General features: G+C 38.2%; 8 protein-coding genes, 1 non-coding gene and 1 pseudogene across 10 annotated transcripts; 2 read left to right on the top strand and 8 right to left on the bottom strand.

Annotated features, from left to right (window-relative positions):
* The first annotated feature begins 3,925 nt into the window (after window positions 1-3,925).
* Window positions 3,926-4,864, top strand: LOC129151253 (olfactory receptor 5AL1-like). The gene has a single exon (XM_054725449.1). It carries the CDS (start codon window positions 3,926-3,928, stop codon window positions 4,862-4,864), a length of 939 nt encoding a protein of 312 aa, XP_054581424.1.
* A 1,002-nt stretch (window positions 4,865-5,866) lies between these two features.
* LOC114229970 (olfactory receptor 5AL1-like) lies at window positions 5,867-6,795 on the top strand (annotated as a pseudogene).
* A 3,214-nt stretch (window positions 6,796-10,009) lies between these two features.
* Window positions 10,010-10,969, bottom strand: LOC103302260 (olfactory receptor 1038). Its single transcript, XM_008159297.2, has one exon. The coding sequence runs from the start codon at window positions 10,967-10,969 to the stop codon at window positions 10,010-10,012; it is 960 nt and encodes a 319-aa protein (XP_008157519.2).
* Window positions 10,970-27,646: 16,677 nt separating this feature from the next.
* LOC103302314 (olfactory receptor 5M9) lies at window positions 27,647-36,962 on the bottom strand. The gene is made up of 2 exons (XM_008159376.2): window positions 36,363-36,962; window positions 27,647-28,582 (listed from the first exon to the last, which is right to left on the bottom strand). Exons 1-2 carry the CDS (start codon window positions 36,960-36,962, stop codon window positions 27,647-27,649), a joined length of 1,536 nt encoding a protein of 511 aa, XP_008157598.2.
* A 2,845-nt stretch (window positions 36,963-39,807) lies between these two features.
* On the bottom strand, window positions 39,808-41,874 carry LOC103302315 (olfactory receptor 1030-like). 2 transcript variants are annotated; one of them, XM_054725283.1, is made up of 2 exons: window positions 40,966-41,874; window positions 39,808-39,828 (listed from the first exon to the last, which is right to left on the bottom strand). In XM_054725283.1, the coding sequence occupies exons 1-2, from the start codon at window positions 41,872-41,874 to the stop codon at window positions 39,808-39,810; spliced, it is 930 nt and encodes a 309-aa protein (XP_054581258.1). The 2 variants fall into 2 exon arrangements, with proteins under 2 accessions (XP_054581258.1, XP_008157599.2); XM_008159377.2 differs by lacking the exon at window positions 39,808-39,828 and having other exon boundaries at window positions 40,936-41,874.
* Window positions 41,875-49,139: 7,265 nt separating this feature from the next.
* Window positions 49,140-50,343, bottom strand: LOC103302316 (olfactory receptor 5M8-like). The gene is given in 2 exon segments (XM_054725699.1): window positions 49,140-49,196; window positions 49,450-50,343. Coding segments are annotated over 2 exon segments (936 nt in total). The 5' UTR covers window positions 50,329-50,343.
* On the bottom strand, window positions 49,223-49,434 carry LOC129151368 (small nucleolar RNA U3). The gene has a single exon (XR_008558055.1). It is a non-coding gene; the product is annotated as a small nucleolar RNA U3 (small nucleolar RNA).
* A 3,089-nt stretch (window positions 50,344-53,432) lies between the features above and the next one.
* LOC103302262 (olfactory receptor 1030) lies at window positions 53,433-54,389 on the bottom strand. Its single transcript, XM_008159299.3, has one exon. It carries the CDS (start codon window positions 54,387-54,389, stop codon window positions 53,433-53,435), a length of 957 nt encoding a protein of 318 aa, XP_008157521.2.
* A 5,321-nt stretch (window positions 54,390-59,710) lies between these two features.
* LOC103302265 (olfactory receptor 5M11) lies at window positions 59,711-62,957 on the bottom strand. Its single transcript, XM_008159301.2, has 2 exons — window positions 62,941-62,957; window positions 59,711-60,659 (listed from the first exon to the last, which is right to left on the bottom strand). Exons 1-2 carry the CDS (start codon window positions 62,955-62,957, stop codon window positions 59,711-59,713), a joined length of 966 nt encoding a protein of 321 aa, XP_008157523.2.
* Window positions 62,958-68,423: 5,466 nt separating this feature from the next.
* Window positions 68,424-69,362, bottom strand: LOC103302264 (olfactory receptor 1030-like). The gene has a single exon (XM_008159300.2). The coding sequence runs from the start codon at window positions 69,360-69,362 to the stop codon at window positions 68,424-68,426; it is 939 nt and encodes a 312-aa protein (XP_008157522.2).
* Between the last annotated feature and the right edge of the window lie 2,536 nt (window positions 69,363-71,898).

Raw genomic sequence — 71,898 nt, 5'->3', positions numbered from 1 at the left:
TACCAAAACCTTATCATTAAATCAAGAGAATTTACAATCTCCTGTCAGGCTGGTGCATTGACTGTGTCACAGCTGTTCTATTGGAGTATGGATTCCTTAGAGTTTAATCTTAATGTAAATGCTGGGTTTAACATTTGCTACAGCAAAAGATCTCAGACAGTTTTTTTGCGTTTATGCATGCCTCAGTTCCCATAGCAATATGAAGGTGAAAACAGTGTTGGCTGATAAATCTATTGTCATAGGATCAAAACAGACAATTGATAAAAAGACATTTAAGAGTAAAAGAATTTTTAAATTGATAATTTTTATATTTATTATGCTTAATCTTAAAATTTTGAACATTTGGAAAAAATAACATACAAAAATTTCAGGTTAAAACTGAAGACTTGCTATGTAACTATTAATATAGCAGAAAAAATTGTCATGAGTTTTACTTAAAAGTTGATGATGATTTTATAAATTGGTTTTGACCCTTTTTGAGGATATTTGTTTTCAATTAGACAAGTATTTCTTTCTCTTATTTTTTGTGATTATAAAACAACTTTGTGGGGTTTTTTGTTTTGTTTTGTTTTTTAATATATTTTATTGATTTTTTACAGAGAGGAAGAGAGAGGGATAGAGAGTTAGAAACATCGATGATAGAGAAACATCAATTAGCTGCCTCTTGCACACCCCCTACTGGGGATGTGCCCGCAACCAAGGTACATGCCCTTGACCGGAATTGAACCTGGGACCTTTCAGTCCGCAGGCCGACACTCTATCCACTGAGCCAAACCGGTTTCGGCATGTTTTTTTTTTTTTATTGCTGACACTATATATATATCCTATTTAATAAAGATGGATATGCAAATTGACTGTCACTTCATGACAAAAGATGGCAGCGCCCACAGCCAATAAGGAGGGAATATGCAAATTGACGTGACAAAGATGGTGTTCTGCCCACCCCGGCTGCTCCAGGCCTCTGGGCACTGCACACGCACAGGCGTGGATCAGCCAGGGCTGGGCGGGACACCTGCTATGAGGCGGGGGGGACAGGGGTGGAGGGAGCTACAGGAGGGAAGCAGGGCTGGAGTGAAGGCAGAAGGCAGCTGCCAGAGTGAAGGCCCAGGTCCCAGGTGCCAGAGGGAAGCCAGTGCCAGCAGCCAGGGGAAGGAAGGCCTATTCTTGCACAAATCTTCGTGCATCAGGCCTCTAGTATATCTATATCTATATCTATATCTATATCTATATCTACAGCTATAGCTATATAATCAGCATATAGATGCCTATAGAGGACTTAGGATTAGATAAGATATTGAACCTAAAGGTGTAAGAAAGAAACAGTGGGGGCTTTGGAAAGAGTTTGAAGAACGTGTCTAATGCATGGATAATAAAAGCAGAGACTTCAATGTAAAGAATTAAGTGGCCAAGTAATAAATTCAGAGACTGCTTTGTTCTGGAAATTAAAGTTATATTCAATAGAGTTCACTGTTGAAGAGCTGCCAAAGGAAAAGGCTTTATTAAATTTTGGAATAAATAAGTGATAGTAAACTTGGTGAGGGCATTTCTTGGTTTAATAGGAAAAAGAAAGTAGGTTATACTTGGTTAAGTTATAAATATTATTTAGGAACTGAGGGTAGATGTCTGTTCTGAGATGTTTGATTCAAAAGTGGTGAAAGGGAAAACATAGATAAAGTAGTAATCAAGATAAAGTTTCCAAGGAGAAAAAAATTTAAAGGTAACACTTCTTATATTTTACTAGAGGCCTGGTGCATGAAATTTGTGTGCGGGTACGGTCCCTAAGCTTGACCTGCAATCAGGTTCATCTTCCCCGGCTGCCAGCAGCCGGCCCCACCCCCCACCGCCACCCACCTCCGGTTCCCAATTCACCATTGGGCGATCGGAGTCTGCCAGCCGGGGGAAGGGACCAAGAGGTGGTCAGTGCACCTCATAGTAGTGACTGGTCATTCCACCATTAGAGTCAATTTACATATTACCCTTTTATTACATAGGATTATGTTTTATCTATCTAAACCATGTACAAGGTGCATGTGAAGTTACCTGAGACAATGTAGAGATAAAGGAAAATCAAGTTAACTTATCTTCTGCTCTGTTTAGGAAAGGAAAGCATAATTTCAATTCCACTAGCTTTTAAGCATTCATAAAACAGCTTGAGTTTATAAAAATGTCCTGTGAAATTTAGTTATTCTAAATATTGCCCAAATGTTATTCACTTTTGACCATTTACTGACTTGGAGATAGATACTAAAACGATGCCTCTTTATAATTAAAAGCTGTTTTACAATCTAAAAAATTGTTCACTTCTGTGTATTCTTCCAAAAGACATAGCCAGAAAATTCACAATCCTATTTTTCCTCTGGCAACCACCATACTGTTGTTTGTGTCTATAAGTTTTTGTTTATTTATCTTTCTTGTTTGTTCATTTGTTTCTTTCAGTTTCATATCACACATATAAGTGAAATCATACAGTTTTTTTACTTTTTCTGTCTGACTTGTTTCTTTTAGCATGACATTTTTTTAGGATCCATCCATGTTGTCACAATGGTAGTATTTCATCCTTTCTTATGGCTAAGTAGTATTCCATTGCATATGTACCGTATCTTCTTTATCCAATCATCTATCAAAGGACACTTCAGTTGTTCCCATGTCTTGGCCACTATGAATAATGCTACTATTAACAAAAGGGTGCATTTATCTTGGCAAATAAATGTTTTCAAAGTTGTTGGAAGAGGGGTTACTAGTTCGTATAGTAACTTGATTTTTAACTTTTTGAGGAACCTCCTCCACAATGTTTTCCATAGTGGCTGTAAGCAGTTTGCATTCCCACCAGCAGTGAATGAGGGTTCCTTTTTCTCCACAACCTCTCCAACACTTGTTATTGCCTCTCTTGTAGGTGTGAGGTGATATCTCATTGTAGTTTTTATTTGCATTTCCTAGTAGCTAGTAAAGTTGAGCATCTTTTCATATATTTGTTGCCCATTTGTGTGTCTTCTTGGGAGAAGTGTCTGTTTAGGTCAGTGATGGCAAACCTATGACACGCGTGTCAGCACTGACACACATAGCCATTTCTGATGACACGCGGCCACATGCCGAGGATGAAACATTTGCTGCTCCTGAGGATGAAACATTTGTGACTAGAGTCTTGGAGTTAGTTTTTTCCTCAAAGTGACACACTACCCGAGTTATGCTCAGTTTTTTGGCGAAGTTTGACACACCAAGCTCAAAAGGTTGCCCATCACTGGTCTAGGTCCTTTGCTCATTTTTTAACTGGATTGTTTACTTGTTTAGTGTTGTGTTGTGTTGTAAGAATTCTTTATATATTTTGGATATTTACCCCTTGTTGGAGCTGTTTGTTATGACTTTTATGTCTTTCACACCTATTTTTGGTAACTTTTAGTGTTGTTATGAAATGATGAAATGATAATTTTATGAGATAAACGTGCAATTTAAGAAATCATTCTTATATAGGCTGTCAAAATCACTTACATTTTTAATGTTTCTTTTTCCCTTTATATTTCAAGAAAAGTACAACACAGACTTTGCAATTGCACTAGTATTGATTTGAACCAAACATCTCAGAACAGACATCTACCCTCAGTTTCTAAATAACATTTATAACTTAACCAAATATAACCTACTTTCTTTTCCTATTAAACCAAGTAAAACTTTAATCAAAGTCCTTTTTCTTTTTTTGTAGTGGATTTTCTATGTTGGACTTTCTGCCTGGACCAAACCCTTTCACAGTGAAAGCATAAGTAAAACCTACTCATAATTCCTGTCAGAGGTCTCCTTACTGGTAGACTGAACTTAACATAACCTCCTGGTGATTCAGGGCATCTTCTCACATTTAATTGATTGTATCTCACGAGTCAAGATTATTCAGAGCGTGTGCTCTGGGGGAGTTCATTGCAGAATTGTTTATTTCATGGCAAAAGGCAATCATTCAGCAGTCACTGAGTTCATCCTCTTGGGCCTAACAGATAATCCACAGCTTCAAGCCATTCTCTTTTGTGTATTCCTACTGATTTACTTAGTTACTGCCTTGGGTAATCTGGGTTTGATTGTGCTAATTCAGGTCAGTCCTCAGCTTCACATACCCATGTATTTCTTCCTCTGTCATCTGGCTTTTGTTGATTTCTATGGTACCTCCACCATCACACCAAACACCCTCGTGAACTCATTTCGTGAAATTAAAAGTATGTCATTTTACGCATGTGCCACTCAAGTGTGTTGCTTTATCACATTTTCCGTTTGGGAATTATTAATGCTCTCTGTCATGGCGTATGATCGGTATGTGGCCATCTGCAACCCTCTACTCTATGTAGTTCTCATGCCTAGGAAACTCTGCATTCAAATGGTCACTAGTTCTTATATTTACGGATTCACCGTGGGACTCATACAAGCAGTGGCAACATTCCACATGTCTTTCTGTGACTCTAATGTGGTCAATCAATTTTACTGTGATGATGTTCCCTTGATTGCTCTGGCCTGTTCTGATACCCAAGTCAAAGAGCTGATGTTGTTAATCATTGCTGGGTTCAATGTTTTTTGCTCTCTTATCATTGTTCTGTTATCCTACGTATTCATTGTCTTTGCCATCTTAAGGATCCGTTCTGCTGCAGGAAGACAGAAAGCCCTTTCTACCTGTGCTTCCCACCTGTTTTCTATTACTATGTATTATGGGACCCTCAGTTTTATGTACCTTCAGCCCAAGTCAAGCCACTCGCTAGACAAAGACAAATTTGCTTCAGTATTCTATGCAGTAGTGATTCCCATGCTAAATCCATTGATCTACAGCTTGAGGAATCAGGAGGTAAAAAATGCTTTCAAAAAAATTATTGAAAAGGTATATTCTAGTAATTAATAATGAATTGTGCTGTTACTAAAGAAGAACTGGATATGGAGTACGGACATTTTAAATCAAGGCTTATACAATGGTGCAGTGCCATGAAGCACAGGAGCCTTTGTCTTCTGGGATTTAGTTTCCTGATCTTTATTTTCATGAAAATTAGTATTTTATTGGTTTTGCTTGCACATAGTACATATTTCATCAATGTTTGTATGTTGAATTGTTGAGTTGTAAAAAAGAGATAAAAATTATCTGCTCTTTTTGACCATGAGATGTTTCAACAATAGAGAGGAAGAACCAAGCACCTTAAAATCATAACTTTTTCTTATTTCACTGTGGTATTGAGAATTTTAGGTTGTCTCGAAAGACATGAACTATGCAGGTAAGATTTTCTTCCATAGTTGAACAGGGGAAAAATAACAAGGTGTTTGGGTGAGAATTTTGATTTTAAAATGCCAGGAAAGTGACCTTACTTTTCACTTTACAATGTCCCTATTGATATGGTTGAACATTTTTTAAAGACTTTACTTTTTAGAGTTGCTTTGGTTTACAGCAAAATTGAGGGGGAGGTACAGAGATGTTTCATATACCCCTGTTGCCACACATGCATAGTCTCCCCATTATCAACATTGTTAGCCAGAATATGGTATATTTGTTGCAATTGATAAACCTGTATTTACACATCATAATCACCCAGTTTACCTAAGGGTTCATTCATGTCATACATTCTATGGGTTTGGAAAAAAAACATATAATTACTTATATCCATCACTGTAATATTATACAGAGTATTTTATTGCCCTAAAAATCCTCTGTGTTATGTTTATTCATCTCTCCCCTACTACCCCCAGCCCTGGTAACCACTGATCTTTGTTTTTCATCCTCACCTGAGGATATTTTTCAATTGATTTTTAGAGAGAGTGGGAGAGAGGGGGAAAAACAGAGAGAAATATCAATGTGAGAGAAACTTTTATTGGTTTACTCCTGCACAAGCCCTGACCTGGGCCCTGGCTGGGGAGGAGCAATTATTCAGCAGTGTCAGAGTTTATCTCCTCAGGACTCACAGATAATCCATACCTTCAAGCCATTTTTTGGGGGGCATATTTCTAACAACCTATTTAGCTATTGTCCTGAGTAACCTTGATTTGATTGTGCTAATTCAAACCAGTCCTCAGCTTCACACACCCTTGCATTTTTTTTCCCTCAGCCACCTTGCTTTTGTTGATTTTTCTTTTACTTCGTCTTTCACCCCAAACACCTTGGTGAATTTCATGTGTGAAGTGAAAGGTATAACATTTTATGCATGTGCCATTCGGGTGTGCTGCTTAATCACATTGGTAATGTGTGAACAGTATCCGCCCTCAATCATGGCATATGATCAGTATATTGCCATCTGCAACCCTTTATGTCATTCTCATGCCTAGAAAACTCTGTAATTGAATCATTGCTAGCATATACATGTATGGATTCACTGTGGGTCTTATACATTCCACTTGTCCTTTTGTGACTTCAACATGGTCAACCACTTCTACTGTGATGATATTCCCTTGATTGCTCTGGCCTGTTTGATACTCAAGTCTAGGAGCTGCTGTTGGGAATCATTTCTGGGTTCAATGCCCTTTGCTCGTTACTGATTGTGATCATTTCTTATTTCTTCATCATCTTTGCCATACCAAAGTTCCATTCTGCTGAAGGAAGACAGAAAGCTTTTCCTACCTATATTTCTCATCTGACCTCCATCACAATATTTTATAGGACAATTATTTTTATGTACCTACTTCCCAAGTCAAGCCATTCTGTGAACACATAAATTTGTTTTGGTGTTTTATGTGGTAGTGATTCCCATGTTAAACCAATTCATCTATAGCATGAGACACCAGGAGGTAAAAAAAAAAAAAAACTCACTGAAAAGAATTAAAGAAAAGTTGTGCTTGGCTATTAAATAACTGAAATATTGGACAAGGAGGGATCAGAGGACTTTGAGTTGTGTTTTACTTACAACTAAATTAAGTACCGAGAAAGTCTGAGAGAGAAAAAAGGGGTCTCTATATATAATCACTAGTGGTTCTTCACAGATTACACTCCAATTTACTTGATGAGGTCAAAATATGTAAGAAAAATATGGGCTTCTCTGGACTAATACATAAATGAGAAATATAACTGAGAGAACATGAGGGAATTATAAAGTAGACATACAAAAAGTATAAATTAAATTTATTAGAATACTTACATTCTAGATATATTTTTTTAAATCTTGTACTTCTAAAACAATTGATTTTTAAATTAAATTAAAGCATGTTTTCAAGGAATTTTAATTGTATGCATTTTTAAATTATCTTTTTCAAAGGCAAATAAGGTAAAGATCATTTAATTTATCCATCTTGTAAATCCTGATTTTCACATATTAAACTTGATGTGTGTGACTTATTTGTTAGTATTGATGAGGACTAAATGAGTTAATAAATGCTAAAAATTAACAATTAGGCTAAACAATAACAAATAATACATCTCACCTACTTTTCTTCTTTCCTCTATTGTTAATAGTAGTGCAGAAATTTTAGTATAGGCTGATGGTCTTTTTTTTTAATCTTTATTGTTAAAAGTATTACATAGGTCTTCCTTTTCCCCAATTAACTTCTTCAGCATGCTTGGGTTCTGGTCTTTTATTCCAATAAAATATTTAAAAACAAGTTATACAGAAAGGGTCCTATTCTTTTAATAGCAATTCAGCCTTCACTCAACAAACAGACAAGAATTAAAGAGAAACTAAATCAAAGAAAATATAATATAAAGTCTGAAGCTATTAGTATGAATATGCAAGAATAAGTGCTTGGATTTCTATTCAAAGTAGACCACAGATTAGTTGTAGCTACAAAAAATCCAACCCTTTTATTTACAAAAAAAAATGTCTTCAAGATGATCCATGTCACTGACAATAATGATAATAAAGCTGATATTCACTAAGTCTATATTAGGTTGATTGTGTCTTGGTCCTTACATATATTTCTACCTAAATGTTTATACACCAGTTTGTGAGGTGAGCATTTTCCTTCTTTTACAAGTAAATGGAGCTTTATATGCCACAAAACCAGGAGGAGCAAACCTCAGCTTTGAGGCAAACTTTCTGAAATCTGTCATGTTCTTCACTAATCTTGGAAACTGCCAATAATGAATCCATTTCCTATTATTTTTTATCAGTCTCTTGATTCCATATCCAGACACAAAAACATTATGGAATCACAGAAAGAGGGATAAAAATACAAACATTTTATTTCAATATATCTAGAGACAAAAGGAAGAATGTTGCTTTTGATATTTTGACAGAGGGACCGGTGTCTCAAGAGATGAGCCCCACCACCTGAAACAGTGGCTGGAGTCCAGTCCTGGAGGCTGCTCCGAACTGTGTGCCCCAGCCCAGGAAGAATGAATAACATGTCTATCAAGTACACTTGAATTTCTTGGTCCCTGAGAAAAGCCAGGTTTACCTTAGAAATGATTGCTGATATTAAGGATTTAAAATTGGGTAAAGATGTGAAAACTTCCATTTAATTAGTGTCTGAGCATTGCTATTATTAATCATTTCATAAAGCAGCAAGGTGCAGAGAAACTCCAGAAGGCCTGTGTTTTTCAGACGAGGCACCAAGATTCTACAGGTGTGAATTTCTTTACCTGTAAAAAGAGAGAGAGTGTCTATGCTGCTTCTATTTGTCTCATATGTGATAGGTGAGAATAGACATGTTTATTAGTCTATATAAATATATAATCAGAAGACAAACTGTGGTGAATAGAAACATCATATTTCTCTGTCAAAATTGCTTTAAAAACTAGAGAATTTATTCAACTCCCATGGTTCTAAAAGTACCTTCTGGCAGCACATTTGAGTTATTCACAAAGTAAGCGCAGAAGAGGAAATAATTAGCTAGTGCCACAAACCTCAAACTGCCCTTTATCCAATGACTGCAACTCTCGCCATCTCCTTCTACAATGGTAAAATAATAAAAAAAATATTAAGTCACTAATATAATTATTTTTATGAAACGTCAAAATAAAAGTACATCAAATCATTGATTTTTAAATTTCATGTCATGATCCTATAAGGGCAATTGAATAAATAGCAGGCTCCTAAAATTATTTCTATTTGAACAAAAATGCAAATACATTGAATTTATTCATTTAAAAGTATAATTTATTATAAACCTTGTTCTTCAAATTATATTTTAAAATCTGATATTGATTATAAGATTTAAATCTAGATCATCTATATTATAATACACCTTATTCTTAACACCCATAGTGTTAGGAAATCAAAATTCAGGTAGTCTTGAATTTGCACTTAGAATTTTCATATAACTAGTTATGTGACCTTAGGTAATTTATAAATAATCAAGGCCCAGAGGTGAAACCTCACACACTTCTAGGTTTGTTTAATTTTATTAAGCAAGACTACTTGATTAAGTGCCTGATGAGTAGTAGAAACCTATGAGGGCTTGTGACAGGGGGTAGGGAAGGCTGGGGGAAGGTCAATGGGGGGGGGGGGGGGAAAGGAGATATATGTACTACTATATGTAATACTTTAAAAAATAAAATAAAATTTAAAAAAACAATGAGTTTTTGAGTGTTCAATGAATTAATCTTTAATTACATATAATACACATTTATATAACAAGCATTTATTTAGCACTTATTAACACAGGATATTTTTCTAAGCATCTTATAAATATTAACTTGTTTAGTCTTCAAAAGAATTCAATGACTAGGGTCCTATTATTTTCTAAAATTGGGAAGAGAGTCACAGAGTTCAGGCCAATTGTCCAAGGTTGCACAGCTAATAAAGAAAGGAGATAGAATACAAACACAGGGAATCTTGGTTCCAGAGCCGTTCTAACAAAAGGAGGCCGCTGCCTTTGCTTGGGACCCACGTGTGTGTCTTTGCTAGTGTGTTTGTGTTTGAAGATAATTTCAGTGGTCTCTAAAGGCTGAGTGGTCCTCTGACTCATACTGACTCTCCAGGACTGGCCCGGGGCCTTACATACAATGTCAAAGTCTGTTGAAGTAATAAATAGTCCCATTTTCAGTTGATTGGGAAAGAATTCCATTAAATATCAGCAAAGAAAGCTTGATTTATTTCCCTTTTTGTACTTTGTAAAGCATTTAGTAGTATTATTTCCTTAATTTTAATATCTTTAAGGTTTCACAACCTTTATCCAAGACTTTTTTGGAGGCATCTTTCACTTCTTTGTTCCTTAGACTATAGATGAGGGGGTTCAACATGGGGATCACCACTGTGTAAAATACAGAAGCCATTTTGTCTGTGTCCAGGGAGTGGTTTGATTTGGGCTGCAGGTACATAAAGATGAGGGTGCCGTAGAAAATAGTAACAGCCACCATGTGGGAGCCGCAGGTAGAAATAGCCTTGCGTCGCCCCTGGGTAGAGCGGATCCTTAGGATGGCGATGACGATAAAGATGTAGGAGGTGAGGACAATGGAAGAAGAACAGATCATGTCAAAGCCAGCAAAGGCGAAGATCAGAATCTCCTTCACGTGTGTGTCTGAGCAGGACAGAGCCAAGAGGGGGATGTCATCACAGTAGAAATGGTTAATGACATTGGGGCCACAGTAAGTTAGCCGGAAGGTGATAATGGTATGGAACAGAGCAACCAGAAAGCTGTATATGTATGGAACTGCCACCAGTTGAACACAGACTCTTTTTGACATCATGGTTGAATAATGCAGGGGACTACAGATGGCTACGTAGCGATCGTAGGCCATGGAAGCTAAAAGGAAACACTCGGTGATCATGAAGGTGAGAAAACAACCCAGTTGTATTGCACAGGCGTGGAAAGGGATAGTATTATATTCCACAATGAAGTTCACCATCATCTTCGGCGTGATAGCAGAGGAGTAACAAAGGTCAACAAAGGCCAAGTGACTGAGGAAATAATACATAGGTGTGTGGAGTCGAGCATCAATCCTGATTAAGGTTATCAATCCAAGGTTACCCAGCACTGTGACCAGATAGATAACTAAAAACACCACAAAGCATGGGGCCTGAAGCTCTGGCCGATCTGTAATTCCCTTGAGAATAAATTCAGTAACATGAGTTATGTTAACTTCAGCCATCTATTCTGGCAGATTTTGTTGCAAGTTGAAGAATAAAAATGACACTTTTCATGGCCCCTGCCAGTGTTGGGGAAAAGTGATCACTGATGTTTTCTCACCTTGAATCATGTCATCTTGTGGGCAAAAGGTACACCTTAGCTCTCTAATGACACACAATACTTGCCCCAGGTAGAAGAATCTTTTACTCTCAAAATAGTCTTCTTAACAGCTCTTTCTTTTGCTTTGTAAGTTTAGAAAGTAAGGTAGGGTGTTGATTAAAAGTTAAATATTATCTGAAAAAAATATCTTGAGGCAACTAACACTAATACTTCCGCGTTTTTGTTGCCAGTATCTTTTTATGCATATGTAAATATGGCAGCACAAAAATGTATAACTCATAAATGAAAAGAGATTATTTCCTTGTGTTTCAATTTTGTGCATGTTTTACAGCTTTAAAATATATCAAAATAATCTAGTATGACTTATTCATTTTCCATTATCCCATTCCCACTTATATAGATTAAGTACTTTAAGGTCTATAAGCTAAAACAGTTAATCAGAAATTGAGAGAACTGAAGGTTGATGAAGTAGTAAAAGTACAAATAGATATCCTTTATAAAGTACTAAAAAGCAGAGAGTATGAGAGTGAAAAATGCAGTTAAGATATTAGTGGTATTATCTCTAAAGCAGACTGATTCCATTGAATACCACACCTCAGCTAGGATAGGGTGGAAGGTTGGTAATTCATTCAGTGTACAAACTTTGCAGGCAAACTGCTTAGACTCACCTGCTTCGCCATGATTCTGGCTCCCTGTGAGCTCATTCTGTAGTTGTTTGGGTGATATATTAGTTCCTGGCTTCCTTTGGGTCTAAAATTGAACCTCTAGAGATATCAGAAAGCTGTAATGTTTTCTCTCCTTTGTTTCTCAAAGTTTGATGAGCTAGACAAATTATATTGAGTATTTAAAAAAAATCTTTTAATTATTATGTATTTGTGAAGGAACCATACTTCAAGGATATCAATAAGACTATTTTCATGAAGACCCAGTGAGGGTCATGCAGGAGGCAGCCAATTAATGATTTTATCTCATCATTGATGCTTCTACCTCTCTCTTCCTCTCCCTTCCTTTCTAATATCAATACAAATATATTTTTAAGAAATTTTAGATTTCCTCTGAAATTTGGAAATGCACCTTGTCTCCCCTGTTGTGCTATTACATTTTCTTTGTTGTTGTTTTTTAATGGTGGTAAGAACCTTTAACATGAGATATATCCTCTTAACAAAATGTTAAGTACACAATAAGGTATTGTTAACTATTGACAACATGTTGTATAGCAGATCTCTAGAACTAATTCATCTTGTATAACTGACTCTTTTTGTCCATTGAACAACTCTCACTTTCCCCTCCCCCAGTCCCTGGCAACCACCATTCTACTCTGTGTCACCTATCCATAGACATTTAAGTTGTTTCCACATCATGGCTGTTGTGAATAATGATGCAATGAACATGGGAGTGCAGATATCTCTTTTAGGTCCTGATTTCAATTCTTTGGATATATATTCAGAAGTGGATAGTAGAAAGATGAATAATATGATAGTTCTATTTTTAAAGTTTTGAGAAACATCCATACTGTTTTCCATAGTGGCTGTGCCAACTTATAGTCCCACTGACACTGTGTAAGAATTTAAATTTCTCCACATCCTCACCATCATTTAACATTTCTAAATAACAGCCACACTAACTGGTGTAAGGAGATATCTCACTGTGGTTTTGACTTGCATTTACCTCATAATTAGTGATATTGACCATATTTTCATATAACTAATTGCCCTTTCCTGTCTTTGGAGAAATGTCTTTAATTGTTTACAGGGGTTCTTTTATTGCTCAGTTATAGTAGTCTCATATACTAGTATTTTGGATGTTAACCATGTATCAGATGTATAGTTTAAAAATATATTTTTCCATTCTGTAGGTTATCTTTCACTCTGTTGATAGTTGCAGAAGCTTTGTAGTTTAATGTAGTTCCTTTGTAGTTTAATGTACTTGCTTTTGTTTCTTGTACTATATCCAAGAAATAACTGCCAAACCCAAAAAACCATGATTTCCCTCTGTATACTTTTCCAGGGTACAGTTCCAAGATTTACATTTAATTCACTTTGAGTTGATTTCTGTGTATGGAGTTAGATAAGGATTCAATTTCATTCTTTTGCATGTGGATATCCAGTTTTCCCAGCACCATTTGTTAAAGATACTATCCCTTTCTCATTATTTATCTAGACATCCTTGTCTAAAATCACTTGACTATATATTTATGGGTTGACTTCTGGGTGCTCTATTCTGTTTTATTGATCTTTATGTCAGTTTTGATGCCAATACTATACTGTTTTAATTACTAAATCTTTGTAATAAATTTTGAAATGAAGAATTTTGATGCCTTGAGCTTTATTCTTTCTCAATATTTCTTTAGCCATTTGTGGTCTTTCATGATTCCATGTGAATTTCAAGATTGTAAAAAATGCCATTGGGATTTTGGTAGAGATCACATTTTCTTTGTTTTTCTCTTACCACACTGATTTCACTTTTTTGCCTCTACTTTTTTGCTGTTATTTCTTCTAGTTCCTCCTCTATTAAACTCTTTTTCATGCTCACAACATCAGTTATCAAGGAAACTCAAATTTATTTTTATATCTTGGACATCTCCTTAAATCTTGAGTTTTATATCCAAATGTCTATAATTGATTTAAGTTGGATGTCCTAAAGTGCCTCAGTTTCTGCATGCCAAAGAATACATTCTCAAATTTGATTTTCATCCTGTGTGCTTTATCTTGGTGAATATTACTACTATCCTTTCTGCTATGTAGGTCAAATAATAATATTCATCCTTAAGCTTTTTATATTCATTTCCAAGTTTTGTATCTATTTTACATTTTAGATATTGTCATTTTCCTTGAATCTCTGCTGCCACACTCCAATCTCAATATCATTTCTTGTATTCAAATACATATACATAATTTCTTACATATATATTCTCCTTGAATCTCCATTTTAGCTAGCACATTTATCAGGTGTGATTTGAGGCAAATTATTTAAGTTCTCTGAGCCTCTCTTATATAAAAGGTGAAAACAATTATTTTACACCATAGTGTTTTATAAAGAATAATGATCTTAGGTACATAGACCTTTTTAGTACCTTGCCTGGCACATAATAATCACCCAATAAATTTGAGTTACTGTTATTATTATTGTTTTCATTATCATTCTACTCATAATTATTACAGTATCATCAATTTTCAGTTTGCAAAATGATGTAACATCCATTATAGATTTACTCAAAGTTGCCCTGGGCTGTAAGTAGTATTTTTATTTATTAATTGGGGCTCAGAGTTTATGACTTTCCAAGGAAGACATGGGTGGATGGTAGAAGAGCCAGAGTACAAACCTAGATCTGGCTTCAAAACTTTTTCTCTTCACACTACACTATCTTGTCTCCCAGAGGAAGATGCTTCGAAGCAGTGGAAACAGCCATCCCTGAGGAATCAGATAATTATCTCAATATACTCAAACTAAACTGCAAGTTCATTAATCTTAAGTTGAAACTTTATGTCTGTTGAAATTGGTTTCAGTTAATATGTCCCCATGATGAAACTGAGAAACGTCATTTTAATAAGGCCCCTTGAAACTGATTAGCAAGTAAACCCACTTTTAGCAATTACAGTAGGTAATTTTGTTTGCAACACAAAGTTTTGTAATAAGACCCAGAGAGACAGTTTCATCATCAATACTTAGCAAACTATGACTTCAGTTTCTCTTTACTTAATGATCAGCATTTGATTTAATTAAAATCATTAGATGAAGAATGGTGGCTACTGGAAATGACAGTTTTCTTAACTTTCCCAGATACTCAACTTTTGCAGCCTGACTAGAAAGGGAAACAGTGATGTAATGGATTTCATATTATATAGTATAGGAAAGCAGTTGGCAGGAACTTCTAAATTCTGTGACAAGATACTGCATATTACCTAGTACTAAATACTTTGGGAATACAAACACTCACTAAATTTTTTTCAAATACAGTGTCAAACTGCTAGTTTTTACATATGCTATGACCCTAAGGCCTTGCTAGAATTCTAATGCATGTTTAATTCTTCCCTGAACATAGAAATTCTAAGGAGTCAACTAGGTATAAGTCCTACTCAAATGCAAATAGAATAGAAGTATCAAATGCCAGTTATGCATCCTAACAATAAAAGGTGGCATGTGTGCAGTTTTCATGGAAGTGATGGTTTGTGATTTGAAATAATTAGGCAAAGTATTGGTTTCTGCAAATCTTCAGAATACAGATTATGAATTGAACTATGATAAAATGCTTCTGACTGTGGTTTGCTCATTTTCTAGAAATAGGATAGAACACAAAAATCTCATCACAATACAAAATTATATTAAAAGATATCATCTTAATTCACTCCACAAAAAACAAATAAAATAAATGCTTGAAGGAATAAATCAAATTTGCAATTTAAAAGTATCAAGAAAATAATTGTGTATGTGTGTGTGTATTTAAAGGAATACAAATGAAGGCATATATGCGGAGCATTTTTCATTCATAGACATAGGAATTAAACACCAAAAATTAAATAAAGAAAAAAAAAAGCCTTATGTAAATTGAGTCAGAGCTGCAAAATAAAAGGAAAAATAACTAAATAGAAGTTTCTTTTTAGCCACTTTATCTGTGGTTCCTGACACAAACTGGGGACTCAGCAAATCATTATTGAACAATAAATGAATCTCACTTTTGGCAATTTGACTCCCAACAGTGCCAAGTTCTTTATTTTAGAATGGTTTTCTCTTTTATGCATGTAAATTATATGTATATTTTAATCATTAGTAAATATACATTTTACTAATAATATACATTTTACTAATGACTATATAAACCTTGTATAATAAAAGAGTAATAAGCGAATTGACCCTAACAGCAGAACAACCAGAATGACTGGAAATGACTGGTTGCAATGACGCGCACTGTCCACCAGCAGGCAGACGCTCAATGCAGGAGCTGCTCCCTGGTGGTCAGTGCACTTCCACAGGGGGAGCACCGCTCAGCCAGAAGCCAGCTCATGGCTGGCCAGTGCAGCCGCAATGGCGGGAGCCTCTCCCGCCTCTGTGGCAGCGCTAAGGATGCCCGACTAACAGCTTAGGACCGCTCCCCAAGCCGGCAGGTGGAAATCCCCTGAGAGCTCCTGGGCTGCCAGAGGGATGTCTGACTGTCAGCTTAGGCCCAATCTCCCAGGAGCAGGCCTAAGCCAGCAGGTGGACATCCCCTGCGGGGTCCCAGACTACAAGAGGGTGCAGGCCAGGCTGAGAGACCCCTCCCCCTGAGTGCACAAATTTTCATGCATTAGGCCTCTAGTATGCATATAAAAGAAAACACCAATTTTAAAGAATGAGCTAGGCCAAGTAAAATATATATATAATTATTAAAGTTAGTGCAGAAAAATGCAAGCTCATGCAGCACTGTTTGAAGTTAAATTGCCAAAAGCTGCTTGAAAGATTCATTGATTACTCAACAATGATTTACTGAGGTCCCGATTTGTGTCCGGATTGTCAACAGATAAAGCTGCTATAAAGAGACCAAAACCCCTGCCCACATAATAACAAACGGAGACAACAAACAAACTAAGCTAGTAAAATATAAATGTAAATGATACTGAGTGGAAAAAGGGGAAATCAAAAAAAGGAGGCAGTGATGACAGTAATTAATGCTTGATAGCACTTATGATAGTCCAGTCATGATTCCAGGTCTTTGCACACTTCAATTCATTTAATTTTCAAAGAAGCTCTTGAGGCAGTTACTGTGCCTATTTTTGTTGTAAGGATCGTGGAAACAAGACACTGGATGTTATGTGACCAAGTACTGTGATGGCACATAATGGCAAAGTCAGAACTTGGGCCCAGATAATTTAGTTCCTGTGTTCTCACAGGTCACCTCTGTGAAAGTGTCCAGGGCTGAGGGAGTGAGATATCTAAAAAAAAACAACAAAAAACTATTCCCCTTTTTATTCTGTCACTCCTGCCTTCGTCTCTCCAAAGGCTCATGATTCAAAACCAGGCATGAACAGGAATCAGAATCTTTCTGCATTTGAGCTATGGCATCTCGGTAAAATAGGAAGTTTGCTCTTGGAATCTCGTGGTCTTGGGTTCAAACCTAAGTTTTACCACTTCTAGCTCAGTGACACTGGCTGACATCTCTGGCTTCTATCAAGCAGGTGCCTCAAAAACAAATCTTAGTGGTAGGAAAAGATGAAAAGTTGCTTTAACATTATTGAGTTCTGAGTAAGTGGTGCTTATAAAGCTCAGGAATGCAAAGCTGGCTCTGTCCTAGAGTTACATTTCATTAAACTATGTGGGAAGCACTTGGATACCCAAGTTTCCTCCAATTCTGTTTTCAGTATTATATGACTGAAAGCAACCAATGCTATAGCAGAGACTTTCACAACAGACTTACTGGATTTTGTCTTGCTAGACCCACTTCATAGTCTTAAACATTGCAGAAATTATTGAACTTAAAAATTAAAGTAGTGAGGTATGTGTAAAACCCATTGGAAGTAGTTCCTGATATTCAGAGTCACTGTACCTATATAACACTGTGTAATATATACAGTAACCACATAAACTATTTATGCATATACTAGTGGCCTAGTGCACGAAATTTGTGCACGAGGGGGGGGGGCGGGGAGGGGGCGCAGGGGCGTCCCTCAACCCGGCCTGCACCCTCTCCAATCTGGGACACCTTGGGGGATGGGATCAGGCCTAAACCAGCAGTCGGACACCGCTCTCAAAATCTGGGACCCCCCAACAGCCGCCCCCTGCCAGCCTGCTTGCCCCCAAATGCCCCCCTGCTGGCCTGCTTGCCCCCAACTGCCACCCTGCCTATCTGATCGCCCCTAAACACTATGCCTGCCAGCCTGATCACCCCCAAATACCACCCCTTCTGTTCTGATCACCCCCAACTGCCCCCCCCGCCAACCTGATCACCCCAGACTTCCCCCCTCTGTTGCCCTGCTCATCCCCAACTGCCCCACCTGCCAGCCTATTCACCCCCAACTTAACCCCTCGCTGGCCTGCTTGCCCCCAAGTTCCCCCTCACGGGCCTGCTCACCCCAGACTCCCCCCTCTGTCAACCTGCTCATCCCCAACTGCCCCACCCTGCCAGCATGCTCTCCCCCAACTACCCTCCCTGCCGGCCTGCTCACCCCCAACTGCTTCCCCTGCTGGCTGCTCACCCTCAACAGTTGCCCCCACTGGCCTGCTCACCCCAGACTGCCCCCCTCTGTCAATCTGCTCACCCCCAACTGCCCCCCCTGCCGGCCTGCTTGCCCCCAACTGCAACCCCTGCCAGCCTGCTCGACCGCAACTGCCCCCCCGACAGGCCTGCTCACCCCCAACTTCCCCACCCTGCTAGCCTGCTTGCCCAACTGCAACCCCTGCCAGGCTGCTCGACCCCAACTGTCCCCCCCCCCATGGGCCTGCTCATCCCAGAAATCCCCCCTCTATTGCCCTGCTCATTCCCAACTGCCCCACCTGCCAGCCTGTTCACCCCCAACTGCACCCCTCGCTGGCCTGCTTGCCCCCAAGTTCCCCCTCACGGGCCTGCTCACCCCAGACTTCCCCTTCTGTCACCCTGCTCATCTCCAACTGCCCCACCCTGCCGACATGCTCTCCCCCAACTACCCTCCCTGCCGGCCTGCTCACCCCCAACTGTTTCCCCTGCTGGCTGCTCGCCCTCAACAGCTGCCCCCACTGGCCTGCTCACCACGGACTGCCCCCCTCTGTCAGTCTGCTCACCCCCAACTGCCCCCCCCTGCCGGCCTGCTTACCCCCAACTGCCCCGCCCTGCTTGCCTGCTTGCCCCAACTGCAACCCCTGCCAGCCTGCTCGACTGCAACTGCCCCCCCCGACATGCCTGCTCACCCCCAACTTTTCCCCCACTAGCCTGCTCACCCCAGACTTACCCCTCTGTTGCCCTGCTCATTCCCAACTGCCCCACCTGCCAGCCTGTTCACCCCCAACTGCACCCCTCACTGGCCTGCTTGCCCCCATGTGCCCACCCATGGTCCTGCTCACCCCACACTTCCCCCCTCTGTCGCCCTGCTCATCCCCAACTGCCCCACCCTGCCGGCCTGCTCTCCCCCAAGTGCCCCCCACTGGCTGCTCACCCCAGACTGCCCCCCTCTGTTAGCCTGCTAACCCCCAACTGCCACCCGGCCAGCCTGCTTGCCCCCAACAGCCACCTTACCTTCCAGCTCAACCTCAACTGCCCCCGTGCCAGCCTGATCGCCCCCAACTGCTTCCCCAGCAGGCCTGCATGCCCTCAACAGCTGCCCCCTGCCAGCCTGCTCACCCCCAACTGCCCCAACTGCCCCAACTGCCCCCCCTGCCGGCCTGCTCGCCTCCACCTGCCCCCCCACTGGCCTGCTTGCCCCAGATGCCCCCCTGCCAGCCTACTCACCCCCAACAGGCACCCCCTGCTAGCCTGCTTGACCCCAACTGCCCCCCCTGCCAGCCTGCTCACCCCCAACTGAACCCCCTGCTGGCCTGCTTGTCCCTACTGTCCCCCCCACGGGCCTGCTCACCCCAGACTTCTCTTCTCTGTCTCCCTGCTCATCCCCAACTGCTCCATCCTGCTGGCCTGCTCTCCCCCAACTCTCCTCCCTACCAGCCTGTTCACCCCCAACTTCCCCCCCACTAGCCTGCTTGCCCCAGACTGCGCCCCTCTGTTGGCCTGCTGGCTCCCAACTGTCCCTCCCCCCATGGGCCTGCTCACCCCAGAAATCCCCCCTCTGTTGCTCTGCTCATTCCCAACTGCCCCACCTGCCAGCCTGTTCACCCCCAACTGCACCCCTCGCTGGCCTGCTTGCCCCCAAGTTCCCCCTTACGGGCCTGCTCACCCCAGACTTCCCCCTCTGTCACCCTGCTCACCCCCAACTGCTTCCCCTGCTGGCTGCTCGCCCTCAACAGCTGTCCCCACTGGCCTGCTCACCCCGGACTGCCCCCCTCTGTCAGTCTGCTCACCCCCAACTGCCCCCCCCCTGCCAGCCTGCACGCCCCCAACTGCCACCTTACCTTCCTGCTCAACCTCAACTGCCCCCGTGCCAGCCTGATCGCCCCCAATTGCTTCCCCAGCCGGCCTGCATGCCCTCAACAGCTGCCCCCTGCCAGCCTGCTCACCCCCAACTGCCCCAACTGCCCCCCCTGCCGGCCTGCTCGCCTCCACCTGCCCCCCCACTGGCCTGCTTGCCCCAGACTGCCCCCCTGCCGGCCTGCTCACCCCCAACAGGCACCCCCTGTTGGCCTGCTCACCCCCAACTGCCCCACCCTGCTAGCCTGCTTGCCCCCAACTGCCCCCCTGCCGGCGTGCTCACCCCCTACTGCCCCACCCTGCTAGCCTGCTCGCCCCCAACTGAACCCCCTGCTGGCCTGCTTGTCCCTACTGTCCCCCCTACGGGCCTGCTCACCCCAGACTTCTCTTCTCTGTCCCCCTGCTCATCCCCAACTGCCCCATCCTGCTGGCCTGCTCTCCCCCAACTCTCCCCCCTACCAGCCTGTTCACCCCCAACTTCCCCCCACTAGCCTGCTTGCCCCAGACTGCCCCCCTGCTGGCCTACTCACCCCCAACAGGCACCCCCTGCTGGCCTGCTCACCCCCAACAGGCACCCCCTGATGGCCTGCTCACCCCCAACTGCCCCACCCTGCCAGCCTGCTCGCCCCAACTGTCCCCCCGACAGGCCTGCTTACCCCAGACTTCTCTTCTCTGTCTCCCTGCTCATCCCCTACTGCCCCATCCTGCTGGCCTGCTCTCCCCCAACTCTCCCTGCTGCCATCCTACTCACCCCCAACTTCCCCCCCCCGACCCACTGGCCTGCTTGCCCCAGACTGCCCCCCTGCCGGCCTACTCACCCCCAACAGGCACCCCCTGCTGGCCTGCTCACCCCCAACAGGCACCCCCTGACGGCCTGCTCACCCCCAACTGCCCCACCCTGCCAGCCTGCTCGCCCCAACTGTCCCCCCGACAGGCCTGCTTACCCCAGACTTCTCTTCTCTGTCTCCCTGCTCATCCCCTACTGCCCCATCCTGCTGGCCTGCTCTCCCCCAACTCTCCCTGCTGCCATCCTACTCACCCCCAACTTCCCCCCCCCCGACCCACTGGCCTGCTTGCCCCAGACTGCCCCCCTCTGTCGGCCTGCTTGCCCTCAACTGCCCCCCCTGCTGGCCTGTTCACCCCCAACTTCCCCCCCACTGGCCTGCTCACCCCGGACTGCTCCCTCTTTCTGCCTGCTCACCCGCAACTGCTCCCCCTGCTGGCCTGCTCACCCCCAACAGGCGCACCCTGCCACTTGTTCACCCCTAATTGCCCCCCCAAGCCTGATCACCCCCAACTTCCCTCCCCTCCTGGCCTGATTGCCCCTAACTGCCTCTGCCTTGGCTCCACCACCATGGCCTTGTCCAGAGGGACATCCAGAAGGTCGTCCAGAAGGTCTGCCAGTCTAATTAGCATATTGCCCTTTTATTAGTATAGATATGATAGGCAGATTGTATGTGTGTGTGTGTGTGTGTGTGTGTGTGTGTGTGTGTGTGTGTGTGTTTGTTGTGACTTGTCATAAAGTTATGTTGTTTTCTGACTTTTGGTTATTGTCATGCCTTTATTATGATTTCTCCTACATTGGAATATTACATTTATTTTTTGCCTAATGTATTTTTTTAAGTTAACTCATACTTTATTTAAATAAATCTGGAAATGAAACTGTATATAATCACTACAAATGAGAAAGATTTGTGCCAATCACCATAAATAAAAGTAACAAAAATTATGAATACTTGAACATTTAAAATAACCAAAGGTCTGTGTGTATATAAAATTATCTCATAATACTGTATTTTGGGAAATACTAGCAAAAGAAATTACAGTATAGGAGCTACTCAGAAGTTCATAATAAATTAAATCATTCTAAGTTATATTAGATTTAATGGTTAAGTTTAGATATTAGATTTATGGGAAGATATAAATACTGTCATGTCAAACTATGTATTTTTAAAATTATTTTTACATCTGTCTCACTCAACTGCAACAGTATTATTAAAGCAGCAATAAGGTGTTCTAAATGAATGCAAATGTTACAAATTTTGGAGAGAAAACATTGAATTACAATTATGATTTTTAAGCTCTTAAATTGATTTCCTTTGGGGGGTGTGCACCATCAAAGATAGTCATGAAGGTCATTACTATCAGTTATCAAGGGCAAGCACTCAAGAAAGGAGAATATCTTTGCTGTGTTTGTTTGTGGGGTTTTTGTTTTGTTTTGATTTTTGCTTGTTTTGTAATAATAAAACAAATATTAATAAAACAAAGCATAATATTAAAAAGCTAAGAGAATTGTGCGAAGCTAATGCAGTAAAGTGGAGAGTGGGCAAGAACTGATAATGATGAAAGAGCCATGTTGCTGACCACAAGCAGTAAGGGCTCAACCTGAGATTGACAATGTGAGTAGGATTTATAGATTGGTGTGTCATAAAGGAATTTGTGACCTTCCTCTGAGTACCATAGTGGATTCAAATGAGGTTGCTGCAAAGTCACAAAGCTACTAAAAGTACACCAGTGGTACTGACATATTCAGCACCTGTCACAACCCAGGGTCCAGGGTCCAAGGTGTCTCAGTTATAGCAGGTCCAGGTATTCAAAAGCCTTTTCTCACAGATTTTCTCATCCACACTCATAGTCACCCTTTCATCTAGGAACTGTGGCAAATGAGCACTCCCCCCTCTTTGAGAAAAGGAATTAAATCAGAAGTTGAAAACTCCTTAAAATGGAAATCATCATTAAGAGTATGAAACACTTGGACTTAAAAGTAGTTTATTTAAGTAATGTGTTATAAATCCATTTTCTTTAATAAATAGAGGCCTGGTGCATGAAATTTGTGCACGGGGGTGGGGGGGCGGGTGTCCCTCAGCCCAGCCTTCACCCTCTCCAATCTGGGACCCCTTGAGGGATGTCCAACCACTCATTTAGGCCCGATCTCAGCCAGTGGGGACATCCCTCTCACAATCCAGGACTGCTGGCTTCCAACCACTCGCCTGCCTCTGCCTGATTGCCCCTAATCACTTCTGCCTGCCAGCCTGATCACCCCCTAACCACTCCCCTGCCAGCCTGATCGATGCCTAACTGCTCCCCGGCTGGCCCAATTGCCCCTAACTGCCCTCCCCTGCCATCCTGGTCACCCCTAACTGCCCTCTCATGCCAGCCAGGTCGCCCCCAACTGCCCTCCCCTGCAGGCCTGATCTCCCCCAACTGCCCTCCTCTGCTGGACCAGTCACACCTAACTGCCCTTCCTGCTGGCCTTATCACCCAAAACTGCCCTCCTTTGCAGGCTTGGGTCCCCTCCAACTGTCCCTCCCTTACTGGTCTGGTCTCCCCCAACTGCCCTCCTCTGCTGGCCTGGTCACCCCTAACTGTCCACAACTGCCCTCCCCTGCAGGCCATCTTGTGGCAGCCATCTTGTGTCCACATGGGGGAAGCCATCTTTGACTACATGGGGGTGGCCATCTTGTGTCTTAGAGTGATGGTCAATTTGCATATTACTCTTTTATTAGATAGGATGTGCTGAAGGCTACACAATTAATAGCCAGGTCTCAGGGAGCTACAACTCATCACACCTGGCTGTGGGGTGGAAATCAACACTTGTTCTCCATCATGTTACAATTTTCCCATTTTATTTTCTTTCTGTTCGATGTAAATAAACAGATTTTGTTTTCACCAACTTGTTTTTATAACCCATGGAAACTCATAAGGCTTTGTGTTTGTAAGGCAATAGAGAATATGGGACATGTTTGATGATGAGACCAACCAAGATCTTTTAGAAGCATGAATCTCTGTGGAGCTTTGATGGCTAGTCTTCTGTCTGTCTCCTTTGGGTTGGGTTTACAAGGTTAGGCATAACATAACAATGCTTCTCATAGTTCCTGGTAAAAATGTTTCTAATAATTCTTAATCCTACACTGCAAGCCTTTTTTGACACTTCAAAACTATTACTACTATCCTACTTAAGAGATCAGGACCTGGAAGCTCAGAGGAATATGGAGGCTTGGACAATGGAGACAAATGCTAGTGGTATGCTCAAAGACGAGGTCACCTTTCCAGGTGTTCTGTCCACCACATTGTGAGGACCAGTGAGAAGTAAGACTGGGGCAGGGCTGGTCCACTATGACCTCATCTTAACTAATTGTATCTGCAATGACACTGTTTCCAAATCATGTTATTCTGAATTAATTGGGCTTAGAACTTCAGCACATCTTTTTGAAGGACACAATTCAACCTATCGTAACAATAGCTAAAAATGTGTGTTGGCTAACACGTGTGTTGGAAGCTCACTTAGTCCATACCTACAAACTGTGGAAAAAACAGCTGAGAATTCCTGAGGCCAAGAAAGAAGCTTATAAGTATCTGAACATGCTAGTGGAGAGAAGTGGCCTAGAAGTTGGGACAATCGGAGGCCATGACAAGTTAAGGACTCATCATGCAGGGAGACAAAAGGGTTATAACGCAAATCTAAGACCTGAGGGTTGGGTTTTTTAACCCCTTCTGGTTAACACAGAGGACCAAACTTACTTTATTCAATACCAGGAAAATAGGCAAGTATCTGAGGAGATTTAAACATCCTCAAAGCAAAATTTTCCCTAGGAAGTAGAGGTGAGATGACAGGGATCGTATTTCTGGAATGTATTCCTTTCAAGAATACTTGAAAGGAAGATTAGGAATTGGCTAAGAGCTGTAACTAGTGATCCCCTAAAATGCAGAAAGTCCCTCAATAAAATAGGATTGTATTTCTTTCTCAGGAAACAGTATGACTTGGGAGCTAGGGTAAGGCTGTTAGATCTTCAGTATGTAGCTTTCATGTTTGGGTCTAGGCCAACCATTTCAGTGACAACAGGTTTGAGTGGCCAAGGTCAAAACCACTAGACCTTGGAATATGGTCTTGGAATGACAGGTTATAAGGTCAGTCTCTGTGAAAGTAGTTGTTCCTTGAGCAGCCTTACTTTTCAGACTTGATACTAACTCTTTAGAAGCAAATATGTGTGGTTTAAAAATATTTTTTAAAAAATCTTTGTTAACATAGCTTCCAATATCAATAAAGAGTACTCTTTCCCCCTACTTAGACTCTAAAGTTATGAATGAGAATTCCCCTCCCTTCACCATCTGCATTCCCTCAGATCCATTCTTAAGGGTAAGTGGCCCATGTTTAATGAGTATATTAGTCTAAGTACCAATATTGTTTCTGAATTAATCCATCTTGCTTGCGGTATTACTACAATTTTGTGCTGCTTCTCAGAGTCCTCCTGCACATACTCAATTGTGTACCCCTTTTAATTAGATTAGCACTTACAACAGGATAAACTCACTCCTCAGGAATCACTTCTACTTTACTTCCATTTACCTCTATACCGGTAAGTTAACAACAGTCATCAAAGGTAGGCAAATTTGTATTCTACATTTAACAAGAATGGAATGTAGATAAAGTGGGATGTATATGCACCAATCTAGATAAATTAAGCAGTGAGCTTTTGGAGATTTTTAACCAGACCCAATGGGATATAATTTTGACCTGTATTACTTAAATTTGAAATCATGCCCAGAGCAATATAATTTAGTTGAACAGTGCTTCTTATCTGGTTGATTCACTCTAGACACTAAAAGCTTGATTTAAGCTGCAAGATACAGAACCAAAACATTTAATATTAGTAGGAAGAACTGGAATCAAGTGATACTTTTAAATCATATCAATCAAAGGTTTAATAGGACAAAGTCAGATTTAAGTATCAGAAAATTCATACTGGTTTATTTTTTTATTATGATGAGAGTAGGAAAATCTTTATAAATAGTAACCCTTTTAAATAATTCAGGACCATAAATAATTAACCCTTTTAAAACCAAGAAATTTATACTACAACCCAAAGCATGGAGTAAGAGTAATTAAACAGATTATTGAAACACAAATAATGTTAACTATTAAGCAATGCATACTGAGGACAAATCTTATGATTATATTGAGATACTAGCTGAAGATTCCAAATAAAATTTCATTTTTTAGAATCCATATGTACATAAACACCATAGAGTACTTTTTGGTAAATCAGGCTCCATCAACATCCTATAGTCATAGAAAAAAGATGAATTCTTACTTATTTTTTCTCATAAAATTATATATTTCATTTGAAACCTAGGCAGAGGAGTATTTGTATATAAAATATATCCTAGGAAATTATGTTTGATTTCAACAAGGGTACCTACAAACATGTATCTATCTAAACTTATTCATGAGTTCTTCCAGTGACTACACTTAGCACAATTTTATATACACTGTGAATGACACTAATATTTCAGATTCAATAATATGGTTGCATATATAGAATAACGCAGGTTTCATCATTAGAGTCCATTCATAGGATAAAGCATCACCATATTAGATTGGACCTCTTATTGTATGTAAGAATTGTCATCAAAACATCTTTTCTGAGCTAGGACTTTTATGCCGAACATTCATAATAGACTAGGGGCCCAGTGCATGAATTCGTGCACCTTGGAAGGAATTGTGGTCTGCGAGGCTGCAGTGGGCACAGGGGCAGGTCTCGGCCCATCCTCCGCACCCCCACCTGGCCCCTCCTGCCATGGCTCCCAGTCCCCTGTCTGCCAGCAGCCCCGCTCCTGCCACCACTGCTCCCACCTGCTGACGGTGCTGGCCCCGATTGCACCCGCTGATGGTGCAGAGCAATTGGGGCTGGCTCCAGCAGCGGGTGTGAGCGGGGCTGGCGCCGTCATCAGGTGTGAGCAGTAGTAGCTGCCCCAATTGCCCCTCAGGAGCAGGGGGAGATGGAGAAGCCCTCAGGGGTGATTGGGACCAGCAGCCGTTGCTTGCACCTGCTGACAGAGCCGAGCGATCGGGGCTGGTGCCATGTGCTGGCAGCAGGTAAGGGTGGTGGCTCCAGTGCCCGTGGTGGTTGTGAGAGGGGCTGGCACCGGCAGCAGGTGCAAACTCTGGGCAGGACTGCAGCGTGCAGGAGCAAAGAATTTTCAGTACACCAGAGGCTCACCCCAATGACAGCGACCGGTGCCCCACTTAGGTCTGGCACCCCCGCTCACCTGCTCTACCATCCTGCCATGGCCGATGCCTGCCATGTTCTGTGCTCTGCTGCCTGAGTAAACTGCAAGTGCATGTACCACGTGCACCCCCTGGTGGTCAGCACACATCATAGTGACCGGTTGTTCGGTTGTTCAGTTGTTCCGCCGTTTGGTCTATTTGCATATTAGGGTTTTATATATATAGACTAGAGGCTCAGCATACGATATCATGAGGCCCCACCCGTCTGAACATGCCCCACCCACCCTCCTGCCGCACTCGCAGCTGTGTTTGCAGCCATGCCCACCTCACTGCTCCCACCCTCCTGCTGACCTGCCCATCTGCTGACCCGCCCATCTGCCCACCGGCTGCCAGCCTTGCTGTGATCAAAGCCTGTGGGCCATGGGGGAGGGCCTGAGAGGTGCTCCATGCATCTCATGGTAGCCTGTTGTTTGGTTGTTTTGGTCGTGACGCCTCTTGGTATTTAATTATTATGATAGCAACACACCACAAAAATATCTGTGGTAGTTTCACTGACCCAAGTTGGCCTTGATGATTGCTTTATTGACTGCTTCTTTCACATCCTTGTTCCTCAAGCTGTAGATCATGGGGTTCAGCATGGGGATCACGGTGGTATAAAACACAGCCACCATTTTCCCCTGCTCCACGGACTCTTCAGTGGGCCGCCTGAGATACATGAATATGAGAGTCCCATAAAACATGGTAACAGCTGTCAAGTGGGATCCGCATGTGGAGAAGGCCTTCTTCCTCCCGTCAGCAGAGCGCATGCGTAGCACAGCTACTACAATGAGGGTATAGGAGATCAGGACCACTGAGAGGGAATATGTGAAGTTAATTCCAGCAATCACAATCATCGTGTATTCTTTGATGTAGACCCCGCCACAGGCAATCTTGATGAGAGGAGGGTCTGCACAATAGAAGTGGTTGATTTTAAAGTTTCCACAGAAGTACAAGCCATATGTCCACAGTGTGCATATTAGACTAACAGAGAATCCATAGACATAAGGCACAGAAATAAGCCGAACACAGACAGTCCTGGACATTTTACTGCCATAAAGCAAAGGGTTGCAGATGGCCATGTAGCGATCAAAGGCCATCACTGCCAAGATATAAACTTCCACATGGACAAGGGCAATGAAAAAGTAACACTGCACCAAACACCCCACATAGGAAATGGTTTTTGTCTCTGATAACAAGTTTTCCAGCATTTTGGGGGTGACATTGGAAGAGAACCACACATCCACAAAAGACAAATGACTCAAGAAAAAGTACATAGGGCTCTGAAGCTGGGGGGTGACACTGATCAGTATGATCATACCAATATTCCCTAATAGAGTTATTATGTAAACTACTAGGAACACCCCAAAAAAGAGAACTTGAAGATCTTGGTGACTGGTCAACCCTAGAAGGATAAATTCTGTCACATCTGTGAAATTTGGCATTGTCTTTACACAGACTCAGTCTGTATGGCCTATTGAGAATTTTTTTTTAATGAATGGATTTGTTTTATTTTAAATTTTTGAGTCAATTAAAATAATTTAAAAATCAATGAGGATTTTCACAATGTCTAAAAATATATGGGCATAATTGTTTTCTTTAATGGGTCTTATAAGTAGTTACCATCAATATTTATCAGTTTCTTATCTGTAAGAGAGGAAATTACAGTCATTGTTAATACATATTATTAAAATTAGGAATTTATATTTTACTAGATTATGACACTAAAGTTAAAATCATAGGGAATAAATGTGACTAAAGTTAGACTGAGAGTTGTCAAAGAATGGTTAAATCCTATCCCACATGGACTGATTTACCAAAAAATGTTCTATATTCTTCATATGTATATAGATTTTTAAAAATGAAATTGTATTCAGAACCTTCAACTAGTGTCTCAACACATTGGTATTACAATCTAGTTATTTACATATATGTCCTATTTTTTGTCAGCATATGATATATGCTTTCAACATACAAAATTTCTGGTTGTATTTTATTTTGTTTAGCTAACATTATACTTGTTTGGCTGCCACTACTTGTGGGGATGAGGTGAGAGAAACTTAACAGCATAAACTCTATCAGTTGAACAATTATTTCAGAAGAGTAAACTGCAAGTGGTTTAATCACCTAGCACCCACTATCAAAGTTATGTCAATAGATAAATACCAAGATGTAAAGTTCAGTTAACTGAACTTTAATAACGAGTATGTCTCATTTCAGATTCCACTGCTTTTCAGAACCTATCAATTCCATGCTTATGATTCCTATTCAAACTTGGCATCACTGCAAGGGAAAGTTTCCCAAACAAAATTTTCTGTTTTACTGCACTTCTCCAGTTGACTTCTTCCAAGAACTAAAAACTTGCCGTGAGTTTTCAAAGATCTAATTGTAGGATTAGCACAAACTTGGGAATTTAAAGTCTATAATAATAATATTTAAAGGATATATTACTGAATTATAAATGAGTCTTTGTAATTGCTTACATTAATTAATTTTACAAATATCAAAGCCAATTACATGTCAGATGTGTTTGTTATATCTAGAAGTAATATAAATTCTGAAAATCTGAGGGTGAGCAAAATATACAAGATTCTGGCTTGCATTATCCTTTATTGTTGTTGAAAAGGAATTAGTAATAAATGAATTAGCAATAGACAAACATGCAAATGAGATCATTTAACCCTTTGCACTCACTTGCTTTTTTTCTCGATTCCTTTATTCTACTCGGGATTTAATTTTTTAAATACCCCAGATTTTACAAAGCGTGGCAATAGAATAAAAAACTGGAGTTTCTTTTCATACAAACTTATTTATTTGGATTTTTTTTATATTTCAAATTATTGATACATTCAAAGAGTAATTTTAATCTCAACATCTGAGTGCAAAAGGTTAAGGAGTGTAATTGCTGTGACAAAAGTACAGCACACTAATAAATAAGAAATAAGGGGAGGCAGAGTGCAGATAGAGTGATCAAAATGACCTCTCCGAGGAAGTGACTTCTGAGTCAGTGAGAAGTAGCCAGCTGTGTAGAAATATGAAGAAGTAAGTGCAAATTCAAAAGCTCAGAAGAGGAAATAGTAGCTTGGCATGTTGAAAAAGAGTGTTACTAGAAGCCTTCCTTTCTATATGAAAAAGTGCATGAACTTTATGATTATACTAGAGGCCCAGTGCATGAATTCATACACAGCTGTGGTCCAGCCAGCCCACCCCAATTGGGGTGGCAGGGGTGATTGGGGGTGGGGCCAACCAGGAGGAGGAGCCACAGGTGATTGGCCAGCTGGCTCTGCCCCAATCAGGGTGAGTGGGGCCAATCGGGGCCACAGTGCGCAACAAAGCAATCGGTTGTTCTGGCATTCTGATCACTTGGCTTTTATATATATATATAGAACATAGCCCCTCTAATTAGTAGCAGGGCACATTTGAGAAGTTAATTAATCTCTATGAGCTATTTTCTTACCCCTAAAATGTTTAATACATAAATTAAATATATCATCTTTAAAATGAATTAGGCACATAACATAAAGGCACTGCAGTTTTAGTTCTGATCTAAGTTTCCTTTTACTAGAGAGCTCCACTACAGCAGCTCAGCTGTTTGGCTCCTTTTAAGTATGAAAATACCCAGATGAGAGCTGCAGACTGTGTTTGGGAAATAGAGCTAAGGACAGGGATTTTCTTATTTAAAGACTCCTGACCCCACTCAATGAACCCAAATTCTCTAATGAACAGATTTTCACTTGAGTTAATGCTACCACTATATTGTTTTAAGTATAAAACATATGAAAAGCATCAAAGTATCTAAAATCATAAACTAATGCTACTTCTCTAATTTTGTTCCAGTCCCTGTGTGATGTGTATATTTCTCTTCCTCTACACATAATCACTAGCTCTGTGGTAGTAGCATTTGTCTCATTCATCTTGGCACTCTTTAAAATGCCCAGGTTGGATGTTACATAGAACAGATATTCAGAAATATTTACATATATAATTTATTTAGAAAGCATCCCGATCTCCAAATCAGCTTCATATATTGCTATAGTCTAATATTATTAAAACTCTCTAAGATATTTTTTCTAGTGACACTCATCTCAACTTTAGAATATTAATAAGAATAATCAACTTTTATTAAATGCTTATGAAACCCTTTGCATGCAAATGTTATGAAACATTAGAATTCTCACTTTACAAATGAGGAAACTGGTGCACTGACAGGCTAGGAAAGTCTTCATGAGTCAGACATCTGCTAATTGACCAAACTTGGGGTACAAACCAATTAATTTAACTGCAGCATGGTACCCTTAACAACCTTATATCGTCACCTCTTTGATAACTTATTATTCTATTTCTACATATTTAAAATTTAGTTTGATTACCCTCCAAACATGAACAAATTTATCCTTTTAATAACTTATCCATGATGGACAGAGGTTTGTATGACCCTAGAGCAGGCTGACCTACAAAGATAGACCACCACTGCTTCTCTCTACCTTTCCCTTATTAGGAGATTCCATAGACCCAGGAGCAGATGACCTGTCACTTCTGAGATAGAGTCAACTTATTACACAAGTGTGCATCATCTATAAAAACAATTTTGAGTATAGAATGTGTAATTTATAAATAAAAAAAGCAAATTATATTTTATTAACCTTCTAGGAATTTTTCATGAAGAAAAATTACTGGTGCAATCATCCTCAAGAGCACAATATTCTCAAACTTCACTTACATATATTTTAAGACAATGTGCAAATCAATGAAATTTGTAGAGAAGAATGAATGGGTGAAAAAGTGAGGAATAGCCTTGCCATTGTGGCTCAATGGTTTAGGTTCGACCTATGAACTAGGAGATCATGTTTCAATTCCTCGTCAGAGCACATACCCAGGTTGTTGGCTAGATCCCTAGTTGGGGCATGAAGGGAGGCAACTGGTCAATGATTCTATCTCATCATTGAGGTTTCTATCTCGCACTCCCTCTCCCTTTCTCTCTCTAAAAACCAATATTTTTAAATAAGCAATAAAAAGTTGAAAATCCCCATTGTAATAAGGTCATTCTTATGAAGTTATGAATAAAATCTGAATAGAAATAAAAATATTTGCCAGTAATATAATTTCACAAAATTAAACACTGTAATAACAAATAAGGCTACAAATAAGTTTTTAGTTTTCTCTTCAAAATAGAGATAAAAATAATAGATTTTACTGCATTCATCTGTATTGTATAAAATACAATTTGCAGACCTACCTTCAGCAGAGGAGAACAACAGAGGATACTTTTTTACTATTTATAAGAGAAGTTGGAACAATGAGAGCATCTCCCCAAGGAACTATCCAGGTAATTATGAAAAAAAATAATGGTTCCAATTCTAGAAACATTTCAAGAGTAGGAGAAGCTAAGGGGTGTTAATTGGAAGAATAATTCTTTTAGTTAAATCAAGAAATCAAAATTTTTGATATCATGGTATAATCTGTCTCACCTTCCCATGTGTTCTGCCCTCTTTTATCCACACTTAGCAATTATGCATGTCAGAAAAATATTCTTGGTTTGCGTCATGTAAAATTTTGGTCAGTCACTTTCTTTTCTGTTGTGTACATGTCTAATAGACACCATCTGTCAGGATATATGGTCATAACATCTTGTATCTCATGGTGTTTTTTATAGATGCCAGATTCATCAAAACTATAGATCACTTGGAAATGTTTAGGGAGAATGGGTGCAAGTAATGGTCTTGGTGAAGTAATCAATTATAGTAGAGCAATTTGACTCATGGAGTTTAAACTATTCTGAGAGTCAGAGCATCAACTTTGAAGTCAGACAGGTCAGGAATCAAACCTTGGCTCGAACCACTGTAACTATATGACCTTGGAAAAGTAACAATTCTCAGCCTCAGTACTCACCTGTACAATGGGGTAACTACTATATTACAGGGTGACTTAATGATCTCAGATGACATAGGGATAATTCTCAGCATAATGCCTACCTCATATGACACACTAAAAATTTTTTTAAATTATTTATGCAGTTTTCCCTCTGAACAGTTACCAACATAATTGTGCTCAGGCAAAGTTTTATTCTGAATTCTTCAGTGCCCAAGTACCCAGAACTCCTGAGTTATTTCTAATTTATTATGGATAAAATACATCGGATGAACTTTTGGGCACCAGGCTATTATGATACAATATACACTCTTTCATGAAAATGTAGCTTTGAAAAGAAGGAAATGGGTGTGTGTGTGTGTGTGTGTGTGTGTGTGTGTGTGTGTTATAGAAAGAAAAAAGAGTGGCAGAGACAAATACACTTTGTGTAGGAGATGATTAAATATAATGAAGTGGATAGATGTAGAAATACATCTACACTAATAAAAGAGAATTATGCAATTTGACTGTACCTCTGAATCGCCCATTAGCCAATCAGGAGTGAGTATGCAAATTAACCCAGCAAAGATGGTGGATTAATTTGCATATGCAGGCGCAGAGCAGCCAGGTGGGGCAGGATGCCTGCTATGGGGGGGCAGGGGCAGAGGGAGCTACAGGAGCAGTGCTGCTGCCCAGAGCGAGGACTTGCAGGCTCCCAGGCAGCCAGGAGCGAAGCCAGGGGAAGGAAGGCCTGTTCTTGCACGAATTTTCATGCAACAGGCCTCTAGTGTAACAATAAAAATCTATTTCAAAAAGTATTTTATAGAAATATCCTGAATTTTCAACTAATGGCAAAATTAAGTGCTGCCAACTCATGAAAATTATGAACCAGAATAGGCCTTGGAGTTCAAAGACTACATCCTAAAAATTAACTAGAGGAATAATAAGAGTTGAATTTTCCAAGGTTACCCACAAATTAATTTAAAATTTGGAAACTCAGACCAGGAACATGATTTAACCATTGACCTTGGCCTCATCATTCTTCATGTAAAACAAAATAACTCTCCAAAAATCAATTGACAAAGCATTTCACCTTTGGAGAAAAAAAAAAGAGTTTACAAAGCTCATTCATAACCACATGCTAACAGATTACAAGGTATTAAAATGCTATTATGAAATATATCATAACATAGTCTATCAAGAGTTCTCCAATAAATGGTTTTAATCTCACTGCCAAGTAACATTAAGGTAAGTTAGATCTTAAATTCTTTAGGGAGTTTAAGTTTTGTCATTAGAGACACAGTAATACTACAATTTAATCTAAAATAGCAATTTGTTTATATGCAAATAGTTTTAATGTGTTGCCCGTGATATGTGTGTGTTTATCTGGAAATGAATTCATATGCATTTTTTATTTTGTTTAGGGATAAGAAAACTCAAAAACATACAAGGAAAAACATTTGTTCTCATATTGCATGGATCTCATTTTATATTTACATATTTGCAGATAAATTTATAGCTACTTAAATGTGTAGTTTAAATCTGTGACTTACATTTCTGTAGTTATGTATTGTCCACATCAAAACATCCAGTTATTTATTTATTTATTTTTATTTATTTATTTATTTATTTATTTATTTATTTATCTGAAGACAAAGAATCTTTAAGGAAGTCAATTTGCAAAGTCTTTGCCTCATGCTTGTACTTTGTGACATTAGGTACAAGAGAGATACCAAATTATGTTAATACTAGCAGCCCGTTTGCACGAAGATTTGTGCAATAGACCTTCATTCACCTGGCTGCCTGCACCAGTTTTCTGCCGGCACCGGGGACCCAGGCCTTGGCTGTGGCCACCGCCTTCTGCCTTCTTTCAGGTTCGGGGCTTGGCCCCAGGTGGTGGCCTTGGGCTCAGCCGCACCCAACATCCCTGCTAAGGATCGCAGGAGCCGACCCCAGTGGTTTCCTGTGATCGGTGCAGGCTCCCCGCTGGTGCCCAAGGCCGGGAAAGCCTCGGGCGGCTTTCCCGGCCTTGGGCTCCACCACACCCCAACGTCCCTGCAACAGTTTCCTGGTGGGCATGGCTTGGTTGGTGGGCGTGGCTTGGTTGGTGGGCGTGGCTTGGGCGTAGCGAAGGTGCGGTCAATTTGCATATTTGTCTATTATAAGGTAAGATTATCATGGCAGGACACGGTATTGTGAACAAGAAAAAAAACAACCGTAAATATTTTATTTCTTGCAGATACAAAAATTATTTTTAAATATTTAAGTACTATATAATCACAGATGTGCAAAATATTACACATGAATATCATTTTCATTTGTTAAGAAGAATCTGAAGCATTGTGCTTTCAAAATGGCACGTCCATCCACTAATTCTACCCATTTTACTCAGACTGAAAACTGTTGGCAGGGGCACATGAAAGTGCAGTCTGGTGTCTGGCAACTTTTGGTTAAATTATAGCAGTTATTGGAATCATGCTGTGTCTCTTAAAAATGAAAAACAAAAATTGAAAAGGGATTAAATGCAATAGGATTTCTATTTTCAAAGTAGTTGTTGTTGAACAGACCTGCCTCACATTTTTTTTTTAAAAAGGCATGAAATATCACATAATCTCACAACTTCTAGCGAGACCATTTTACGATCTCATTCTAGAACATTAAGTAAAATATTTTTCTGTCCCAATTTACTCTCCAAGAAAGCAAATTGATATTTCCCAAAATTCATCTACTGCAATTTAAATAAGAAGAAATCTTTTCATTCTAGCTAAGTATTTGAACAATTTCAGTTCGTGTACTTCTGAACTTTGGCTCAAATAACCTTTTGATTAGTTAATTTATAAAATTTTAGTTTATCTTCTCTACTTACATCAACAGGAACGAATGGGTCAATCTACTTTATTTTCTTTGATTTTGAGTCTTTTTCTGTTTTTTCTTTTCAATGCACAGTCTGTAGCTTTTGTTAAAGGTCTTTAGCTATGTCCTGAGCCATTACCTGCTGACAAACAAATACTTATGAAACATAGAAGACGAGATTAACTCAATTTTATTTTATTTGGTTACACATATTCTGCTCATCACTTTGCTCGTGGCTTCTTTAACATCCTTGTTCCTCAAACTGTAGATCATGGGGTTCAACATGGGGATCACTGTGGTGTAAAACACAGCCACCATTTTCCCCTGCTCCACGGACTCCTCTGTGGGACGTCTGAGATACATGAAAATAAGAGTCCCATAAAATATGATGACCACTGTCAAGTGGGACCCACAGGTGGAAAATGCCTTCCGTCTCCCTTCTGCTGAGTGCATCCGTAGGATGGCAATGAGAATGAACAGATAGGAAATGATAACCACAGTCAGGGAATAGGTGAAGTTAATGCCTGCAAGAATGATCATGGTATATTCTTTGACGAAGGTCCCAGCACAAGCCATTTTGATAAGAGGTGGGTCTGCACAGTAGAAGTGGTTGATCTCAATTTTTCCACAGAAGTACAAGCCATAAGTCCATAATGTTGCCGCCAGACTAGTCAGAAAACCATATATGTAAGGGAAAGAGATCAGTCTAATACAGACAACCCTTGACATTCTGCTGCCATAGAGCAGAGGTTTCCCAATTGCCATGTATCTATCAAAGGCCATCACAGCAAGGATAAAAATTTCTACGTGGACAAGGGCGATGAAGAAGAAGCACTGTACCAGACAACCAGTGTAAGAAATAGTTTTTGTCTCTGATAACAGGTTTTCCAACATTTTAGGGGTGACATTGGAAGAAAACCACACGTCAACAAATGACAAATGACTGAGAAAAAAGTACATGGGGCTATCGAGCTGTGGACTGACCTTAATTAACATGATCATGCTAATATTGCCCACTATGGTGATAATATAGACCACAAGAAAAATGATGAAGAAGAGAACTTGCCATTCCCGATGACTAGTTAGTCCCAAAAGAATAAACTCTTTCACATCAGTGAAATTGAGCATTTTCTCAGTTCTAGGTCAATGTTAGTTACAAATCTCTGTGATAACAAAAAGAAAATAAATTTAAAAATCAGGTATTGATTACTTATTAATTTATACTTTTATCATGTCTGCTTACTATGGTGATAATATAGACCACAAGAAAAATGATGAAGAGAACTTGCCATTCCCAATGACTAGTTAGTCCCAAAAGAATAAACTGTTTCACATCAGTGAAATTGAGCATTTTCTCAGTTCTAGGTCAATGTTAGTTACAAATCTCTGTGATAACAAAAAGAAAATAAATTTAAAAATCAGGTATTGATTATTTATTAATTTATACTTTTATCATGTCTGCTTTCATTATTTTCTTTAATACATAGCTATGACTGCCTTTTGTCATTATTTTCAGTAAATCTTCTATAAGCAGTTGCTATGCAACAGGCTCTCTAAAGGTCACTAAGAATAATAAATTCTCAGGCCCATTACATAACAGTTATACAAAATATTGTGATTGAAACATGCTAGCACTAAATATTATGAGTAGCCAAATTTCCAAGACTACCTTTTAGACATCCTTCATTTCTAATGTTGGTATGTTTGGTAGTTTCATATTTTTAAGATATTTATAGAGAGTTATACTTCTGTTTTAACCACAAGTCAAAAATAAATTTTATTTCATCTTTTCTTATTATAAGTATATTCTCCAGGATTAGAAATGAAAGCCATTTAATCAAATAACTCATCCCTAAATGTCAGATAAAAATATATTTTGAATCTAACCTCATACTTGTACTTAACTTAAACTGAAGTTGGACAAACTAATCACATTCATCATCAAAACCAAGTGAAAATGGTGAACCACTTATACACATTCATACATATTCATACATTATACATATTCCCTCAATACGGACTCTTTGGCATATCTAACATATAATTATAATCTACTAAGTGTCATCCACTGTTATGTTCTAGAGACTCAAAAGTAAGTAAGATAAGGAGCTGCTCAGCCTTATGCATTTTTTAAAGATTAGCAAGAGAGAAATTCTTATTTGGAAAGTCAGATCTGATTGCACAGTACCACAGATGATTCATCACAAAAGGAAGTATAAAAAGATGGTGATGTTGGTTTTTTGCAAAAGCTAAATACATGAAAACCTGAGTGGTGGTTAACCAGGTAACAGCTATGATGAACTGACAGGGAAAATGGAGTGGTTAGGTCTGATCTTAGGGGATATGAAGTCTGGAAAGAAATAGAGAATTTGGGGATCTTAGAAGCACTTACAGTATTTTCTTCACCATTTGAAGGAAAAATATATACATAAATTTTCTTTATTATAACACTCTTTTTCAAATTAAGTTTCCAATAGATATAGATTTTCCCCCAAAGGACCAGGAATGAGAAAAATATTAAATATAAAGTTAAAAAATTATGTTTCTATTGTCTGGTTGAATTCTAGCTCCATAACATTTTATGCACTTGGGAAGGTTTTATTTTTTGTTTGTTTTTAGTTTCTCTATGCCTTCATATGATGTAACAGCAATAATAGTATTCATTTCATAGTGTACCTATGAGCATGAAAGAGATATTATACATTAACACACAATAAATATACAAAGGACAATTGTTATTAAATAAACTCCTGAAAATTATAGCTTCCATTAATAGTTTGTAATAATCAAATAATCAAATCTCTATAGAAAAATTCTCTCCCTCATTTCTCTGTCTCTTTCACATATACAAATAACACACCTTATACACACAGATAACATATATGGAATAATTAATGTTAATTAATAAAAAAAATCCAATATACAACCTTCATCTGACAGTTCTAGGCAGATTCATTTTTATACCAACCTGAGAATGAAGAGAAATATCTCCAGGAAGGATACAGAGTTGAAAAGTGAACGCTGTGTAAGAGATGGAAAACAACTTATATATACCAGGCAAAAGAGAAACTGGAGGTCTATAGAGACATTTCCTTTAAATCTTTGCTTTAGTGAAAAAAAAAAAGAAGAAGCAATTAAGAAGCTTCCCCTAGAAATGACCCTGGGGAAAGTACATCTCTAGAGGAAGAATTGACCGTTGAGTTTTGTTTTTTCAGTAACAGATTTGCACAATTTTATTTCCCCTCAAACTCAAGTTGTTTTGGATGTGTCTAGGATCAAATAACAATATTTGTTTTGAGTTTGAATCACACTAAATTTGGTGATGATGTTACTCAACTTGAATAAGGTTATCTTATGTTCTGTACTCAGAGTCTATGCCAGTTGGCTTTTCCAGAGAAAGAGGAAATAATATTATCCCTTATAATTAAAATTGTAGCTTCTGGAAGCAGGAAAATTATATATGCTTCAACTTACTCAGTTTATAAGCAAGGAAAACTAGAAACTTAATCATAGCAACATTACAGCATTTATTAAAGTTAACACATGCCAGACACTGCTAATTTAATTTAATCTAATTCTCATAATTACCTTCTAAGGTAATTGTAGTACTGCCATTTTTATAGGAAAAAAACAAAACAAAACACAAAAACCCAAAACAAGTCTTAGAAAGTGGTGTCTTACTCAAGGTAACACTCAATAAATCAAAAAATAGATTCCTGATTCCAGAATTTGATTCCAGTTATAGTTAATTACCTAATTCTATTGTCCAACAACTATTAACAGAGCAGACCAAAAATCTCAATTTCTGACCCAAAAGGAGTTTCATTTTCACTATATGACTGGTGTATATGTTATATTATATCATGGTCTTTATGGACTTGAGCAGGGAAAAAGAGTAAATATATCTCCCCCAAATTTTCTAAAAATAACTTGATTATAAATATTTATGGAAACACACTCTAATTCCAAAACATCAACAAGATTGTGTGATTACCTTCTAATAATCATCATAAGGTAAGAAACAAATAGGATCTTAAATGGATACCATAGGATATTAAGTATGTTCACATATAAAGTTTATTGAATTAATTAGTATCATTAGCCTACATAAAGAAAACACAATCTTTTATGAAATCTTGATTTCTAAAACATTCAAATGCATTTAGAAAGCACATCCATGAAGGCATTTTTATGATTCTTCAAAAAGAAAACAAAAGCTTACTTAGTTGTAATATTGAGACTCTGAGAAAAAAGTTTTATGTGACAAAATATTTTAAAAGAGATTTCACTCAAGGACATTTGTAGAGATGTTATCAGGTATCTAAGATTCTCCCATCACCTATGAAATAAAGTGTTACTCAATTCAAGTATTGGGAGTCATTGGAAGTGGGTTAGGTAGTCATTACTTAAATGAGTAAAATTTGAAATTGAGCTTATTTTTAAAAAGTGGGGTGTAGATTGCTATTCATCAAAGAGGAGATGGTAGAACCCTATGTTTTAGCCTGACATGGTGTCCTAGAATAAAAGTTTCCTAAACTCTCTTGCAGGGAGGTTTGAGATTATGATTAAGTTGGCCCCAAAGATCTGAGAAAACATGTTGCATAGAACATTTAGAACATCTAAACCATTTGCACATGTGGGCTGCTTTCAGAGCAGTTGTGCATCTTAACGTGACTGTAGGAATGCAAGCCATCTTAAAACAAAACAAAACAAACAACAACAACAAAAACAAGCTGTAAAGGACTCAGAGACCAAATCTAATAAAGCTGGCATGCAAATTGGAGACTGCTTACTTCAGATTTTTTTTTTTACCTATCAGAAAAACAAAACAAAGTGAAAATTTAAATTTGTTTAAACCACTATTTTTTTTCCTGTAAGAAATGACACTAGTCGATATAGGAATGTGTATGAATTGCCTAAATGTTACCTCTTATTCTTCCCATTTTTCAAGCACTTGTTCAGAGAATTTTAACCTCATCAGCTACCTGACACAAAATGTGAGAAAATGTATTGTGTAAAACTTGCTTAAAAAGAGATGTCTAACCCAATAATATCATATCTTGCTATGTCTAGAATTATTTTTAATGACAGTTGAGCACTTTTATTTCCCCAATTTTTGTCTCCAGACTGCTTTTCTCAATGCCTCTTTCACATCCTTGTTCCTGAGGCCATAGATCATGGGGTTCAGCATGGGGATCACTGTGGTGTAAAACACAGCCACCATTTTGCCCTGCTCCACGGACTCCTCTGTGGGACGTCTCAAATGCATGCAGAAGAGGGTTCCATAGAAGATTGTGACCACTGTCAGGTGGGAGCCACATGTGGAGAAAGCTTTCTTTCTTCCTTCTGCAGAGCGGCTTCGAAGGATGGCGACCAGGATGAACATGTAGGATGTGAGAATGATCAGGAGGGACTGGACGTTGCTGTAGCCAGCGACTATGTACATCGATAGCTCTTTGCTGTAGGTGTCAGAACATGCTAGCTTGATAAGAGGAGGATCAGCACAGTAGAAATGATTAATTTCATTAGCGCCACAGAAATGGAGGTTGTAGGTCCTCAAGGTCTCCATCACACTAAGGAGGAAGCCATAGACATAAGGAACAATGACCAGGCGGACACAGACACTCTTGGACATCCTGCTACTGTAGAGCAGTGGATTACAGATAGCCATGTAGCGGTCATATGCCATGACAGCCAACATGCAGTGCTCTGTGAGGACCACAGCAATGACGATATAGCACTGCACCAAGCAGCCTGCATATGAGATGGTCTTCTTCTCTGATAAGAAATTTTCTAGCATTTTGGGGGTGACATTTGTGGAGAAACACAGATCTAGAACAGACAGACTTGAGAGGAAGAAGTACATGGGAGTGTGGAGTCGAGAATCAATTTTGATTAAAACAATCATGCCCACATTTCCTATCACAGTGACTATGTAGACCATGAGGAACAGCACAAAAAAAGCAACTTGCAACCCTGGACGACTTGTTAGGCCCAAGAGAATAAATTCTGTCACTTCAGTGTAGTTTCTTCTGGACATTTCTATGTCTCACAGGAGAGGCATTAGTTTATCTAAGGAGAGATATAAAGGAATTTTTTAATCATTGAGTATTGTATCAGGTTAAATATTGTTTGCTTTGTTTCTTTAATCCTCACCCAATGATATTTTTCCATTGATTTTTAGAGAGAGTGGAAGAGAGAGGCAAAGACAGAGAGAAATATCAGTGTAAGAGAAACACATCAATTGGTGGCCTCCTGCACGAGCCCCATTCAGGGCCCAGGCTAGGGAGAAACCTGCAACTGAGGTCCATGCCCTTGACAGGAATCAAACCTGGAACCCTTTGGTCCGCAGTCCAATGCTCTATCCACTGAACAAAGCCAGCTAGGGCTATCAGGTTAGATATTATAAAAAGATCTAAAAGGCCTTAATTATGTTATCTCAGTAGCATTTCCATAATTAGAGATGAACAGATGTACGATAAAGCAAGTCTAAAAGTTTTCAACAGAATGAGTTTTATTCAGGTTGTATTTGTAATCACACTGTGCAGTTAAGTTGGAGCTTAAAAATAAAATTATAAATTTAAGTATCTCAATACTTGAAAAAATGTTTTAAATCTAAAGTTATCTGTCAAAGAAAATATTATAATATAAATTTAGAAATGCTTAGAGTTCCTGTCTGCCTTCTTTCATATATACACATAGATACATAGAAGGTTAGCAATCACTTTGAAGATAACACAGGTAAAGATCATTCTGAACACTGAGAAACTGAATTGTAGGGAGATGAGATGAGACGACATAACCCATCAGACCTTCATCTCATATTTCCCAGTTTGGTGATTTACTGATGTATTATCTATCTCATCTAGTACAAATTTACAAACAAAATTTTTTAAATGCTACCAATTGCATAAATTGAAGTTTATTTCTAAATATTCTATTCTGTGGGGCAATTTTGACATTAGCAAATGTCATTATCAGATAATTTGTCAAAGGCTGTGTAAAACTTCTGATATTCTCTGAACAGATTCAGAATATTGATGTGACAGTACTTCATTTTTAACCTACCCTAGAATATAAGTGAAACTAACAAATCTAATTAATTTGCTGCTTAAAGTTGTAACAATGCAACAACAATCATAATAATTGTTGGGTTCTTATATCCCATGCACCATATTAAAGTACTTTCCATTTATTATTTTATTTTATTCTACATGTCCTGTGAAATAGATACTATATCATACCATTTTGCATTCAATAAACACAGATGATTTCTTGGACCTTTTGGTTTCAAATCTTATCCTCATAGCTATTAAATATTGTGAGGTATTTCAATAACTATACCCATTTTATTAACATTAAATTTTATAGTTCATAAAACACTTTAAGGCACTTTATAAAACCTTGTAAGCCATTCATGTATGCATGCTTATAGCAAGTAATTCTGGCTCGAAGCTCAGAAATGGAAGAACTAGGAGAGGAATAAGATAATTCCCAGTTTAGTGTTCTTCCTCTGTAACATGCTACTTCCACAGGAAACCTCATCACTTCCTCTCAGTTGAATGGACTGCTTGGGAAAAGAGAATAACTTTTGCCAAAAATGTTAAATTCAATTTTTATCATTATAATTAGTTAATTTATTAATATTAATAATAGGAACAGAGCAAAAGGGAAGCCAGCATTGTCAGCATGGTCATCAGGACAGCTTCACCAGGAAGCTACAGCTTCAGGCTCCCAGGGAACCACCAATCCATTCCCTGCAGATCGCTGGGGGAAGGGATCAAACAAAGAGGGATATACTAGTAGGCGCAAGGAAGTTGGGGTCACATAGGGAAGTGCATGCCTGTCAGTCTAGCCTGGAAAACAATGAATTGGCCAGAAGGGTGGAGCCACTGCAAGCACGCATATTCTTGGAAGGGTAAAATCCCCAAGGCAAAGTGTTCTCTCTCTCTTGTTTTGTTCTTGCCTGGCATTCCCTTGCTTTGTGACCTGCAGTCGCCCCTTGCATTTGCCTGCCATGTGGTCTTAAGTAGCTGCTTGGCCCAGGGCCAGGCAGACTCCACACACAGGCTGCTGGACTGCCCTGTGCTTTATTATGGAGTGGAGACTCTGGGCGTGGCCTGAATTCTTGCCCTGCTGAAGACAAGATTGAACTTTTTCTATGGCGGAACAGAGGGAAATGGGACAGTGGAATCCCAGGGGTTTAATTCCACAAAATAGAGATCACTCATCCTCCCATGCAAGAACCCCACTTCCACAGGTAACAGGTGGGGATACAAAGTTAACAAACTTTATTGCTTCTTATTCTGCACCAATGATTGCACTGTAAGCTACCAGGAAAAATAAATATGAATAAAATAGGATCTTGAAGTAGAGCTGGCCTCTTTCTTCTTTCCTTCCTTCCTTCCTTCCTTCCTCCCTCCCTCCCTCCCTCCCTCTCTCTCTCTCTCTCTCTCTCTCTCTCTCTCCCTTTCTTTCTTTCTTTCTTTCTTTCTTTCTTTCTTTCTTTCTTTCTTTCTTTCTTTCTTTCTTTCTTTCTTTCTTTCTTTCTTTCTTTTCTTAGGTATAGATGATAGGGACAGACCAGACATTCTAACAAAGGTAAGAGATGGAAGAGTGAGAAGAAAGGAAGAAAGACAGGCAGCCAAGGTATCAGTGCCCTAACTTAAAACTAGGAGGAAATTTGCTCCAAGAATCCAGGTATTGTGATTCAATTGGCAAAAAGGAAACCAAGAGCTCTTTGAACTCTATGCCCAATGAGCAACTTTTCCAGTTCATTATCTAGATTATAGTACTGACTTGTGTCTAAGATCTTTGCAATTTTGCTTAGATCTCACTGGCTATAGGCAAACGTCATTTTTTAGTAGAAAACATCATCGCTAACCATATTTTAATTTTAGAATTGTGGGGCTATGGCAGAGACAACTAATATAAGATATAGCCCATGGGAGATCTGTCAGACTGCCGCTAAGCATCAAGAAATACTCACAACAGACACTCATATGCAGTTAGAAACCTGGATGAGTCACATAGCTGCATGTGGCACCTGGCAAAAGAAGGATCAGAATACTCTTCATCAACTTATTGTTGTAAGATCTTTGATCCAATTTAGTTTTTTATTACATAGTTCAAGTATCTTGATTGAAAAAAACTTCTAGGGGGTGGGAGGGAATGTTTCTCTGGAGTACAAGCATGGCTTGTAAAAACAAAACAAAACAAAAAATAGATCTTAGAAACAGGACATTGGAAAAGAATTCAGAACCTTATAAATAAGAGAACCATAAAGGACTTAGAGAGCTTCTAGTCTAAACCTCAAAGCTGCATATACTGAAGCTAACGTCTCCATATGTTTAATGCTCACAAGAAAATGCCTATATGAGCATATACTTTAATTCTGAGAAGTCAGAACAATTTTAAACTATTAATAAACTTCATGGATCTAAATTTTCTAATTGTCTTTTTCTTGTGGAAATTGATGGCAGAAGATACCCAGAAATTAGGTAAATGAAAAACAGAAAAAGAATGTTATTTGAAACTAATCTTATTGAAACATCTGTTGGAGAGCCATAGTATGAAATTCTACCAGGATGATTCAAAAACACTGGTAACATAGAGAAAGACAGGGTCGAGCAACCACCCTATAGATTTTTTCTCATAGAATATACATTGTCTGTGCAAATTTCCTGTGAAATTGCCTATTTCAACACATCAATATCTAAAAAGTATGCAATCTAGTGAAGCAAATACACAAATTGCTAGATATTGAAAACTAATATGTAAACACTTTTCCTCTCCTACCTGTAAAAATGTGAGTGTCTTCTTAGTGACCACAAAGGTCAAATTCTTACCGGTGCTATAGGATTTATACCCAACTTATTGACATCAGCATTTATCTCAGGAGAATCCCCAACTGTTTCAAGAAACAATTAAAAATGAAATCCCAATGGAGAGCATTCTCATGGGGAGAAATACTAATTGGTAGTACTACACTTTCTCAATTCAAGATTTTTTAATTCTATATTTTTTTAAAATATATTTTATTGATTTTTTACAGAGAGGAAGAGAGAGGGATAGAGAGTTAGAAACATCGATGAGAGAGAAACATCGATCAGCTGCCTATTGCACACCCCCTACTGGGGATGTGCCCGCAACCAAGGTACATGCCCTGGACCGGAATCGAACCTGGGACCCTTGAGTCCGCAGGCCGACGCTCTATCCACTGAGCCAAACCGGTTTCGGCAAATTCTATATTTTATAATTCATTGATGTTTAGATCATTTGTCTGCTATGAGTAGTAGGGCAATATTTAAGACGATAATGAAAAACAAATTTACAATACTTTGGGGACACAACTCATGAAACAGAATTCAGGTCATTGTCTTCATCATTTCAAGTTCTCTAACTTATTTCCTACTTTGTTTGTTCTTTAACTAATTCACACAAAATATGTTCTCAGTGAAAAGTTCAATGCTGTTTACTCCCCAGAATACAAATATGAATAACATATCTGTTCCCTAAAAGAAGTTTGCACATTGATGAGATATTTAAATAAATAATACTAGGTACAAATGATTAGTTTCCAGAAGAAAAACACATGGAATGTGAGACACTGGTAACTACCAATGACAACAACAGTGCTTCATATAGACAATAATCAACAAATATACACTGAGTGGCCAGATTATTATTATCTCTGAATGCATAATAATCTGGCCACTCAGTGTAGACTGACCACAGAGTTGGGATTTTAAAATAAGGCTTTTCCATGTATAAGAACTGCATTGTGGGTAGTTAGAAAGAAGCAGAGGACTTACTAGCCAGAGGCTGGGGGCCACTATCTCCTGGTCCCTTGACATATCAAGATTTGCAAGCTTTTCCTTGTACATAAGTACACTGAGTGGCCAGATTATTATGCGTTCAGAGATCATAAAAATCTGGCCACTCAGTGTATGTTAAATATATTAAAGACTATATTTAATTTGTTGTTTCTACCATGCCTCCCATGTTTGGTTTCCTGGCATCAACATCACCTGTTGTTTCTCCCATTTATTAAGCTCCAGACACATGGCCTTTCTTTTTGTTATTCTAACATGACTGGCTTCATGCCTAAAACTTTGATTCTCCTGGTTACAATTCCCAAAGACTTTGGTTATTATTGCCTTATGCTGTTTATGTAGACTGCAATTCAAATGTCACTTCTCCAAGAGTCCTTGCCCATCCATTGAAGCTAACCCATTAGCATGACCTTCACTTCTGATGTTGCCAGTTACCATCTTCCATATTGACTTGTCTTACTCTCTCCACAGCATTTACCCATACCTGAGATATTCCTTTTTTAATTTATCTTTATTGTTAAAAGTATTACAGAGGAGATAATCTATCTGTTTGTTTGCTATCTGACTCCCCTCCCTCCTAAAGCTTAATAGAGGACTTTTTTGTCTTGTTTATTGTTGAATCTCCAGTTTCTAATATATTGTCCAGTGATCAACATAAGTTCAGTGAATAAACATTTTAAACCAATGATAGCAATCACTGTCTCCAGATAACAGTTCAGCAACAGATCTAGAAAGCAACCTTGCAAAATCCAAGAGTAAGATAGAAGCCTCTAGGGAGAAAGTGTGCATATTATAGGTCATCTATCAGTTTGTCTCTATAGAAGGTCCTGTATAGTTCAGTGACAGTTTTGGGGAAAGTAGATATAAAAATAAAAGCAAAAGTAAAGACAACTCTCAACTCTATGAAAATCAAACAATTGTGCAAACAGAGAATTACATTCATAGTATTACTAACGATCTTAGTAATTAGTATTGGTAATGCTCTCAGTGTTACTCATAGTATTATTAAGGTATCACTAATGATATATTCATAGTATTTTAAAAAACAAATATTTATTTAAGAAAAAATTCAAATGTGGCCAGATTGTGAAGATGAGAAGAAAGAAGTGGTGGTTCTTGGATAGGAATGCAGGAATTTGTGGAAGAATTGTAATATTTTATTTTCAATAAAAAAGATGTCAATCAATCATGTTCATGATTGAAAAATCAACAACTAGACATATCATGATATAATTTAAAATGAGTTAATTACCAAAGGAAATAATAGGAAGATGATATCTATGGGAAGACAAGAGTGAGTAAGAAGTGAGACAAAGGTTCATATAAGTCTTATAATATAAATTGACTTTTGAAACAATATATATAGTTTACATTAGCAATTAAAAGAATAATTACAATAAATGATTTTAACTAAACACGTGCATATATGTAAAAACATAGAAAAAAGACTGGAAGAATATAAAATCCCAATCGTGATTTTTTTGAGGGGGTTTTGCGGTGTTTAATTTCTATATGGTATGCATCCCACCTGTTTAAATTTTATATGATTAATATTGTATGAGACAGGAGAGGCTATTTCCTAGAAATAAGTAACTCAACATATTGCAGTAGTTTATAAAACAAAGGGCATTTCTCATTCATTCTATGTTTCTATTATGAATTGACAGTGAGCTCTGTTTCACATCTCCTCACTCAAGAACCCATGATGCTCACCATGGAAAGAAAAAACCCACTGAAGGGTTCTCTTACCAACAATTATATGCTGAACTGAGAATTGACACATATGAACTCTAATCTAATTCATTGTCCAGAAATAGCAACACACTTTCACCTAAACCCAAAAGAGAAACATAATTCTATCATGTGCATAAAAGGCAAAGAAATTACAGTAACTGGTGAACAAAATGACTGACAATTATAAAAGTGTAAACTTTTATAATAAAAACTTTATTTACTATGTTTTGATTTTAAAAAACCATTAAACTTTTTAAAAATGCAGTGTTTTCCATTGGTATGCCATATTTCTTATTTTACCATAACTTAGGAGAAAGGTCTAAAAAGTGTTTTAGAACCAAAAGAATCCTATATAATAAAAGCCTAATATGCAAATTGTCCCAGGAGTTTGACTGGGAGTTCGACCGCTCGCTATGATGTATGCTGACCACCAGGGGGGCGGTGCAGACCATGGTGGGCATCGGCAATGCAGCACTGGCAGCAGGCGGCAGTGGAGGCGCTGCAGGCCCCAATGGGCCCCGATGAGAGCAGGACTGTGGCGGGATGGTGGAGCAGGTGAGCAGGTGGCGCCAGGCCAAGGTGGGGTGCCAGGCAGGGCTGCGGGGCTGCAAGGCTGGGAGCATGACCTGGGGCTGTGAGGCTGGGGGCACCAGCTGGGGCCCAATCCCCAAAGGCCACCCTGAGGGACCCCACCTGTGCACGAATTCATGCACCAGGCCTCTAGTAGTGATATATTTTAGGGAAATAATTTTTCCCTGAACAGCTCTTTGGTTAATGCTTCTTTCACATCTTTTTTTTTTTTTTTTTTTATAACCGAAAGCCACTCAGAATGCATCCTCCCCCTCGTCTCTCCCGAGAGAGAGAAGAACGATCATCAATGGCAGACGGCAGTTGCCGAAGCAACACCGAGAGCCGGCTTCACGCTCAGGAGAGGATGCTGCGTCTCCTCCTCGTGGTTTCGGGTGCTCTACACATTCAGAGGAACTTCTCTAGTAACGAACTATAGAAATGATCCCTGAAAGTATAGTCTTTTCTTTCACATCTTTATTTCTAAGGCTATAAATCATGGGGTTCAACATGGGAATTACTGTGGTATAAAATACAGCAACTTTTTTCCCCTGTTCCACAGATTCCTTTGAGTGGGGTCTAAAATACATGATGAAGAGAGTTACATTGAATACGGTGACAGCTGTCAGATGGGAGCCACAGGGAAAGAAAGCTTTGCACCTGCCTTCTGTGGAACGCATCCTCAAGATAGCAGAAAAAATATAAAGCTAAGAAACCAGGATGATGAGGAGAGAAAAGGTAACGTTACTTCCAGCACAAACCAACATTGACGTTTCTTTTATCTTGGTGTCAGAACAAGCCAGTTTAAGCAGTGGTGGGTCAGCACAGTAGAAGCGATTAATTTCATTGGGGCCACAGAAGACTAATCTGTAGGTCTACATGGTCTCCATCAGCCCAGTGAGCGCTCCATACACATAAGGCACCATGATGAGGGTCACGCACACACTCTTGGACATTTTGACGCCATAAAGCAGAGGGTTGCAGATGGCCATGTATCGATCAAAGGCCATCACAGCCAGAATATAGAGCTGCACATGAACCAAAGCAATATAAAGGTAACACTGCACCAGACAAGCAGTGTAGGAAATGGTTTTCTTCTCTGACAAGAAAAGCACCAGCATCTTCGGGGTTATGTTGGAAGAGAAGCACAGATCCACAAAGGATAAGTGGCTCAGGAAAAAGTACATGGGCGTGTAGAGCCTGGCATTGACCTGGATGAGTACAATCATCACCAGATTCCCTGCCATGGTGACCATGTAAATGACCAGAAACAGCAAGAAGAAGAGAATCTGCAATTCCAGGTGATTGGTCAGTCCAAGGAGAATAAACTCAGTCACTGAGGTGAAGTTTCTTCTCATGGTCTCCTTCAGTGAGAGAAGGGAACTGGACAGGTATATTGGATTACAGCAAAATAACAAATTATATATTACCGCACAATAACGATCTTGGTTTTCCTTCTTCTCAGCCTTTTTTTCACCCTATTTCTACTTTTTTCTTGGTAAACTCAGTCTCAGTCAAGCATTGCAAACTAGGGGTACTGAAAGCAGCTCTCTTGACTTTTGTGATATGGACCGCCATTCTTTCTTTGTTTTGTTTTGTTTTTCGCTCTCTTTCTTTTCACTTCCTTCTAATGATTCTTCTCTCTCTCTCTCTCTCTCTCTCTCTCTCTCTCTCTCTCTCTCTCTCTCCACTTTCTCCTTCTTTTCCTGTGTCCCTGCTTTTTATTTGACAAAAATACTTTATGGGTACACCCACCCCAAATATAATCTTCAGGACTAAAAAAGTCCTTTACCCAGGATTATCATAAGAACAGAGAATGAGTTAAGAGGGAGAAGAGGACCTTCTATGAAAAAGCAATATTTTTAAATGATGTTTTTAACAACTTTGACACTATTGATTCCCTGCAGGAGAATCTCTAGAACTTAAGTTGGTCTAATTTGATGCTTTCTCCCCTTTCAGACTCCATAGAATAAGGACTTTTAGGTGGGACAGAGGAATTTTTCTTCTTCTTCTTCTTTTTGAAAATACATACATAATTGCATTTGACAATTGCCCAATCTTTAAATTCTCCAGCCATTAGCACCCCCTTAGAATTATTTTAGAGAGAATTGCCTAGAGTGTAGAGGGACAGAAATTCTCTCCTTTTAGTTTCCCACTTCTTTCCACTGTGAAATGTGAGGCAGGCATCAGATGCTTGTCCCTTTTATCTAATGTTAGTAAGTTAGTGATTCAAGGTGGGCAAAATATTTTGCATCAAACTGATAGCAGTAGAGCCTAAGGACCAGACTGATCTTCCAAAGGAACACTGTGACGTTGGAGCTGCCCAACCTCCAGAGCTCCCTTGGGTGGTTCTCTGTCTCTGAGCCTGGTATTCTGTCTGCACACCAACTTAGAAAAACCACATATCCTTTTAGAACAATTTCTTTTTGCCTGAGATAGAGTTGACTTCTGTTGCTTACAAAGAAAAAATTCATACCAATGGTAACTAAAATATACATGTTTATTTTTCTTTGTAAAGCTCATCTATATTCACTGAGAACATCCTGTTCAAAGCTACTCTTTGAATATGAATGCTGCCCCACAGTTTAGTGATTTACATGACACCAAGTTTACTTCTGTTTAATCGTAGTAGTGATGCACTCTCCTCCATTGTTATATGTCAAATTCTTTCACTTTTTTCTTCTGGTTGTTTGTTTACTGTCCTTTTGAGATAAATTTTCATACGTGAAATTCACACACTTTGTGTGTTTTAGTAAATGCATACACCCATGTAACCTATAATGAGAAATTCTTAGGTCTAAGTTAGGACTAGATCAAACAGATTAATTTCTCAACAGGATTATACTGACTTTCAGTATAAAGTTATTTAAATAGCATCTGGTCATAGAGAGCTTGAAATAATTATATGGGATAAGATACAATTAATGAACATTAAAATGTTATCCTAAAGAAAATATTGAGCAAAAATAAGCTCTAAGGTGGAAAAGAAACTTTGAAATAAGCTAAAAAAAAAAGTCTCAATTGGAGGATGACTCATTACAGTTCTGTGACTTTTCCTCTGTCACTGGAAGCAAGATTCACATATGTGACCACCAATCAGTTCTAACACTTACTTTGTTCAGACCTGCATGTTCTGAAATAACATTTTACCGGAAGCTATGAGTATGTTGGAACAGGAGCACAAGGAATGATTAAGTTTTTGTCTCACACAACCACAAGACTATCTTCAGTTTACTGGGAATAAATTGCTTCTTTCCTCTTTTGCATTAGCACTTCCATCTTTTTATATTAAGCATTTAAAAAGTTGTATTGATCTTTCTCTTTACAGCTTCATGAACTTGAGAACCTATACAATCTTAGAACTCCTAAAGGTTCCTTGGTACTTGGAGCAGTATTTGGCTTAATGTAAATGCCCAGTACACTTTCATTGCTTATGTTATGTAGTTGCAAAGTCACCTGGAATGTTAACATCGCCAAAGAATTAACTAATTACTAATTATCAAAGGATAATTGTAGGTAAAATTTGAATAGTGGTACAAATAGCAAATATATGTCTCTTAAAAAATAGGTAAATATGAGAGATGAGGGAAGACATACAACCTTTGGCCCCAGGAGGCTAGAATGACAGAAATTACAATTCGTTCTAAGACAAGCCATATATTTTTGTAAGGGCCATTCTTAGCCTGTTTCAAGAGTTATATGTAAAACAAATAATAGTCTGGAGGTTCTTGTTTCCTGTTATGGCAGAAGAAGGAAGTGTTTTATTGAAAGTAACTCTCATAAGTAGAGATAAATAAATGGATGTCAGGCAAGGACATGGGGGTGTCATAGTAAATTCTCTTTCCTAGAGGTGACAGCAAGCCTCAACAGCATTTTGGTAACATTTCTGTAAACCATGGGATCAAAACCCCTATTTTGTAAATGCTACAGAATTATAAAATACTAAAAATTAGCTCATGTATTCAATATGTGTATTAAAATTGCATGTATATGTGTATATATATGATCATACCATATATTGATTTGTAGATATATAAAATTTTTCTTAAGACATAAGAAACTATTAATAGTGAGGATTTTGAGAAATGAGAATAGAAGATCAGGACAGAGAAAAAATATATTTTATTTTTTTACTTTATACTCTTCTAGAGTGTTGATGTTTTACTCTATGAATGTTTTGTAATCTAAAAGTAATATATAAAATTATAAATGTAAAAATGTATATAGGAAGAGAAAGTATATCCATATGCATATATAACTCCCACCTCTTTAGATACACAATGCATTCACACATCTCATAGAAAACCATGCATCCTCTATACGTGTCTTTTATGTTTTGTAGTTATATTAGAGCTTTCATCAACAATTTAAAATTTATTTTACTATAAATGCAGTTAAAGTCAGATCCAGCTGTTATAAATATAACTTTTATTTAATTTTTAAAGAAAGATACACTATGATTTTACTTCAAAAGTGCATTTCTTCTAACCGATTTCCACAAAGCTTGTTTCACATCCTTATTCCTCAGACTATAAATGATGGGGTTCAACATAGGGCTTACAAAAGTGTAGAACACAGCAATAATTTTGGACTCCTCCACTGACTTGTCCGTGGGAGGTCTAACGTACATGCAGAAGAGGGTCCCATAAAACACAGTCACTGCCACCAGGTGGGACCCACAGGTGGAAAAAGCTTTCTGCCTGCCCTCAGCAGAACGTATTCTCAGGATGGCAGTGAGAATGAAGATGTAGGAGATGAGGATAATAAGGAGGGAGTTGGAGAGGTTAAATCCTGCTACCACGAACATGGATGTCTCCTTAATGAAAGTGTCAGAGCAAGAGAGTCGGATGAGAGGTGGGTCAGCACAATAGAAGTGGTTGATGATGTTGGAGCCACAGAAGGTCAAGCGGTATGTCCACATGGTTTCCATCAGGCCACTAAGGAACCCATAGACATATGGACCAGCAATCAGGCGAATACAGACACCTTTGGACATCTTGCTGCTGTAAAGCAAAGGGCTACAGATGGCCATGTACCTATCATAAGCCATTACAGCTAGCATGTAATATTCAGTTATCACCATGGCAATGAAAAAATAACACTGGACTAAACATGCAGCATAAGAAATGGTTTTCTTTTCTGATAAGAAGTTCACCAACATCTTAGGAGTCACATTCGTGGAGTAGCACAGATCCAAGCAGGACAAACTGGCAAGAAAGAAGTACATGGGGGTGTGGAGTCTTGAATCTATCCTGATCAATACCAACATGCCCAGGTTCCCTCCAACAGTGATCAGGTAGATCACTAGGAACAGCACAAAGAGGATGGGCTGAAGCTCTGGACGATCCGTTAATCCTAAAAGAATAAATTCAGTCACCAAGGTAGAATTTCCTCTGACCATTTTCTTAGGTGCCAGCATTGCTCACTTAGATGAATGAAAATAAATTAAGAAGTCAATGAGAAGTCCGTCGTATGTTTCTTTTCTCTTTCCCTCATTTTCCTTCTCTCTTCTTCCACTCTCAGTCACCCTCACACATAGCTATTATTGGAATCTGAGACTGTAGAAGTGGGTACTTCTAAAAGAAGGTCAAGGACCCTATTACCTAGGTATATAATATTCAGATGATTCCCAAATAAAATGACCCTTGTGACACCAAGTTGTTTTGGAATGTGGGAATTATGACCCAACGTTTGTCTAAAAATGGACTGAACCACAAAGTGCCACTTGCAGTACACTATAAAATCACAGGCTTTATCATTGAGCTCAGTATTTGTTTCTGGGCAAAATGGTAATGTGTTTGAAAATGTTTTTCAGTCATTAGCAGCTGTGCATATTTAGAAGTTCAACCTCTGAGTACTACACTCCCTCCTGAATTAGACAGCTTAAAATTATAGAGGTTTGAAGCAAATTCCCTGGGACCTGTTTGACTCCATTATCCATGAAATATAGGAGATTGTGGTATCCCTAAATGAATAGATCAGAGATAAGAATCTTGAAATTGGAAATAAATCCCTAAATAAATTACTGATGGAGAAATTTTCATTCAGAAGAGTTTATATGAATAAGAGCAAGAGAGAGATAGATGAGGAAAAGAGAAATAGTCAAAAGTTAGATCATAGTTTTGTTTGTTTGTTTTTTTGTGTTGTTTTTTTCATTTAACAGTAATTGTATTCAGGCATCAGGATAGGTATCAAAGAGAGATAAGCTTCAACTGGGGCTTAGAGGTAACTAAGAATTTTCTAGGACGAGTGTAGGGAGGACTTTCAGTTAGTGAGGTTGGTCTATGCAGAGACAGCAGGCTTTCAAAAGAAATCAAAGATACTCCACCTAGAGGCAGGCATGAATTTTCTATTGTGTCAAATGAAACATTTAAGAAGACAGAGAAAGATAAATATCACATGACCTCGCTCATTTGTGGAATATAATGAACAACATAAACTGATGAACAAAAACAGATCCAGAGACAGAGAAGCATCGATCAGACCATCAAACCTCAGAGGAAAGGCAGGGGAAAATGTTCGCCTTAGTAATATAAATCTTCTATTTTTGTGGCATGCAGATACTCATCTAATCTTTAAATCTGTACAACCATGTCCCAAATAGTAGCACCTGGTGGATCATGATATTACATTAAACAACGAATAAAGACAAAAATAAAGAAAATAAAAATGTAAAAAAAATAGGTTGGAATTTAATCTGCCTATTTTCTACCCTTTCCTGTAAATAGGCTCAGCAACCACATTCTACAGTTATGGAAGGAAAGGTTGTATTTTGATAATAGTATTTTTCCTCATGCACACAGGTACTTCAGTTTTACAAAGCAATTATGCTATTCTAATCTAGTTTACCTTTAGGAGAATCCTGCAACTGATAGAACAAGTACAATTAGGAATGGGGGAAATAGGGCACAAATAAAAATTAAGCTTGCTGTCACCTGAGTTTTTATTTTTTTAAATATATTTTTATTGATTTCAGAGAGGAAGGCAGAGGGAGAGATTTTAAAAAAATTAATAATGAGAAAGAATCATTGATAAGCTGCTTCCTGCATGCCCCCAACCAGGAATTAAGCACGCAACCTGGGCATGTACCCTTGATCAGAATCGAACCTAGAACCCTTCAGTGCATAGACCAATACTCTATCCACTGAGCACAGTTCTGTCACCTGAGTTTTTAGATTAGTATTTCCATAACTGTGTTCAGAGAAACAAATGCATATTGAGTAACAAAAACTGGTCTATGATAAAAATAAATTTTAAAATGCTGAGTTTGGAGGGGGAAAGGGAGTTGGATTCAGGGTTGCAGGAAGTCTCAGAACCTTTTATATACCGATATGCACTGGAATCTTCAGGAGCGGGGCAAGATATGCTGCCTTTCCTAAACTCACTTGTTCAAAGAGCCTGGAGCTTAAATGCTCTCTTTGGGCTAAGAAAATCTCATAGGGGAAAAGTTTGCTCTCTTCAGGCTCCAGTGAAAATCCAAATGTCTAAGGAAGCAGGATCACATTGGACTCTGTCACATGTACTGTTTCATATACATAAGGTCACCATTTTTGTTGTCTCATAAGGTAGATTGAGTGAGAGACTAGGGGCTAGCTATTGAAGCCAAAGAAAGAAGCACAGAAAATAGAAATGAGTTATTATCGTTTAGTTTTAGTAATTTAGTCTAGAAACTATCACAATAAGTCATTAAGACTTAAATTTGCAAGAATAGCTGAGAAAAATGATATTTTAAGGTAGAAAATAAAAAGTACATGAGTCATATAGGTGATGGAGCCATGCATGTCATGTGAATATAAATTTCCCAGATTAGAGCATTTTGCCATGTGAACTCTAGCACCTTCTCACGCTCTTGGTTTTTCATTCCAGTGTCTCACAAATATAAGGGCAGGATGGATATCCTGAATACAATGTATGAACCTAAGTTATAGATCATGTTGTACATTGTGACTTCATACTAGTCAATCATACAACAGTAAAAGAGTATTAGAAAACATTCCTTTTACCTTAACATAGTGGCTTTCTTTCTACGGAGTCCTCATTTATTCAGTATCAGACTTGGACTAAATAATTTCTATAATTGCCATCACTTGGCAATTCTGACTCATCATTTAGGTAGTTACAAATCCCACACTTATTACTAGTCATATACTTTTTAGTGAATAGTAAATTTTCCCCAAAAGTTTATCTCTCCAATAATATAATATAAAGTTCTATGAGATTTTTACTTTAGCTAGAATGAGTATAATTGTGCTTGAATTTGTCGTTCTTCAAAATTATTTTGTCAAGGTATTTTTTTTGTGGTTTTTTTTGTTTTTGTTTTTGTTTTTTGTCAGGGAACTGTTTTTTTCCGATATATATTATTCTAAAAATAATTTATTACATTGTCAACTGCTTACTCTAAAATAATTTATTAGATTGTCAACTGCTTCCTCCAATATAGTTATTTATTATGCACTAAATTATTAAATGAATGGCAAGAATGCTATTTATAAAGTGAAATTATTACAGTAAACACATAATTCCAATAAAATGTTATCTTGTTTAGTGACCAATCTAAATAATATATACTGAGAAATTATGCTAACATTCAAAACTGCTTTTGTTGTCACCTGACTCCTACTCATGAAGATTCAAAACTGAAACAAAAAGAGAAAGTATAGGCCTAACCTATGTGGCTCAGTTGGTTGGAGCATTGTCCTCTGCACCAAAAGGTGGTAGGTTTGATTCCTGGTCAGGGCACATACCCAGTTTGTGGGTTCAATCCCTCATCAGAGTGCTTATGGAAGGCAATCCATTAATGTTTCTCATTCTCTCTCTCTCCCTTCCTCTCTCTAAAATCAATTTCTTAATTTTTTAAATTAAATAAATAAAGAGAAAATGCAAGCATGGAAGTCAGAACTTTCATACCTACCTGACCCAGGAAAGATTTTCTCAGAGACACTAACGGTCCAAGGAATGAGTTGCTGGGAATGATTTATACACTTGCAACTTGGAACTTTTATCCCTGAAGTATTTTTTAACACACCCTGAAAAAATAATTATCATGTTACTACTGTAAGAGAAAACTCCAGGGGAATAGTAATTTATGTCAACTCATCGTCATTAGAGTCTTGGATCATGCACAATGGATTACATCAGATTGTAATTGTTTTGAGCTGATCGCTTTAGGAGTTTCTCATAGAATTTTTGCCTTGTGGATCACCATTTATTCCAATCAAATCAGTAATAATTTAAGATATAAAATAATGACTTAATTCATGGACTTTGATGTTTCCCCAGTTGAAATTGTGTATTATACAGTCCCTTCCACAAAATGACTACTGTTTGCTAAAAAGACTTTCATATCTAGAATAAAGTGAGGTTAAATTACAAAATCCAGTAAGTAAAATCATTTGGACAAGAAAAGATAATGAATTGAATTATAATGTAGTTAGTTCAAGGTGTGAGGTCTAGGACTTGGAAAGTAAAAACCTGGTGAGCAATTACTTTATCAATATGTGATTCATTTGCCCAGAGATGAGAACAGAGTAAAAGGAAATGATATATCTACCTTTTCTTTCCATTTACCAAGTATCCAGTTATCTACAATAACAAAAAACGTAATTATAGATGATAGATGTCTTAACCAACCTTACTGTAATAATTATTTTCCAATATATACATTTATAACCTTAAACAATGTTATATGTCAATTTTATCTAAAAAAAGCTGGAAAAATATTAGTCAATAAATTTTCAAGAATAAAATTATAAGACAAGGTCTTTGACCAGAGAACATACAAACATGTAACAATAAAATTTCTTTTAAAGTCCCAAATGTATGGTCATTAACCACTCTCTGGTAAATAACCCATAGATTAAAGAAAAAGTCACCAAGAAGATAAGAAAATATAGCAAACTAAACTATTAAAAAATAGTAGCTTTCAGCTAAAACAGTGTTTAGGTAAAATGTACAAAAACTTATGTGACAAAAATGTGAGACTGAAATCAATAACCTAACATTTATTTTTTTTAAAAAAAATAGAAAAGATAACTCCAGTTAAGTATTAATTTTTTCAAATCCAGGTGCTACAGAAAGCATTCATTGTTTTCCTAGAACTGAATTTATGGATCCAGGGTTGCAATTCAGAGGAAGAAGGTAGAACCCTATAGCTCAGAGGCCACAAACTAGATCCACAAACTCATGTTTATGAATGAATGCTTATTCTAGTCCTCTCTCTACCCAGTCACATACTGAACATTTCTCAAGCACATGAACAGGAAACCATTATTCTGACCCATGGTTTATGGTTTTACTTAGTAAGTTGGGGTAGAAGACATATTTCTTTAAAATAGATAGCAATAAGAACAGAGTCAATTCAAGGAACTGGGCTGAAAGCATGTTTATCCTATCTACTGTCATAAACAATAAGAGCACACCAGTGCCCCAGGTCACTCCAAGAGGAAGTTTCCACTGAGAGCACTGCTGCTCAAATTTAATGTATTTACAAATCACATAGGATCAGGCTGAAACACAGATTTGGATATCGTAGATCTGAGGTACAGAATGTGATGCCACGTTTCTAAAATCTCCAAGGTAATGTTGTTGCTGCTGGTTCCAGGACCACACATTGAGGGGCAAAGGTATAACTCATTTATTTTTGCCCAGAACTGAGCTTGACAGATTACCTTGAGACATACCCATAAAGAATACCCAAACTTATCATCAGTATGCAAAGACATTTGAGCCCAAGGTTTAGAGTTATGGTTTATTGGGAAATGGAAGCATTGCCATGCTAGTGACCACGTTTCTTCTGAGGACATTCTTCAATGCCTGCTTCACATCTTTGTTCCGCAGACTGTAGATTAATGGATTAAGCACTGGATTTACAAAGGTGTAGAAGACAGCTATTATTTTGGATTCCTCAACAGTCTTATCTGTTGGTGGTCTTACATACATACAGAAGAGCGACCCATAAAATAGGGTAACAGACATTATGTGGGAGCCACAGGTGGAAAATGCTTTGTGCCTTCCCTCTGCTGATTTGATCCGGAGGATAGCAGCAATAATGAAGGCATAGGACACCAGGATGATGGTGAGGGAGCTGGAGAGATTGAAGCCAGCTGATATGAGCATGGCAAGCTCTTTGATATAAGTGTCAGAACAGGAAAGCTTAATGAGTGGTGGGTCAGCACAGTAGAAGTGGTTGATGACATTGGATCCACAGAAGGTCAAGCGGAAGGTCAGGATGGACTGTAACAGGCCATCTGAGAAGCCATAGACATAAGGGAATGTGGCCAAGCAGGTGCAGACCTGCCTGGACATTTTCACACTATAGTGCAGAGGGTTGCATATGGCCACATAGCGGTCATAGGCCATGGCTGACAGTATGTAAATCTCTGTGAGAAGGAGCGCAATGAAAATGTAACACTGTGTAAAGCAGCCAGCAAAGGTGATGGTCTTCTTCTCTGAAAGGAAATTGGCCAACATCTGTGGGGTGGCGTTGGAGGTGTAGCACAAGTCAACAAAGGCTAAGTTGGTGAGGAAGAAGTACATGGGGGTGTGAAGGTGAGAATCCAGTCGGATCAACACGATCATGCCCAGGTTGCCAAAGAGAGTAGCAAGGTACACAACCAGAAACAGCACAAAGAGGAGAGGCTGGAGTTCGGGGCGATCTGTGAGCCCCAGGAGAATGAATTCTCTTATTGCACTGCCATTTGTGATGGGCATTTTCTGAGAATCTGTGCCTGAACTTGAAACAAATGGATAAGGTCAGACATGAAGGTATACATGTTACTGATTATTGAAATGTTTTTTCCCCAAAATCCATATAATTCAAAATGAATACTATCATAAACCAACTTTGTGCTTCTACTAAACCATTTATATTTTTTGCCTTTATATTGAATTACTATTATACTTATCTACACTTATACCTACAGTTATATCTATAGACACATATACTTATACCCATCCTTAAGTTGATATATACAGCTTATATTCATATATCCATACCTATCCCCTTTCTCCATGAACTATTTTTGCCTCTCAAACGCTACTTATCCTATAAAGGTCAGACTCAAGGCCAGTTCTTTGTGAAACACTTCTCACTCTACTCTCTTACATGAGATTGGACTCATCCCTTTCTGTGTTCCATTTCCAGTGTACCCCACATACCACTAATTTATTCCAGTCCATTGTTGTACTGTTACTTCTAAGCACATATTTATATACTATATTTAAGAAGAAAAGAAAAAATAGTATAAGCATGAAAGAATAAATTGCATGCAATGTTTTACTCATCTCTATATCTCCATGAACTTTTCATGATGTCATATCCTCAGAAGAATTAAAACTTGTATTTTTAAGCAATTGCTTGAAAATTTGTCAATCAAGCAAATTACAAAAAAGAGTTTGTTTCAGAAAGTCTGATGTGAAGATTCTAATGCAGGTTAGATTCCCAGAATCACAATTTAGAAAAGCATGGTCACAGTGGTCCCATAAACATATGATAAATAAGTGAACAATGAATAGTCAAATCAAATGAACACTCACACAGTATTTTGAGGGTGGTTTAAAGCAATGGCATAATCCTATACCCTATATAATAAAGAGCTAATATGCTAATTAGACCAAACAGCAGAATGACCATCTGGAGGACTGTCCAGACGGCCTTCCTGATGAAGCCGGGGCTACGAGGGCCGGCCGAGGCTATGAGGGGCTGCGAGAGCTGATCGCCTTGCATGAATTTTGTGCATCAGACCTCTAGTGTGTTTATAAATAAAAGAAATGTTTTAGATGGTTAATATTTAATTAATCAAAACTTGTATTTACCTAGAAGTGTTACAATTTATATGGCTTTTTATCTCTCCTTTGCATCACAGATAGTGCTGAATTCTCTCTTCCTTTCTCTTAAGATGCTTTTATTTTTTGCCTTTTCTCTCATACTTAAGTTTTTTAAACCTGCCCAATTCTTGCCTGATTTTAAAATGTCACTAAAAGTTTCTTTAGTAAAAATTTGAGAAAGATGGTGACAAAAATATCTCCTCTACCTAAAATATTAAGTATTTAATAAACACACTAATACTATAATACTAGTTATTGGGAACATATAATTATCCTTCACCATGAGTCACTTGATTTTCCCAATGTAAGGAAGAGGATGATATCTATTTTCTCCTAATCAAGCCATCATGGACATCAAATTAAATATTCATGAAACAAGTAATTCTGGGTACCTAACATAGCATGTGATTAGTCACTGTAGATACAAAATGAACAAAAAATTCAAAAACCCCTGCCTTTCTGGCATTATATTCTAGTGGACAGAGACAGATATTATTGTAAGTAAGTACATGGTGTTTTAAACAGCACTGTTATGGAGAAAAAAAAACAAAGAAAATAATGTTTGGGGAAATGGTAATCAAATTTTAAAAAGTAGCATCAGCAAAAAAAAAAAAAAAAACTCAGGAAAAGGTAACTTAGCAACAAACTGGAGGAGGAGAATAAGCAATAAAGTGATTTTAAGAAGGTGTTCTGCCCCATCTGGTTTGGCTCAGTGGATAGAGCATTGGCCTACAAACTGAAAGGTCCCAGGTTCAATTCTCGTCAAGGGCACATGCCTGGGTTGTGGGCTCGATCCCCAGTGGGGGGTTTGCAGGAGGCAGCCGATCAATGATTCTCTCTCATCATTGATGTTTCTATCTCTCTCTCCCTCTTCCTTCCTCTCTGAAATCAATAAAAATATATTTTTTTAAAAAGGTGTTCTAGGAAGATAAAGAGCAGGTGCTAAGATACCATATGTGGTCTTCCTTTGGAATTGTAGTGATGTGTGTGTGTGTGTGTGTGTGTGTGTGTGACACTGAAATAGATTTATGTTTTGTCTTCCAATTCTATGCCATTGGAAACTACAGATGAAGAAAAGTTGTCTACTCCTAATCTGTTTTCAAAATGATTTTTCTGTTTACAGGAGGGAGAGTGAATGGGGTTACCTCCATTTCTTCCTCATTGCCCTCTCCTCCTTCTCCCTCTCATGATATCTTAGAAATGTTCTAACAAATAATTAAGGCAAAGAAATATTGAAATTCAAATTATAAAATGTTTAGAGACAAGTGGTCAGCAAGTAATATCAATTCAGGAGAGCACCTCCAAGGAAAGAAGAGTGTACAATAGTATTCCGGGGTGACAGGTGGATCTAAGTACCAGCACATTGTCTTGTGTTAACTTGGCACATGCAACCTGAATGGATCAACCCTCATTACATGTGTACACTAATGCCTAGCTCGTCAGCAAGCAGCCCTTATGATCATATGCTCATGACAAGGGGAGCACTAAGCCACTCATTGAGTTTTATCTTTGTTTGCAGAATAATTCCATCAATCAAACAAAGGTTTTAGGTGGGTCTGGAACCTTTTTCCCACTTTGTGACTAACTTACTCTGTGAACTTGAGTAACATTTAGCTCAGTTGCAACTTTTTCACAATAAATAAATCTAATTAGATTATGCCAGGCCTGCTCTAACATGTCTAACCAGTCAATACTTTATTACTTAGAAAGTCAGAATTTCATGAGCCTAATCCCACTTAGTGATTCTGATTCTGGCTCCATCAGTTATGAATTCCATGCCAGTGTCAGAGTACTTAACCTGTCTTTGTGGTTTTCCTAGCTTTAAAATGGGAAATGCAATTGTCAAGAGTAATAAAATAGTTAACTCTTTTAAAGTACATAGAAAAAGTATTTAAATAAAGTAGACAAAGAATGAGTAGGGCAAGAAATAGAGTTAAGACTTTTTATAGTTGAGCTTCCCTTTCTAATTCTTTTCCCACAGCCCTTGAGAGAAAGGCATGTCCTCATTCACAGCTGAAACTCAAAATTCATGAGCCCACTGATTTGCAAAGTAATGAAAAAAAATCTGATTTTTGAGGATGAAAAATGCATATAATCTGTGAATCTCGGTTTGAGACTTTAATACAATTTCCTTTTGACTCAAAATAAGGAAAGTAAAAAGACTTACTTCTGGTTCTGATAAGCACCTGTTTGTCAACCTCTGATTAAGGAAGTTTCTTGATGCCTCTCTCAGCTGGTAAACATAGCTGTATTTATATCTGGATGTAAGATGGACCTGCTCTTAAAGGAAATTTCAAAAGTGTTCACAAGTATCAGCAATGAGTGCTACTTTGGGAATCACCCTCTTGGGTTTAATTGGAGCACTCTAGGAACAGAATGCTAATCATATGCCTCAGTCATATTTTCTATAATTTTAAATCAGCCATTTGTCCTGAGAGCTCTGTGGAAGACACAAATAGGTATCATCTCGACATTTTGATGATGGTCTGATTTTACGTGTGGTTTTTTATCTTAGGTGGGGTTTTTTTTCTTATCTCTTCTGAAAATCCAGATCAGTGTCCTCTATCATAAACATTGATGTCTTGAGTAGGGTCTGCTATGAACAGGATTGTGAAGCAAACAGGGTCTTCACATACCAAGTTGAGTACTTTATCAATTGTAGGTGACTACCATTCTTCAAGCTATAGTCACAATTTATCCTTCCTTCCCGCATCATTTTTAAAATATTCCCTTAGATATCCCCCAGTCAGTGCTTTCCTTATTCTCATCAGAATCAAGTTGGTTTGGGCAGTAGGAAAGGCTCAGATTGAATTCTTCTCCAATGCTTTCTCTGCTCCATAGCACTGAACTTGACCTCCCTCCATGCCTTGTAGCATTCTTCCCCTGTCCTTCCAAACATTCTGTTTTAATAATCTAATAATATTTCTATTGCCCACTAGACTGTAAACTCTATGGGCAATAACTGTAATCTTCACACTTAACACAGGCCCTGAAAGATAATAGTTAATCAATAAACACTTTCTGAATAACTTAAGGAGTGTTCAATATGTACTTAATTCAGTTAATAAAAAATAAATATTGGTTATCTCCTCCCAGGTAACTTTGCATTTTATTGAGCTCATTTCCTTATCTCTCAAAAATTAAGAAGATGGATGGAATGAGTAAATAATTTGTTTAAGAAACTACAACAAAGAAAACAGAATGTGGGTAATTGTAAGTAGTAAGCATTCAATACTTAACATGCACTATACATTAGGCTTAGTACTTTACAAGCACTCACTTAGCTAACTCACGTAACTTCATGGGTTATTAGAATTATTATATTTGTTTTACAAATGGCAATTTTGTATATCTTGGGAGGAAATGCCAAAGTTGATCAGAAGGATGCCATGACATGGGTAGGTGTGCAAATGGCCCAGCAGGAAATGTACCACTTGTGATGCATAAAGAGTAAAATAGCACCACACCACCTCACTTTTGTGGCTATTTGCCCTGTGAGCTCTTAAATCAGGATATGGTAGCTTTCAGTGAGGAAATTGGCCCTGTTTGGATAGGAAAGAAAGAGTAATCAAGACATTTACAACTGATGATACCTTGCAAAATAGATTAAACCATAGGTAAGGAATATTTGTGAAGGTGACTACCAAAATAAGAGAGTAAATACAGGACTAAATAGAAACCATAAATATTTTTATTTCTTATTCTCATAGACATCATTTCTGGGTCAATGAAGTTGGTTTCACCTGTCTTCTGAGAAATGATGCAAGTAGACTCTGGAGAGATTATAGGTACTTCTGTTCATTTTAAAGATATCTCCTATCATAAATCATTCAAGAAAATAATGTTCCACGCTTTCAGATGAGGGTTGGTAAAGCTATTCTTATAAAGTAGTTTGTGGTAATGAAGGGATTGATGAATTGGTCCCAGAATAAAGAATCCGGAAACAGACTGATACATATATGAAAACTTGATACATGACAGAGTTTATACTAAAAATGTAATGAGAAAGGTATGAAGTATTAAAAAAGAGAGAAAATTAATTATTTTTCTTAAAAATAAGATTAGAGTCTATCCTATCTAATAAAGACAAAATATGCAAATTGGCCATAACTCTGCAACAAAGATGGTGGTGCCCACAGCCAATAAGGAGGGAATATGCAAATTGACGCAACAAGACGAGAGGTGGAAGGTGGATCTGGCTGGAGCGAAGACGGTGCTGGCAGCCAGGGAAAGGAAGGCCTATTCTTGCACAAATCTTTGTGCATTGGGCCTCTAGCTTTGCAATATTTATGATAGCAGAAAGAATACTTAAGTATGCAAAAACAAAACTTTAAAAAATGAAAAGGTAGAAGAATTCTATATAATAAAAGGCTAATATGCAAATTGTCCCCTGGACCAGAAGTTCCACCAGGAGTTCTACTGGGAGTTCAACCAGGGGCGGGGCTGGCCGGCCAACCTCCCACATCCCCTCCCCCTGGCCAGCCCAGCCCAATCGGCCCCAAAGGGGGAAGAGCAGGCCGGACCCCACCCATGCACGAATTCATGCACCGGGCCTTTAGTATCTTTTTAATAGGAAACCAGACATTCAAAACACAACCATAAAAAGAAGATTGATAAATTTGAACTACCTGAAAATGAAAAATTTCTACACCACCAAATATATCATACACGAAAATATAATTCAAACTACAAAAAGGTTGAAGATATCTACATTGCATAGATCATTAAAAAATTAGTACATAGTACAAAATACATAAGGAGCTATAACAAATGTGGAAAATACAACTTTTTAAAAAAAGAAAAATTCCAATTAGCATCAAGCATTTACAAATACTTAACTTCTCTTGTAATCATAATTTAAAAACTTAACCCTAGCTGATTTGGCTCAGTGGATAATGAGTTGGCCTGTGGACTGAAGGGCCCGGGTTTGATTTCAGTCAAGGGCATATGCCTGGGTTGCAGGCTCAATGCCCAGTAGATGTGTGGGAGGCAGCCGATCAATGATTCTCTCTCATCATTGATGTTCTATCTCTCTCTCCCTCTCCCTTCCTCTCTGAAATCAATAAAAATATATTTTTTAAATTGCATTAAAAATTTTTTTTCAAAACCTTAAACAAGAACTGAGACTATATTTTGCACCAACAAATTGGAAATATTTTTACAGTCTGGCAGTATATTGTGTTGACAAGAATGTGGAGTTAAGGATACTCTCATATAGTATTGGCAGGAGTGTAATTTGATAAAATAATTTGACTACATCTAGTAAATTTACAGATATTCATGTCTCATGACTTAGAAATTAGCATCTTGGATACATATATGAAAATAATTCTTATACTGCAATACATTCAGAATTTCACAGGAAAATTTATTGCTGGATTTTCATATTATCATGAAATAAAAAAATGTAATTGCCCATCAATAATAGAATAGTTAAATATATTGGGATACATATATATTGACATAGAATACAGGGTGGGACAAAAGTAGGTCAACAGTTGTTCATATGGACAAATACATGCAATTTATGAATATTATAAATAGCTTTATTGACTCTGTGTTTACCATACTTATAGCTGTAAACCCACTTTTGCCCCACCCTGTATATCATTGAAAATGCTGCTGATTCAGCATGAATAAGTCTAATGCATGATTCAGCATGTATGTCTAACAATGTATATGTAGTAAAAAATGATAATAAATTGCAGAGGAATACATAGAGTGATATTATGTATATCAAGTTTTAAATATAGAAAATAATATAATTTTGTGTATACAGAAGCACTATCAAATTACAAAACTCTACGTAAGAATAAGAAACATTAAATTAATAGAATAATTTAATGCAAGAAATTGGAAGAAAAAAGAATCAGTCAGGAAAAACTCACTTTTAGAAATATCTGAGTCTCTGAAATATTTGAAACAAAAATGGCATTATGAAAACACCTGGTAATGATCATTAGGGCTTACACAGTGGTCTTTCTATTATTTATTTTTGACTGTATGTTGGAAATAGTACACTATTAAAAAATTAAAAAATTAAGATACAAAACTGGTTTTTAGGTGGGGATGCTTGTTGTTAAAAATATAACAATAAAATAATAAAAAATAAAACCCTTTCTAAAGAAAATGTGGCATTTTCATCTTAGACTAAAAACCTAAGATACCCAAAGATCTTCATTGCTATATAATTTATATAAAAGGAAGAAAAAAAACAAATTCATCTGCCATGGTTAAAGAGTTTCTGGAAAATAGTTTTAAAATTATTAAGCACTATAAAAATCTAATACATAGTCATTGCCATAGCATCATTTGGTAATTCTATCTCTTATAACTTTATACCAATATGAGTATCATGGATGCAATCATCTGTTCTTTATTGACTTCAACGAGCAGTAGCAATGCCTTCTGATAATGCCTTTGAGTTCCAATACACTATTTTTTTTTAATTCACTGACATGATACTGTAAATGCTAATAAATAATTTGACACATTCTTCCAAGTTCCATATTCTAATTGTGGAAGATAAAACATATTCAGTGATAGAAAGTGATTCGTTCATTGAAAATGCTCATTAATTGGTCCAATAATAATGATTTATTGCACACCTGTGACCGAAATGTCTACTTTATTTAACAAACAATTTATTTTGGATGGCTTTCCTGATTGCTTTTTTAACATCTTTGTTCCTCAGACTATAGATCAAAGGATTTAACATAGGACTCACAAAGATGTAAAACACAGCTACAATTTTCCCCTGTTCTACAGATGTCTCGGAAGGGGGCCTCAGGTACATACAAAACAGCGTCCCATAAAAGATAGTCACAGCTGTCAGATGGGACCCACAGGTAGAGAAGGCTTTGTGCCTCCCCTCAGCAGAGCGCATACGCAAAATGGCTGCGAAAATGAAAATGTAGGAGATAAAAATCATGGTGAGAGAGCAGGTGAGGTTGGCCCCAGCCACCACAAACATGGCAGTTTCTTTGACATAAGTATCTGAGCAGGCAAGGACTAACAGAGGTGGGTCCGCACAGTAAAAGTGGTTGATTTCATTGGGTCCACAGAAGGAGAGACGAAGCATCAGGACGGTCTGGACCAGACCATTTGCAAAGCCATACGTATAAGGAATCACAACGAGGGAGATGCAGACACCTCTGGACATTTTGCTACCATATAACAAGGGTTTGCAGATGGCCATGTAGCGGTCATAAGCCATCACTGTGAGCATATAGTAATCTGTGATCACCAAGGCAATGAAGAAGTGGAATTGTATAAAGCAACCAATGACGGAAATGGTTTTTCTCTTGGATAAGAAATTAACCAGCATCTGAGGAGCGACATCGGTGGCATAGCAGAGGTCCACGAAGGAGAGGTGACTGAGGAAGAAGTACATTGGAGTGTGAAGTCTTGAGTCAGTCCTGATTAACAAGATTATGCTCACATTGCCAGTCACTGTGATCAGGTAGATGGCCAGGAACACCACAAAAAGGACAGGCTGCAGCTCTGCTCTGTCTGTCAGACCCAGGAGAATGAACTCAGTCACCACCGTGTAGTTCTTCTTGGACATTGTGTTTGGTTGGCTTCAAGTGAGATCTAAATAAAGGAAATAGAGATTCATGTCTTTTGTCATTCATCATGTCATCTGATACTTCTTCCTCTTCTCTCAAACTTGTAAATACCTGTGGCATAAAAAGTAGCCTCATAAGCATGCAATTGATGTTTTCACTATCCAAATTAATACAGAGCTCTTTTATATTAAGTGTGGATAAAAAAAAGGGGCCACATGCTAACCTGATAAGCGCAGAGAAGGCCTGCATGGCAGTCTTGCAAACTCAAAAGACCTAAGGCAACCACAAAAGATGGTTTGAAATTAAAACTTTAACTAAAAGCAGTTTATGGTGGGTAGTCATGTCGTAGGCCAGAATCTTCCCTGAAAAAGGTCAATCTTTACCTTAACTGAGTCTATTGTCTTTTTGCATCTAAGATAATATACCTGTGAAATGTCAGGGTAACTTGTAACTTCCCTTTTTCCGGACCCCTCAGGGCACAACCAGGGACTGAGATCATAAATCCCTTCATTGTTATTATTATCATGTTAATTGTTGACTGTTAACTATTCTGTACTCACCTAAGTAAAGAAGTATGTGTCTATCATTTTACTTTTTATCCAATCCCAGAGGTCTGGCACACACACCCCTTTGCTTTCTCCTACCTTCCTAACCTACCACCAATGGATTTCATGTAACCCACTTACCTCTCCTCCTTAGATTGCAATGTATAAAACAAGGAGCATTATCCCAATGCTTTGAGATTCTGCTTCCTGGCAATTGTCGACAGTTTGGCTCAAATAAACTCACAAAAATTCTTTACAGGTTTGAATGCTTTTTTGTGTTAACATAGGGCAATATATTGTTAAATGCTTTCTGCAGTTCTATTCATGTTTGAAAATCCTTTATCTTTGCTGCAAGTCTTTATCACATTTGTTCGCTTACAGTTTCCTTCCTTAAACAATATTTTTCAGCATTGCTTTTCTTGGAAATTGTAATCCCATTTTTTTCTGATATACCTGTTTTTGTGGTATCTAAAGCATCAATATTAAAACTCATTTGTTTTTCACAGCTGAATGAACTTAGGGAAGTGGAACTGATGTATAACACACAGTTTTATAAAATTAGAATCTGGCCCTAGCCCATTTGGCTCAGTGAATAGAGTGTCAGCCTGCGGACTGAAGGGTCCCAGGTTCAATTCCAGTCAAGGGCACATACCTCCGTTGCAGGCTCCTCCCTGACCAGGGCCCTGGTTGGGGCATATGCAGGAGGCAACCATTCGAAGTGTTTCTCTCACGTCCACTCACTCGAAAAATATCCTCTGGTGAGGATTAAAAAATACAAATAAAAAGTAGAATTAGAATATGTCTACCTGACCCTCTAAATTCAAGTTTGTTTTCAAGTTGTATCCTCACTTTGCAATGCATGTTCATTTTTCTCTAATTCCTAGTGTGGCTTGGGCAGATTATTCATCTCTCAGTGCGTATGATTCCTCATGCATAAAATTTGGTTACTAATAGCAACTTCCTCCACGTCAGAGAGTTCAACAAGGCAAAACTTTAAAAATGTCTGACATGTAGTAAGCACTTAATAAATTGTAGCTACTATAATTTTTGGTGAAAAAAAATCCAGATCTAGTCTAAAACAAGACTCAACATCAAAGTGTGAGCTCCTTAGGAACAAAGAGTTTATCTAAACTGTAGCTACAGCCTCAGTGGCACCTAAACCAGTGCTTTCCCAAATGAAGGCAACTGATTATTATTGATAGAATGAATGTTCTCTTTGGTCTAGTTATCTTCTCATTGTAAATACTATTCCATTGTACATTTAAAATGCTTGTACTCTGAGAATAGTCTGATATAGTAGAATTTAATTCAAGATAATTACTAATTCATCAGAATATGTTTCAGCTCATAATTTTATTTTATTGAATAAAATATTTCTAGATCCCAAAATATATCTTACAAAAGGTAATCTTACTGTGAAAGAAGAGATATTTGCCAATGACAGGATGGACATAAAAAAATCTGAAGAGTTTATAACAGAATTGTTATATAGGGACCAAATCCCTATGGTTCAATTATTTCTAGTAGAAAGTCATTCAGACTATAAACAGCCACTATGGTTTTATTGTTTTGCACATCTTATATCATCAGAGAATCAAAGCCCCCAAGAAACATGAAGTGATGGGATTCATTATTTGTCTTAATATGTTTTTATTTTTAAATATATTTTTATTGATTTCAGAGAGGAAGGAAGAGGGAGAGAAAGATAGAAACATCAATGATGAAAGAAATTTTATTTTTTGCATGTATCTGTTCAATTTGCCCAACACCATTTATTGAATAGATTAATTATACAACATTATTTGTTCTTGCTTACTTTCTTATATGATTGAACATGTAAGTGTAGATTTATTTCTGGGCTCTCTATTCTGTTCCATTGATCTATGTGTCAGTTTTCACATGCCAGTCCCTTGCTGTTTTGTTCATTTGTTTGTTTAAACACAAACAAACATAATATTTTTAAGGGAGAAAATAATAGCATCTTGGATTA

Source organism: Eptesicus fuscus, chromosome 13, assembly GCF_027574615.1.
Source record: "Eptesicus fuscus isolate TK198812 chromosome 13, DD_ASM_mEF_20220401, whole genome shotgun sequence".
Lineage (NCBI taxonomy): Eukaryota > Metazoa > Chordata > Mammalia > Chiroptera > Vespertilionidae > Eptesicus > Eptesicus fuscus.
Note: the sequence above shows the minus strand (reverse complement) of the source record. Positions and strands in the feature narration are given on the sequence as shown.

What these genes read in the sequence shown, in the direction of transcription:
- LOC103302314 (XM_008159376.2), bottom strand. Translation starts at nt 36,962, where the DNA reads ATGCTCAATTTCACTGATGTGAAAGAGTTTATTCTTTTGGGACTAACT. An exon ending in AATATACCATGATCATTCTT is followed by an intron (nt 28,583 to 36,362) that starts GCAGGCATTAAC and finishes GTCTGTGTAAAG; the next exon opens with ACAATGCCAAATTTCACAGA.
- LOC103302315 (XM_008159377.2), bottom strand. Translation starts at nt 41,874, where the DNA reads ATGTCCAGAAGAAACTACACTGAAGTGACAGAATTTATTCTCTTGGGC.
- LOC103302260 (XM_008159297.2), bottom strand. Translation starts at nt 10,969, where the DNA reads ATGGCTGAAGTTAACATAACTCATGTTACTGAATTTATTCTCAAGGGA.
- LOC103302264 (XM_008159300.2), bottom strand. Translation starts at nt 69,362, where the DNA reads ATGTCCAAGAAGAACTACACGGTGGTGACTGAGTTCATTCTCCTGGGT.
- LOC103302262 (XM_008159299.3), bottom strand. Translation starts at nt 54,389, where the DNA reads ATGCTGGCACCTAAGAAAATGGTCAGAGGAAATTCTACCTTGGTGACT.
- LOC129151253 (XM_054725449.1), top strand. Translation starts at nt 3,926, where the DNA reads ATGGCAAAAGGCAATCATTCAGCAGTCACTGAGTTCATCCTCTTGGGC.